The following is a 72089-nucleotide window of genomic DNA, read 5'->3' on the forward strand; positions in this document are numbered from 1 at the left end:
TGAAAGCTTGATTATTAAATTATAAAAAACAAACTGCTCACATGGCTTTTTCAATAAAAATGGTGTTTTTAGCTAAATGAAATGAAAAGAGTCAATGATCTATCAAGTTCTCAGCATTTTGGAGGAAGTAAAGATTCTACGATCATCTTAAACTCTGTCTTGGCAGAACAGCAGAATCTTCTACTTCATTGATAAAATAATGTAGAAAAAAAATATTTGCTTTAGTCTTTGACAGAAAAATGTACATTTTTTTTCCAGAGGGGAAAAAAATCTATTTCTAGCTAGGTTTAGCCAGCTTGCCTCTACTGAAAAAAGCCAAAATAACTGTTTAAATTAAACTGGGAAAATAGATGGGGAAGGATGGAGTTTCACAAAGCATTCTGCAGCCATCTTGGAACACAATCTCTTAGAAAAATGCTGCACCTTTTGCAACATCACAGGAACTCACTTTGCACCAAAACGAAATAGACTTGAAGCAGTTGGCTCCCCCTCTCAAACATTTCTTTTATAGCAATTCTGCTTTTCCATACTTGATTCTTTGGAGGCCAGAAGCAGGCATATGAGATAGTCTGCATTTTGATCAGCTGCAACTGGTTTGGAAGCTTGATCCAAGTGCATATACCACATAACACTGAATAAAAAAGGCATTGAAAAAATACCTTATTTTTTTCTTAATGTCTGTGTTTCTATTAAGGTCAAGAACAACTTCAATTTGTTTCCATTTTTGTAGGTGTAACAGTTGAATCTTTTAAAAGAATTGGAAAAGAAAGGTAAGAGGTCGAGGGGGAGGAGAGAGGCGTAGGAGGGAAAGAATGAAGAAGATATGTAAACGTAATAGAGACATAAATGAACACTCATTTGAGACAAAGAAACAAGCACAAGAAAATAATGGTGGAAGTGACAGAAGAGGAGAACTTCCTAAATGAAAGACAAAAATGTGAAAAAGAAACTCAAAGGAGAGAAGTTAAAGAAAAGAAAGACATGGAAAAGCAATATGGAAATAGAGCTTTCTGTTATAAATTTCAGGTTTAGTAGTTGCATGCAGCAGCCAACATGATTCAATATCAATAATTTTTGCCTCTATTATGGTAGGTCACAGTCATGGATAAAATGGTAATGTGAGAAGGGGTGGGAAGACAGAACAAAAATTTGTCCGTGATAGAGTAATTGCAATCTGAAATTAAAAGGAAAGATAACATATGATACAGATAAAAGAAGAACACAAGGAAATGTTTAGACAGCAGCAACTGAAGATGTTGAAGAGGCCTAACTCAAATTAGGTGTTGCCTAACTACTAAATTTGACAGAACAGGAGGATTTAAGCGTGAATGTGAAGGACAACAATGCAGGAGATTTAGAGACAGCTATTAGAAGGTCTTCTCAAGCATGAAGAGCAATAAGGAAGAAAGAAAGAAAATGTAAAACACAAAAAGCAGTTGTAACTGAGTGGCTAGCAGATCGTGAATGATCTTGAAAATTTAGGTTATTATGTTGTGCATAAGTTTGTAGTGGAGAAATAAACTTTGCTAGTGGAAGAAATAAAGGATTAAAAAGGCATAAAATTAGGTTGAAATTTGATTTTCCCAGTGCTAATCTCAATGGACACAAGCAGTACAAAACTGATCACTGAAGAGACACTGCAGTCAAAAAAACCCCCAAAACAAAAATGAAACAAAACTACAAAAGGAGATTTCTCAAAGACTTTCATGTAGGTAGTTGGAACGAGACCTTTATGAAATGTTTCTATGTAAGAAGAAGCATTTAGATGTATCCTTGAAGCCAAAGTAAAACGAAGTCAAGAAAGGTGCTGTTTATGGTCCTGAATAAGAAATGAATAGCTGGACTATCAGATGCAGTATATGAGAAAAATGGCACATCCCAGCACCAGATGAATTAAACAAAAAGGTCTTCAACAAAGTGATCAAAAGAAAACTTGCTCTCCATTACTTTGTTGATTGCTGTTTGGACACCTGAGATAGCCAATGGTAGGAGCAGAAGTTGTAACATGTGAGAACTATGTTGGGACTTGCTGAAAAGAACTTTGAAATTCAGGTCTTTAGTTCATGGAAACAATTGCAGAAAAAGACACTTAGACCCAGGAATCACTTTCTGCTCTTTCATCATCAGAAGAGTGACGTGACTAAATCTTTATCAAAACAGCCACAGATTTTTTCTAGCAAGTGAGGCTCAGAACCACAAATATTAAATGATTTTAAGAAGTGGATTGAAAGCTGTTCTGGTGAATATTTCTGACAGCTCTAAAAGGCAATAAATATCTCTCTGTGGTGTGCAGTGAAGTTTTCTGGAATATCACCTGCAAATTGATTTCTTGTAATTATTATGGTATGTCAAGAGTTCCAAGGCAAAGAAAATTTTTAATATTCTCAAGCCAGTATTTGAGGACTCTATGTGGGCATTTCTGCAGCATGAAAGAAATTAAAATTTATATGTAGAAGAATGTGCTATACATATAAGTCTGGGAAAGTAAAAAGGAAAATGTAATATCTTATGGAAGTAGAAGAATCAATGGTGGCTATTTATAAACTTGTATATAAAATTATTTAGAGATGCAAAATTATTTTACTGTTTCTTGGCTGGTATTCTAAATACCAAAGTAAATTTTAAATTGTAAAATTCTGTGTAGTTTCAGAAAAAAACTAATTCACTGAACAAAGCAGAAAATTAGTCATAGTTGAAGTTTTTTTAATGAAAATTTTACTGAAGAGTTTTTACTGAAGATGTTCAAGTATTCCTTTCCAGCTTATGAAAAGAAATTTGAAGAAATTTTGTTCTGAAGACTGTAGTGGCTTTTTCATTCTTCAAATAAATATTCCAATTCATCATGCATATGCTGAGTGAATATAATGATAAGAGTAAGCAACTGCTATTTTGATTAAACAGAATGTTCTCTTAAAGTGGATAATTATCAAAATTGTGGTCTAGATGCTACTATAGGTTTTATTTTGCACTGTCACAATAATTTTCTTTGCCTGAGTAGACAAAGAAATTCCACTGCTTGTTTTCTGAAATCATTTATTCAAAAGTGATACTTTTATGCTTCACACAGTTATTGTACATCATCGTGTGGTTGGAAAATAGGAAAGACAGTTATGAACAGATCATCCCGAGCATTTCTGCCATTCAATACAAAATATAGGTATTACAGAAATACAAATTCTGCATATTTGTTAAAAATATGTGCTTTGCATCTTAGACTTTAAAAAAACATCTGATTTGTGTTGGCCAGTTGTCTTTTCCCATTTGTTTTCAATAGATTTTTGTGTGCATGGAATGGTCCAGGATTTGTACATCACCACTCTGAGGGTTCATAAGAGGAGAGGTACATATTTATAGAATAGGACTGCCAAGATAGTGAGAGAAGACATTCCTCAGGACCAATTCTTAAATCCAACCACTGCTGAAATAGCAGGAGAAATTCCTGTAGGCGTTGACCAACAAAAATATATCTTTAAAGAAGTTAAGATAGTATTTTATCACTCACAGATCTTTTTCTTGCCTTGGTTTGGGCAATATACATGTGTACCCCTGCATGTACACACACACACAGAGAACAATCCTATACACATTCTTCTGACTTTTTGCAGGTGCACAGCTGTGGACTGGGAAAATTCTAGAGAAAAATAATTCAGAGTTACAGTTGTTTTTTTTTCGCTCCTCCTTGGAACAAATGCTCTCAGATAGCAAACTAGGCTCCAGTCCCTGTGTAAGAGGTTGATCACTGCTAATCTTTGTTTCCAGTCTCAAGATTCTGGGATCAGTTCTTCCAGACTCAGAACTGAGTCTCCCAACTTACTGCGTATATAAAGAGATCACTGACAAATCAGGTAATATTGCTCTTTTCCTTCTCTGATAAAGCCATATCATTGCATTGCATGGAGAATAAAATAAAGCAACTGCATTATCTGTCATTATTACTTGTTACCTGATTTACTGCTTATAATTTACATAATTGTTTCTAGATAAATTAAATGAGTGATTAAAACAGCAAGGTAAGTGAACCCATTGAAGGGGTGCAATCATGGTTAATTAAAGATAATGAAATTCATTGAAATAATGTCTTTTTCTTTACTAATGAAATGGGGGTTTTTTTCTTTCCTCTTATTTTTTTTTCTGCTGTTGGCAAAACCTGAAGTAAATATTCTTGAAGATTGTTGTCGGTTTTTAAATTGAATAAACTCTTGAATTGTGACAGGTAAACATACTAGTGTTCAATCTGTCAGGAACTCTTGTCACTGAAAATGTATAATTATTTTGATGGTGATTTTTCAGTTCCTAAAACACACAGAAGCTCTTCAGACATTGTATATTAACATCTGTCACAGCAATGACTGCTGAACCATTAACAGTAATTGAATTGCAATTGAATTGCAATTCAAGGTATTTCCTAAGTTTGTGTGGTGTCATGGGTCTCACAATGCAAAGCACAGCTACTGCTCCTGTGTCTGCCTATGAGGTGAAAGGTTGTACCCAACATACCCAAATGTAGCTGCATACCTCTTATTTCCATGGGAATTTCCTATCATTCTGAAAGCACAACATGAATTAACATACCCATGTCTATATAGTTCTAATTCAGATTAGATGGAATCTTAAAAATATTTCCTGACACACCTACCTTCACTCTCAAACCCACTTTCAAACCATAGTACCTAAACTTTAAGAAGTTTTAAGGATTTATTTTTTTATCATGATAAGAGATTCTAACAGTATTTCTGTAAAAAGATGTTTTATAAAAAGAACTGGAAATAATTTCTGTTTATGTTTAAAAATGTATAAATATTCTGTGAAATGCTGTAACAATTGAAATTTAAAAATTTTAGGGATTAGAGTTGTCCATTTCTTCATATTTAATTGCTCCAGTGGACTCATTTTAATTGTTTCTGATGCAACAGTCACCAAGTATCAAATTAAAGAATAGTACAGTAATTCAGTTAATTAAGGAATAGCATATTAATTCAGTTGTTCTCTGAAAAATTAATTTGTTGAATTGTTGAATTTTGACATGAAATCCTGTCCTGTGAAATAATGTAATTTTAATCCTTCAAATCTCAAACTATTTCACTATGAACTTCCTACTGTTGACTTCATAGTCTCATGCATTATGCTGTCTGCTTTAAGACAAGTGTTTTAAAAGTAACCTAGTAGCAAGTGAAATGAAGTTCATTATACAGTTTGAGGCAGAACAAAAAAAAGCTGTTATATCTGTTAGGCAGAAATACAATGATATTTGAATGTTGAAATTCTGAAATTCTTAAATTCCCTGCCATATTGAAGAAGGAGAGAATGTTTGTCTTGGTGGCTGATGTAAAACACTTCAACCTGTCTTTCAGCGGGCCCATTGGTTTCCTATGTTGAGTCATTCCCAAGGGTGATTCACTGGCATGTGCCGAGGAAATGTGGTCAAGGAGCAAAAAGCTGAAATTTATTTCTTGTCTGCCATCAGTTCACACTCACACAGATGAAATGCATTTCTCACTGAGGTCAACAACAAAATCTCTATAAAGGATGCATGTGTTTTTGTGTCTGCATGACTGCAATTACATCTGTATGTATAAAATTATGCACACACACAAGCAGGAAAAGTTCTAATCAAATAATTTTAAAAATTTTTAAAAATAGTAGGTATGAAGTCATGGTTTGTGGCCATGAAATCAGTGCTAAGTGAGTGATTCTGCGGCCCCATTCCAAGCCTTGTAGAGCAGCACTAAGTATGTGTGCAGTTTAGCTAAGGTATATTATGTGTATATGAATAGCATTTACAAGCCCAACATGTTGCATTTATCTCTGTGTGTGTATCTAATGCATTACAAATACATTTCAGAGTGCTGCCAAAAGAAACTGCCAAGTTATGAGGGCTTCTTCTTTAAAAGCAAAGCCATGCACCTTCTTACAGCTGATACTGATCACAGTAATGCTTTGCAATAGTGATCACAAGGGAAGCAATGGGAAACAATCTGATCTTCAAAGAGCCTGTCTTTATTTAGACACTTAATTTCAGTTAACTTTTATAAGTAAGAACTGTGCCCATGGGTATTAGAGCTGCTGTGTGTAGACTTTATACCGCAGTGGGTCTGTAGGAATCTTTTATCAATATGTGGAGATAATAACACAGGGGTTTGATTCTCATTTCAGATATATACCAATGCACAGAGCTGACTCACTGGTTTCACTGGGGTTATTTACAATTGATGTCAGTGTAAACACAGGAGAATCACCCTGGTTGCAATCAGAGTCTGCTGGCTCTTGGGTGACATGTTTTTCTGGAAAGCACACCATAATAATTCCATAGTCAAAGAAGGTCAGTGGTACTTTGAAGCATCCATTATTTTTCTGGGTGGCTTGGCAGGGTAAGAGAAGAAGGTTGTGAAGATCAAGTCATGAATGGCAAACTAAGGAGGTCTATCATAAGAGGGAGACTTAGAGTGACTGTCAAGCAAAACAAATTAAACTCAGACAAGTGTGCTTAAAAATGTTTCTCCATCTTTTCAACTTTGCATCTTTTTAACTCCACAGAGTTTCTCTGACAATAGTGAAGATATTATATTTGAGACAAATATGTCAAACAGAACCAAAGAAACCACCTAACAGGAAAGTAAAGGCAACAGAAAATAGTAAAGAAGAAAGACGAGGAAAAGAAATAAAACAAGGAGAGGTTGAGGAAGGAGAAAGATTTTGTCTTTTCTGCCAAAACCAACATATTTTTTTACTCTGATCTGGGAGTGCTGTCTAGAGAGGAGTTCAGTAATGGTAGCAGGATATCTCTTGTGTTTCAGACACATAGTTGCATTTATATACATTCAAAATACTTTTGCTTTAAACCCCAGAAACTTCAGACAACATTTAGAGGTATATTTATAGTCCAACACATCACCAATTATTTAATTTATGTTTCCATAGTAACTATTAGCAGAAACTAGGCAGAGAAAATGTGTGCAGCTTTTGTTCAACAATTACACTGCCACATACCCAGCGTTGTTCAGCTGTATGCAGCAGCTTGAAAAAATGCACCTGTGGGACTTTTTCCTACTGTTATATAATTCTTTCATGTTATTGCTGGGAGTTCCTGGCTATAAAATAGACAAAGAAAAGGCTATTCTCTTATCCAGAGAGATGGCAATCCATATTTATAGTAAGTTGTGAAAGGCATGCAGATACATGAGGGGTGTGGACCTAAGGAAGGGAGTAAGGTGACAATAACTATGGGGTTTCTTACATATGCATAAAATGGTCACAATGTCCCCCAAGCCAAATGCCAGTGACCTGGCAGCATTGTGACAGGACAAGCTGTGAGAGAGGTATTTGGAGCACAAAGAGTTGAAAACATGATAAATAGTGACAGAGAATTTGTTTCTCTTTGATTTACTTTATTGTGGAAGTTAAGGAATACTACTAAGAAAAAGGATCTCTGTCAGAAAACAAAGCAACTGTGTCTTTTTAGAGTGCTAGGAAAATTCTCTTTGGTCTTGTTTTCACAGAAAATGGACAGGGGTACTGCAGGAGTGCAAAGGGTAATCAAATTGTACTTTCAGTAGGATATTGGTAAGGCTTTAAAAGGAATTTTGGAGCTTGTTTTCTGATACCCATTGAAGTGAACACTGCATTCCAGTCCTGAAGTCAAAGGTGGAAAATTGTTGATTTTTAATGCCATAAATTTTCTCTGCAAACACAAGTTCCTCTTTTCAGCATCAACTATAATTTTCCTCTGGCTGACCATGAAAAGAAGTGGTTGCCTCAGGTAATAATGTGTACAGGAAAAAATTCTCACTGCTTTCTGAATATCACCAATAACATGTTTAAATGATTTACTGTACCTTGTAATTGGTTCTCTGAAAATATGAATATTTTACTGCCACTGTGGAAACTCTCCACAGCATCTATAATAGTGACATTCTACAGGACATGATTAATGAGTTTTATTTTTTGCTCTGTCTAGAAGTAAGATGTTCTAAAAGTATTTTCTTTTAGCAAACATACAAAAGATCATAATGTGCATCTGGTCAATGTATGAGAGTTTTCTGGTGGACCAAGCAACCAAAATAATGCAGCAAATGTTAGAAACAAGCTAGAGGAAACCCATTGTGCATAAAGCAACACCATCTTATTATCATAAACTTCTCTATAGCTAATTTGGGAAGGAGGATTTAGCCTGTCTCTGAGTATATGATGTGAGAGCAGGAAAGCAGAGAAGAATGCCTGTGAAAGCTAAAGCCTACTTTACTGTAGTGGGTGCCTTTGAAATTACTTACAAATTTATGTGGGAAAAGATGCTATAAAGGTGAGTTGAGCCTCTTGGGATTCTGGGCAAATGTAAAAGAAAATCATCTTGTTAAAGTATATGGGAACTGAGTTGATGCTATACACTGAATTAGACACTTGATCTGGGAAGTTTGCAACCTTGAGAAGATATTTTGCTATCCTTTTCTCCTTGCTTAGAACAGAAAAAATAGAGGATGATGAAACAAACCTTCTCTGTTGAGCACTCTTTGTGCTGTTTTAAAAAAAAATCTAATTTCTAGATCACATTAGGAAGGGTTCTTAAATGGAATTAATAATAATGTGAGCAATTTCCAGTTCTTGGCACCCAACATAGTTCATAGTCCTGGATGAGGCACCCATGCTCACTTATATAATGCAGGGAGAGTGCTTTAGAGACAGGGTTTGCTGTAACAGGAACACAAAGGAGAGTAGAATTGTTTACATCCTGCCTGTGACAGGCACTTAACTTCCCTGAGGCAGAGGTGGGAACCACTTTCATAACAAGGAACTGAACTCAATTATTTTCAGCATTCAAAGGGAAATTGTTTATTCCAAGAGATGAGTGGAAGAGCAGCCCTTAATGTCCTTTTAACCACAATACTGGTAGCTAGTGTACTTATGAAGGTATAAGAGACTTAAACATTGACCTTAGGGCTTTGTTTTAATAACAGCAGGAGGTGGCTCTGCATTGGCTTTACCACTATGCCCCATGGAAAAAATCTGAATTTGCATTTGCTAATTATTTACAAGCTAGTTCATAGTCACATATGCCCGTTCCACTATGAACAGACTGTCTGATTACAGTAATCTGCAAAGCATTTAAAGGAAAAGGCAAAGGCAGAGAGCATTTAAAGGAAAAGGCAAAGGCAGAGAGGCTCATGGAAAATAGGGAGAAAAGACAATGGAGGATGATGCATGACAGATCATGCCAGACCAACCTCATCTCTGATGTTGCTGACATAGCAAATATCATGGACAAAGGAAAGAGAGAAAGATCTTAAAGGATAAATTCACTGGCCCCTAAACCCAGTTTTCTGGGGATGATAGTGATGCCCAAAGATTTTTACCTTTTCCACATATTTGGAGCTTTGTAGATTTTCAATATATAGCTGTATAGTTTCTAGCACTTCCTTACATTTTAGAATAGTAGTTGTCCTTTCTCACACATCATGTCACCTTCTTGAAGTTCTGTTTAGTCTTATTTTCAAGAAAAGAATTTCTAACAAGGTCATCCTGTTTTGCAGCAGCTTTTGGGAGACATAACAAGACACAGGACTAAGAGGCCCTTGGAGGGATTCCAATGGGGCAGGTCCAAGGGTGGGTTACCAGGGTTGGATGTAATTTCTAGATATAATAATTAATCATACCTTTAAAAATTGTGAAAATATGATGCCACACATGTGAATAGCTGTATTTTGTGCACCTGAAAGCTTTCATTAAAAGACTGCCCTTTATGTTATCAATTCTAATATTTGGAGGGTTTTTCTTCCAATTCTATGCAACAATAAAACACAACAAAAGAGCTGCAAAGCAGGTAAAAAACTGACAAACAGGGAGACTGCTAAAAAGAGAACAGGGTTGTTGGGAAAAGGTAGCTATCCTCAAGGATAGGTCTTGAGGCCAATTATATGTAATGTTTTTATTGGTGACCTCGGCACAAAGAATAACTGTGCCCTGATAAAATCTGCTGATGACACAAAGCTGGGAACAGCAATCAATACAGAGAAGCATCAGAATATCATACAGGAAGAGCTGTATGACCTTGGGAACTGGAGTGGTAAGAAGGATAACATGTAGTATCAAGTACAAGGTCATGCAGCCAAGGACTGAGAAGAATGACTGCCATAAACTGGAAATAAACAGGTGCAAATAGAAAAGGAGGGCAAACTTGCAAGGGTTAACTACAGAATAAGAATGCCTATGAGCCACTTAAAGAACATGCTTGTCAAAAAAGTACATGCAAAGTGTTTCCAGTGATGCTAGAAATTGACAAAATCTAAAATCTTTACTCAAAAGTTTGAAATTCTTTTTTTTTTTTTTAGTATATTCAAGTATGTACATGCAAATTACCCTAAAAAAATTAAAACTAAATAGATGCTGCAATGAAAGAGGAGTCTCAAGATATTGATATGCCCATGAGTTAGTGCCACTTTGGGAAGGATGCAGATTTAGTAGATACCAAAAGGTAGCATCTACTAGATGTTTGCCTGCCTGCACTCACTTCATGGTAAATTCAAGTTAGTTTTTCTTCATTCTCACTGAAAGATAAGCTGTCTTGAATATAGCAAGAAAAAAATATGGAAGCAGTCAGGAGATAGATAATGATATATATGTATGTATATATAAAGACATGAGTTCTTCAAGTAGCCAAACTGTAAAATAAGTTACTTTACTCAATCTGACCAAACAAGATTAAATGGATTCAAGATGATAAGATCATATCTGTAAATATGAAAAGAAAGTAGACATCATAGTTGAAGAGATGCTCTTTGAGTTAAAGAACAAAGTACCCTCAATATCTAATACTATTTGATTAGCTGTATTTTGAATGGAAATTATTAAGTAGTTTCTGATCACAGGAAGGGACAGTGGTCACAAGTTTCCCAGTAGTAAGAATACTAAGTGCAAAAGAAGTAACTGGTTTTTGAGATACAACATGAAAAGGTTTTCTTAATGACTGTCAACACTGTGTTTGTTAGCAAGGAGTTGGCAAGGTGTTCCACGTGTGTGAAAGGTGTCAGATGGATATTTGGGTTGTAAGAGTGTCTCAGGGAAAGAGGCAGTTCTCTGGAAACCATTCCTTTGCTTTTCTGCTTTCCTAGTACTTGATCATGGCAAATAAAGACTTGGTGCAGTGCACTTCTGTGTTGTTTTTCTGCTATTCTAATCCTGTTCCCAAATGTCTTATAGTGCTCTTGAGCATTGTAATGAAAAGAATAGATGACTTGAGCCTGTTTGACAAAAATAGAACCTCTGTCTATTAATAACACAGTGGGTAAATGAGCAGTGAGTGTATGACTGAGCACAGATGAATTTCAGTGTTCCCTCACATACCAGTGTGTTTTTCTCATTTATATTTTCCATCTGATTTTTAAAACATAAGAAGAATGAATCTTCTTTCTCCTGTCTGACTGCAATGACAAAAATTGTTAAGATGGTGACTTGTTATACTGATATTTATTGAAATATCATAATAAAATTGTTCACAACTATAAATAATATAAAAATAAATAAAATATGTTTAATAATTGCACACATCATTCCAAAGAATGATCAAATGCACTTGGGTAGCATGAAGATAATATGAAAATGGGAATTTCTGTAAACACAGATGAAAATCAGATGCTTACATTCTGTATGCAGGGTCTCTGCCCTGGAAGTAGAGCAATAAGAAAACTTGGCAAAGACAACCAAAAAAGATGTGTTTCTAACAAGTGTAAACAGCTGGGTAAACAGTTGTCTGTTGGATCTCTCTCCACCCATCATGTTTCCATGGATACAGCAAGAATGTAAATTATCTTAAGGCATGTATTTTTGATTGTTTTTAATAGAGACCTCAGTCTGGGAAAGCAAACTATTATCTGCTCAACTTTAGTCACAGAGCTAGATTATGAAATAAAGAAAATAAAGGCAAAGAACAGATGACTCACATGACTTCCAAGATGCCTGAAGAGAGTTGACACAAAATGAACACAGGCTACAGACAAACTTTCTGCATGTCTCACTGGAAACAAATGGGACTGTTTAATCACAGAGAAAGCTTCAAACTCCTCAGCAAAATGTGTGGACCAAGAAGCAGGAAGAAATGCCTGATACTTATTGCTGGCAGTCTCAAAAGAGAAAAAGCAAGTTGCTGAAATCTCTGAACACTGTATTATTTCTCCTGACTGCTTCTTCTATGAAGATCAGAAACACGTCACTTCATGCTTCATTTTCCAATTCTTATTGGCTGAATGATAAAATTGTTAAATAGTATCCTGTCCTCTTTTTTTTTTGCATTTATCTGAGTTCATTAAACCACTGAACTGATGGTATATTGATATTTTGAATTTTGTTTTCATGAAACATCAAAAATATATTCAGTATTTCCCATGGTGGGGGTTTTGTAAAACTTAACTTGCAAATTTTAATTACATTGATGGAAATGTCTGAAAATTAATCTGTATTTCTACATTTTTAAATTACATTCTCATAGTTACAACATATGGTATTAAGAAAGATGCTGATTAGCAGAGACTTAAAAGCTCTTTCATTCCTTTCCAGTTAAAGTTGTTTCTCTGCTATTTGTTTACTCACAACATAGCTTTATAGCCCAGTTTCCACCAAATCCATTTTGATAAAAATTTTTGACCAACAAGGTACAATAACAGTTTGGATCAAAGTGATAACAGATAATTTGGTGATAAGCAATTTAACTTACCTTCTTTAGAAAGAAACTTCTGCAACACAGCTGATGGGTTTCTTTTCAGATAAGTCAAGAGCTCTTAGCATCAGAAAAGAGGCAAAATATTTAGATTGCACATTTTATTGTTTTAAAAAATTTTTGTGGCGTATTATTTCTATCTAATCCTTGTAGTCTAAAACTTAATACTTGCAATTAAGAGAACATTACCAAAGTAAGGTCAAATCCACAAAGTTTACAAACAGCATATTTCAAGCTATAAATGTTAATCTGTCAAATCAGTCTGTAAACAACCTGATAATTAAAAAATAATGTGTGAGTGGCAGTTCTTGAAATTACTGAAAACCATGCATTGCAATATGATACTTGCTTTTAAAATTTTCTGTTTCTATAAAGTAAGTTAAACTAGGCAGGATGAAGTTTTAGCTATCAAACTAAAAGTTTTACTCCTATATCTTCAAGTTATAAAACCCTATAGAACTAACACATGAGAAATGTTTTCCTAGAGGAACAGATAGGATGTGCCTGAGCTATATTAGATAATTGAAGTGCTTCTTAAAGAAATATTGCTCCTTTCTCAGTAAGGAGAAAAAAAATTGTGGCTTTCTCAGTAAGGTGGGGTCACAAAATGTATCATAAATCAGTTGGGCCTAAACAAAATTTGACACTGTTTAAATTGAATTGACTCATAAGCCACAGAACAATTAACAAGAAAAATGACAGAAGATATTTTAATTTTATTAGTTTCTGAGCAAAAATGGCTGTGAACTTCTGAAGTTATTCTATTGAGAGAAGCGTTTTTTTTTTTCTCTAACTATGATAAGGCATTTGGTGTCAGACTTTTTAGTAGGGCCTATAGTGATAGGACAAAGGCTACAAAATTTTAAATTAAAATATATAAAAGATTTTTTTAAAAATGAGGGTGCAGAATCACTGGCACAGGTTACCCACAGAGGTGGTAAATGCTCCAAGCCTGGAAACATTCAAGGTGGGGCTGGCTGGGGCTTTGAGCAATCTGGTCTAATGGAAGTTGTCCCTGCCTATGACAATGAGGTTGGACTAGATGACTTTTAAAGGTCCTTTCCAGTACTAACAATCCTATGATTTTCTGATTAATTTCTGTTCATGAGTCCAGGAGTTAATTTATAGATTTAAAATCATCATGAAAAAATAAATATTAGTTTTTTCAATTTTGTAAAATTGCAGTATTGTCATTCACCTATCAGTAGAATTTAAAATATTGAGTTTTGACCTCTACCGTGTGTGCTGTGGTCAGTCTGTTGTGCCAGAATCTCTCTGGGGGAGCACAGGCTGGCACAGAGGCAGGAGTTCCCAGCACTGCTGTGCTGTGAGTGCTGGCACTGCTCAGTTCCACAGCATTGGTGCAACCTCCATTCCCAGTCTGCCAGTGAACTAGAATTGCACAGCTGCAGCTGGTCTTGTGCTGTGGGCAGGAAGAAATGATCTCTTAAAATCCCTTTCTGACTACAAAAGTGCTTGCTAAAAGCCTTGTCGTGATGTAATATAAAACTGTTTACTTCACTAAAATTTCTGTTGAGAAAAAATGGATTGACTCATTCTGGCACTTCCAATTTAAAGCATTTGGTTCCTGGACAAGACTTCATTGAACGTCCACTTGTGATTACATTGCATGCAAGATTCTGGAGCAGGGCTGGTCTGATTCTGTAAGAAATGACCCAGGCATCCTACTTGATCCATTTTTATCCTTATTTTTCCTTTTGAAAATTCTTTATTCCACACCCTGAGAACTAGGACAATCCAAGACAAATTTGCATCAAATGCACAAAGTCCCGCAGGATTCCAAGTTTCCTTTGTAAGTCATTGGGAGATAATTTTGTTTGGGAAACTGAGGACGACCCTAGAGCTCAAAACTGGTAATCAGAGGATTTCAGAAAAATGTGGTGACTCTTACCAAGAGGCCGATGACACAAGCAAGAAGATTGCTGAAGGGGGGAAAGAGCAGGTCCCTTAAGATATTTTAGCATTCTAGTCACAAGCTTATTTCAATGTGCTTTGCATACTCCAAGATCTTCTATGCAGAGTCAGGATTGAGCCAGACAGGGGAAAAGTTGGCTTTTACACCACTGACAGCTGTAGCAGAAATGTCCTTCCTTGCATTTTAAGATCTACTTGGCAAGTTTGTACTCGTGTTTCTGAAGTTGAAAGGTCTTTCAATTTTATGATGAAATGGATAGTAAGATGATATTTTTGACAAGAAAATGAACACAAGCAGTATGTGCTAACCAAGAGCTTTATGAAGCACAGCCATTGTGTGATGTTTGTCCCAAATGGGAAACTTGTTTTCGCATCTGAAGGCAAACATAAAAGACAGAAAGTGTCAGGAAAAGGGCATTTTCCTCTGAGAGGACACAAATCACCACTCACAGTGATTCTAAAAGACTGAAGAATACTTTAAATAAAGTTTTCGAATAGTACTTTTAATTTATATGTGATGTATAAAAATACTTTGAAAGTATGCTTCTTCTTATGCAGTGCTTGAATTCTGACCTCACTTGCTGACTTGAGGCTGGGGCTTCTGGCTGAGACCCTGCCCTGCCTGCCTTGCTCTGGTCCTCAGCCCAGATCTGTGGGGAGCCTGGCCAGGGGGCTGCATGCACCTTGGCCCCATGGCTGGCCACAGTTCCAGTTTGACCTCCAAACCCTTCAGGGAGCTGTGGTTGATACATAGGTGCAGTTCCTAACAAATATAACCTCTTATTACAAAGTTGGTTGAAAATGTACTCATTTCAGAATATCTGTTTCTCAATGCAAAACATAAAATGTTTTCAAATGTGGTCAGATTCAATAGACTGGAACAGTTGAAAAGGAAATTTTCTTATCCCTCATAAATTATGCATAATTTACAGGTCCTGTATAGATTAAATTATAGTGCTTTCATGCAGGAAAATTTTAGAGACAAATATAAAAGGTAAAAATACTTCATTCAAGTTTACTCCAGAAGTGTCTGCTTCTGTCTGTTTCAATTTTGAGAGCTCATGTCAGTTTTCTGATTCAAATTAGGCATAGTAGTGTTTGAATTTAATTTATGTTTATGTGGAACTTGGCCACTGAAAGCTAAAAAAGTACAGCTTCTTCCAGAAATCTGCAATGAGTGAGTGCATCTATTATTTTTAGAATCCATTCCTAAGATGGGTTTGATAGGAGCTCTTCTGTCTGCAGGTGCGTGCAAACATACCTAGCCAGATACAAAACACCAACAGCAAATGTGACATTAACAGCTCCCAGCCTTTTTTCCATATCTCTTCCAAAACAAGAATTTCACTTCCTAGGTACAGCATTCCTGTGGAAATCAATTTATGGATCCAGCAAAAATAACCTCTCTCTGCTGAATACAACGCTGTTTAGTTATATAGCTAAAAATGTGTCAGGTCTAATTCCCCTCTATTTTAAGGCTCCTCTGTGGAAGCTTTAGAAGACCTACCAGGATAGCAATCAGAACTAAATTTTAGAGTCTAAACTATGAGTCAAGACTAGTTCAGGACTTGGGTTCCTTCTCTCATTGAAAGGGGAAGGCAGGACACAATGTGGCAGGTGCTGGAGGAAGCACAGCAGAAAATCAGAGGTGCTGATCAGCGGCTCATGGGAAATCTTTAGGAAGAGGCAGCTCATGGAACATCACCACTGTGCTCCACACGTTGGCTATGCCTTCAGGAGCAGCAATCAAGTACTTGCCAGTGCTTTTCCAGAGACAAAGTAGGGACAGAAAATTCTGCAAAAGCCATTACCCCATGTACTTGTGAGAAATGACACCACTCCTTAATATTTAACGGTGATGATGATGAAGAAAAATGGATGTTACTACCTGGTTTTAGACACCTGCTAGTTCTAATTACTATGCCAAGTACCAGCAAGCCTCTAAAGAGCTATGCTTCCATGAGCTGCATTTTTCTTTTGGCGGATGTAGAACCAGCTGATGTTACAACATATCTCTTTTCACCTTAGCAATATCCAGTTCAGTCTGGCTGCTCCCTGAAGTAACATAAACTGTGGCACCTGTGTGCTTCAGATTATTGGTAATCAAAATACCCACCTTAATCACAGCATTCTTTAAGCATTTGCCTCTAAATTTTCAAAATGGGAAATGTAATACAGCCTGAAGAACATTTCATAGATACTTACTCCACTGGGAGGATTTATGGGGTCTTTATGTGGTGATGGCATTAAACACGAGCTATTCAAGCTAGGTCTGTGAGCCAGGGAACTGAGAGGATTTACTGAGGTTCACCATTTAAAAGGGAGAGAATGAAGATTAACACTGGATTCAATACAAAGGATGCCTCTCTCTTTTATGTTCTGGTAGATCATACAGGAGTTGTGGATTTAGTAGCTTGGTTCTTTTGAAACTTCAGGCATTGCATGCTGTAAAGTGTCTGTGTTGCTTGAAAATATATTCTTGGATATTTTGGACTTTCAGCATATTCCAGATGTAGTATTAGTAGTGGTATATGTGTATGTCTGAGAATAATGGCTGTTTGAGCAACTAGAAAATGTCAAGATAGATAATTATTCATTGAAAAAAGGCATAAAAAAATCTACAATGGATGCTATTCACATGATATTGTTTAGACATTTATAGAGCTGGCTTAATAAAGGACTGTGAATAAGCAATGCAAAAAATGCCAAAATTTACAATGACTTCTTTATGAAAGATATTTTCCCTAGCTGTAAATAGAATTTGGATCTAAATCATTGCCTCAGAATGCAACATGAATACTGAAAATGAAGGGCTCGTTTATATCCATTGCCCTGATTTTATCACTTGAGTACTCTGGATAAGGGACTGAATATACTAAAGAAGCAAGTGATAGGTATCTAAGGAGAAGTTTAAGTTGGACTTTCTAAGTTTATGTTTCTGACTATGATCCTTGCTCCACTATAGTTACCTCTTGGCCTCCACAGGTACTGTATTTTTCATTTTATTGTGCTTCAGGCACTATAGTTAAGTTTCTGAATGGACCCAAAGCTGCCCTTATCTTTTTGAAACAAAAGCTTTCATTGCCTGACAAGAGGAAAATGAAGTCTTCCACTTTCACAAATAGACTCTGTCAGCCATTCTTGGTATAATTAATGAATTAACATACTGGTAGGTCCAAGTAAATACAAAAGAAAAAGAACTATCATGCTGGATATCTTTTATGTAATTTATTCAGAGTGCTAAATCAGAAACTTTCGGGCTTCAGCATCCTTCCAGGTCCCAGGGCGTTTAATGCATTTTTTCAAAGTACTGTGCTTCTAATGCCTGCAGAAACTCTTGTGCTGCCTTACAATGTCACTGCCTGAATCTTGTTTGTGGCCAGGCACATGGACACTAAAAGAGACTCTTTTCCATGTGAACTACCTCTTAGAGTGCTGCAGCCCCTCAGACTTACAGTGAAAGTGCCTAGTTGAAAAGAAAAGGCAAAGGGTGTCACAGAGTCACAGCATGGGGTTTCACATCCTTGCTCATCTTAATTTTCCTCTAAGATTTTTATTATTTCCAAGAGGATGTATAAAAAAAATTAGCCATCAGTTATTTTTAGTTATTCCAGGATGGTACTTTGACATCCTCTCTTACAGTAGCTCTTCCAGTTCAATAATATTAAAAGAAGAATTTTGATCTGAATTTTGTCATCTCTGGGGGACCATAACCTTTTTATTACCCTAAGATTCAGCTATTTGTGACCAAGAATTTAAGGTCCAACTCTGATGCAATGCTCATGCATAACCGTGGCTCAGACTTCTGAGGAAGTCCTGGAGGCCATCTCTAGCCATGTGGATGACAAGGTGATCAGGCATAGTCTGCAGGGATTTGCTGAAGGTAAATCATGCTTGACCAAGATGATCACCTACTATGATGAAAAAACTACCTGGATGGATGAGGGAAAAGAGGATATTGTCTACCTCAACTTCAGTCAGGCTTTCAACACTCATCTCTCACAATATCCTCATAGGCAAAGTCAGGAAGTGTGGATTGATTGAGCTGACAGTCAAGTGGATTGAGAACTGGCTGAGCAGCAAACCCCAGAAGGTCATAATCAGTGTCACAAAGACTAATTGGATGCCTGTCACTAACAGAGTCCCCCAAGGTTCAATACTGGGTCCAGTGTTTTTAACTTATTCATCAATTACTTGCATTCAAAGGCGCAGATGCCTCCTCAGCAAGCTCACTGACAACACATAGCTAGGAGGAGTCCTGGTGGCATGTCCTGGGGTGCATTAGGAAGAGCACTGGGAGCAGGAGAAGGGTGGCCATCCTGCCCTTCTACTCAGCTCCAAGAGGCCACATCTAGAACTCTGTGTCCACTTCTGGGCTCCTGGAGAAGGTCCTGGAGGGCAACAAAGAGGAGCAGGGGGCTGGAGCATCTCTCATAAGGAACAGCTGAGGGGACTGGGCATGTTCAGCCTTCAGCAGTGACAGCTGAGGGGGAATCTCATCAATCAATGTCAGTATCTGAAGGGAGGTGTCAAAAGGATGGAGCCAGGCTTTTCTTGGTGGTGCCAGGCAGTGGGACAAGTGGCAATGGGCAGAAACTGATCCACAGAAAGTTCCACCTGAATATGAGGAAGAACAGGTGACTGAGCACTGGAACAGATTGTCCAGAGAGGTTGTGGAGTTTCCCTCACTGTAGATATTCAAGAACCATCTAAGCACAATTGTGTGCCACATGCTCTGGGATGACCCTCTTGAAAAAGAAGGATGGACTGGATGACCCTCTGTGGTCCCTTCCAGCTTTATCCATCCTGTGATTCTGTGATTCTGTGACTGCAATTCTGTGATTGTGATTGCAAAGTGAGGAATTGGTGTAAGAAAGTCCATGGAGTCATGCCATGCATAACAAAAAAAATGCAGGCAGGTGTGAGATTGTTGAGACTGGGCTTATTAGCAGGCCAAGGGTTCAGTAGGAGAAACCCCAGCTTGGAAGGATAGATGTTTTCTGAAGGAAAAAACCCCATGGATTTGGAAGATGGCAAGTCAGTTGCATGGAGGATCTGCTCTTGGGACCAGTGGAAGTCAGGTCTTCCCCAGCTGGTTCAGCAATCATATTTCTCTGGGGTGTTGAACTTGCTCATTAGTTTTAGACATTTTTGGTGTTTATTAACAAATAAATAGCTGTTTTATATTTGACCTGTTGTCTAACCTGTTTGCAAAATCTTTTGTTCCTGAAAAAAGTCAATTGATGTAAAGTGATCTGATGATCACACCTAAATCCTACCTGGGAAAGTCAATGAGACTCTGACTTCCTTTCAAGATTTAGCTCTGACAATAACTGAATGAACATGTTAACATTGTATGAAGTGGAGCAGTATTAAGTGGAAAGACTTGAGACTGGAGCTCTAGTTTGATTCAGAAATTTGAAACCCACTCGCAGGGAAGTGCACAAGCTGGCTCAACTCTCAAAGAAATCTGTCTTGCTGTCTCTTGTGGACATATTTGCAAGAAAAGAGTCAGCTTCACAGGATTCCAGCTGGAGGAAGATGTGGAGAGTGCCAGTCAGACACTGCAGCCAAACATCTTATTCCTTAAGCATAAATAGTTCCTTATTCAGATGGCTTTGAGGATCTTTTTTACATTCTTGGTACATGCACTCTAAAGTTCGTTTGAGGTTTTTTTCTCTGATCTGATAATTGTTTATATGTATGACTTGCTTTAAGCATACAAGGAATATTTGTACAATTTAAGTTACCTACATGATTAGAATCTTTACTAAATGAGAACTGCTCTATAATGAAGTTGTTATTAAATTAAAAGCATAATTTAACCCAATCAGTACAGGGTCCTGCAAACTTAGGTGAGTTTAAATGTCTACCTGACAGCTCACCTTTCCTTTAAAAAAATTTAGTTTGTTTTCCTTCACCAAAATACTGTTAAACACAAGGTTTCTTTTCTTTCCTTGCAGTAAGGCAAATTCACTGCTCTGAGTCACTACTTATTTCAACAATGAACTGGATTTGACAGCCAACATGCATTAAATCTCTGAAAATAAGATTGCATTATGAAAATCCTGTCAGACTGCTATCTGTAGTAACATTTGTGGGCACCAGTTTAACCAGGAAAATTACTTTAACCAGAAAAATTACAACTTATTTACTGACTATGGGATAAGGTGACCATTTCTAATTCCAGTTAAAATATCAGTTAAAATATGGTGTCATGCGTGGGTATGAGACTCAAATGGCCTTGTAATAAGTTTATAATTTGGCTATCTCTCTGAGCAGGCTTAAGAATTGATCTGAAACACAAATTTTTTATTAATTTTTTTAATGTTGGATAAGCTACTTGGAACAACATTTTTATTAGAGTTATAACTGTTGGGTTTATCTGGAACACTTCTCAAGCTTTCATTATTGGATTTTAACTCATATAGCTAGACTTCATCTAAATTGTAACCTTTCATTATCACAGTTACGTTGACTTCTACAAGCCTTCAAGGCATAATTGACCTTTATACATGAAGGAGGCATTTCTTTTCTCTGTATTATGAAGGTGATCCATAAGTGTTATTAAATCATAATGACATTGATTGACTTTATATTCACAAAATAAGAAAACACATCATCAAGATGGAGCTATAGAACTATCTCTACCTTGTTCTTACTGTTTGTTCCATAGAGCTGTTATGTGTATGTTATCATTGTATGCTTTTGTATGCAACATGGGTCAAATTGTAATCTGGCATTTGGAGGAAAACATCAGAGATATTGTTTTAAATGCTTGTATATTTTGAGAGGACCCTAACAAAAATTTAGAGAAAGAAAGTCTGATTTTTCATTCTTTATTTGCTTAAAGATAAATTGTTTGATTGCTTTTCTTTTTTTCATTTCAAAGCTGCAGATATATTAACAAACAGGAATACAATTCATTTTGCATCAAAAATTCTTCTAATTTTTTAAAATTTTACAGTCATTATAAATTACCAAAGTGAAATATATTATTTTAATTTTCTTTATTTTTTTGTACCACTTAATGTTTTTTGTATTAACTTTTGGTCAGTAACCAAGTTTGCTTATTAAGAAACATTATTTTGGTTACATGATATTTGGAAAAGAGCTGCTAATAGTTTGTATGTAGAAATTTTATTTTTTCCTCATAAAAGCTTATAATGTTAATCATTAACTATAAGTCATCCTATGAGAAAGTTATATTTTATATTTTTCCTCTACTTCCCCCCTCCCTCTTTTTCTTACATGTCTGGATTGCACTTTAGCTCCTTTCAACCCTTCCAATTTTGTAAAAAAAAGAAAGTATTCCTTTCTTCAAATTTTTCATTTGATTGATTTTTGTGAGAACTTGTGCCCGCAAAGCACATGCAATTGCTATTCAGAAATCAAGAGTGCATCAGGATCACTTTCTAACCTCAGTGTCTGGGCCAAGGCTTGGATGAATGCCAAGAAGGAGTACCACATACTCACCCTTTTCTAATACTTTTCCTCAAGATACTGGTCACCATTAGAGACAGGAAATTGAGCAAAAAAGTCCTTGGATTGGAAGTTTTCCAGTGATTTATCACTTGGCTGAATTTGCGCAAGTTTTCACAGGTCTGATAAAATTTCATGTCACCCTTTTGAATTAACTCTTCTGACTGATGTCAGCTGCCACCTTGGAAGCATGAGGTCAGCAGAGGCTTCCAGTGACACTGCCAGGCTTCACATAGGTAAAGCTGTGTATTGCATCTGCTCTCACCATCAGAAATGACTGCATCTTTTCCCAGAAAAACTAATTGGACACAGGCATCACCCAGCATGAAAAATTTCCAAAGATGAGATCTCTGTGCCCTTTCCTTTTTTGTGATGCAAAGTGAGCACAACAGTGCTAGTAGGAGTGAGGGATGCCATGGACTCAAGGCGTTCACTGATTAGTCACACTTGTCAATACTGGATCTGGTCTCCTTTGATGTTACCTTCATCACAGATGACAGCATAGGCAATAAAAAACCTTTCTTATATGAAATCTGAATTTATGTGGCCATGTCAGTTCAATTTTCTGAAACCATAGTGTCAGGTTGCATTCTTTGGCATCTTCTGCCCCATATAGGCTGCATCAATTCATCATCCACCTGGATGAATTCAGAGGAGGTGCTGTGTATCTGTGCCTTTCCCTAAATGGACAGAGTAGCCTAGAACCAAGTGCTGGACCATTTGGACACAATACCATATCAGCTATTCCTTATCTCCTAGAAAGGAAAAAAGGCAGCTTTTTGGAGGCCTGCCATTGCCAGAGGCTCAAGTGACTCCAGGTTAGCCCATCTGGACTTGAGGATACACATGATATATATTTTTATGTCAAGAGGCTTGTAAACTGAAAAACACATAGTCATTCAAATGCACAAGACCTTTATTTAATGAGAACATGTATGACTCATCAAGAATGTTCACCATCAATTTTCTTTTGTATTCAAAACTAAAATGAGTTTCTATTAAATGTATTTCATTAGCAACATCTGACTCTTATGTCAGCTACTCAATTAAGAAAGGCCTTTTCCCTCCTCTTAGGTTAATTGTGTTTTCCATTGCATGTAAAATATCATGGTTTTTATAATAATAAGGTTTTGTTAATGTTCTGAAATTCAGATCAGTTAGTCCAGGTCAAAAAGATAAATAAAGCATACAATCTTGCTTCTTTTGCAAGCAAAGTAGATATAAAAATGAATTATCACTAGTCACCACTAGCCTGGTGTCCAGAAATAATTTCAGCGTCACAATTTAAAATTTCCTTGATGGGTTAATAGACAATGCACAGGATTCCCATGGCACATGCATGAACAAGAGAGAAAGAAAGGGAGCACAGAAACTCATTTCCCAGTCATATATTAAATCTGGTTCTATTGGCTTAATTTTTCAGATGATAAGTGGGAACCTTTGAACTTCACATGGTATGCACAAGATTATTAATAAATGAACCATCTAAAGGTTTTATTTCAGAGAATAAAAGTAAAATAAACAGTCAGTGCTAGAGTTTCCTGTAGAATTTGGTTTTGTTTGGGGTTAAATTTTGGTGGTTTTGTTCAAATCTAGAACACATAATTTCTGCAAGCATTTTAAATGTTGCTTGTTTCTCACTGAATAGTAATAGTATTGAATTAAGGCTACAATGACTACCTCATCAGCTGTAAGCTAATTTACACATGCAACCACATTTTGCATACTACACATATCAATAAATATTTGCATATCATTGATGTCAATTCAATTTTCTTTCAAAATCAAGCTTCGAACAGATGGTTCTGGCTCACCATCATTAGAGAAAATTATTAGAAGATGCTAGCTTAAAGCATTAAAAAATCAAAGGGCAAGTTGCTAGTAAATGAGGTTATTTTTGAAGTCATGACAGTTAAAATTTCTAATCTTTTCTCTGAACTCTTGAGAACCAAACGTTTATGTTTTTCTAATGAAACTAAAGATTCTCAGGTAATGTGGTAGGTCTGGAAGCAAAATGTTTGGGAAAGTGCTGAACATCTCAATATCAACAAAATCCATGTAGAGCTGAACACTGCCATCTATCATCTATCTATCTGTCTATCTATCTATCTATCATCTATCTATCTGTCTATCTATCTATCATCTATCTATCTATCTATCTATCTATCTATCTATCTATCTATCATCTATCTATCATCTATCTATCCGTGTTTCTTTTTCTGGCTCTGTAGTATCTGTGTACTGGAGGTACTTTAAGCAGGCAACACAACTGTTCATTGACTGTACTCAAAGATGATATTCTGCAGTCCAAACTATTGAGTGATAAAGTGGCTTCAGCTTCAGAAATGAACTATTGTGCCAACTGAATATATTAATATAGTTTCATCCTATGTTGTAGTGACTATTTTCTCTAATCTTGTATACCTACTAGCATAATGTACAAAACCACATGACTAGCAGAATGGTGTTGCTACATGAATATATATTCTATAAATTCTGCTAATTAACAAAGCCACATATGAAACTACTCTGGAAACTGTATTTCTAAAAACTCTGGTCTTTGAACATCATAGAAAATTGTTTAAATATATAAATAGTTTTATTTTATTTAAATATTAAGACTGGGCATGAATTAATGATGTCCAGTGACCTAGGATTCAAAACCAACTAGTCATTTATAGGTGAGGAGATAGTAGATTGTAAGCATTTCCTGATGATCAAGGCTCTGAAGGGATCTCAGTCTCCTTTGACCTCTCTCTCTCTCACTAAATTTAATCCCTTTTTACCAGGCTTGTCTCTCACTGTGCTACGTGCCAGTTCCAGTCCCCTCCTCCTGTCTCTCCAGACTCAGTAAAACAAAGACTGAGATACCACTCATCTGGTTGTTGCCAAAACAGACCTTATCTCATAGAATTTTCTTGCAGACAGTAATTTCTTTGCCAATATCCTCATATTTCTCCACTCACAGAGTTACCTTACCTGTGTCCAGGTATTATGCTGACAGGCTTATTGGCTATGCCCAGGACAATACAGTGGTAAAGCAGATGAAAGCAGAGCAAAAGTATTTCTAGACAGATGTAATTAGAAAGTAGGAAAACAAATACAGTTGAAAGGGGAAGCTGATCTTTAAATTACAAAACAGTATGAAACCCCCTCTATAGTGTAGTTTTTGCTGAAGAAGCACAGCCTGTGCCTTGCAGTATTGTGATGTAAAAAGAACAGCCCTGCTTCCACATCCAACTGCTCCTTCTGGGGAAGAGGGCAGAACATGAGGTCTTCAGAAGACCATTAGGGAGCATAAATATTGCAACCTGACTGAATCCTCAAGCGATATGTGGGTATTTGAAGAGCCTAAAAGCGCAGCTGCTGTCGACTGTAGGAAGCATGCACAGGTCCTGAGAATGAGACCAGCAGTTCGAGTTGTTGGTGTTTATCTCAGATTTCAACTCAGAATAAGTGGGTAGATACAAATTTTTGTGTTCTCAGAGGGAGAGGAAAACCTGATGTGGTTCTTTTAGCAAAGAGGGAGAAAAGAAAAAGGAGGTGTGAATGGGTAAACTACAGCAGCAGAGAGGGCAATGTTGGCTCCCTGGGAAAGCCAAAGTGCCTCACTGCTCAGACAGAAGGGGAACAGGATGTTATTTCTTGCTGCTCATCACTGTGTGACTTTGCCTCATTCTTGTATTGAACTGCAAATTGACTCATCAGAGCTGTAACTCAGCACAAGAAACACAGTGGAATTCACTCTCCTGTCTGTTAGCAGACAAGATCATCCTGGGATATTTCTAGCTGGTCCAGTATTACACTGTGGCACGATTACAGCATGTCAGCAGTATCCCAATGGTGTTATTTTCATGCAGCCACCCTAGAAGGGGTTACAGACAGGAATGGCTTCCCAAAGCTGAGATGCTGAGAAAGGAGCTGCCATTTCTCCATCCATCTGCCCCAACCATTGTCATGGATTGCCAAGCAAATTGTATTCTATTTGCCATCTGTATGGCAGCTGTCTTCTGTTAAGTGGGCTGTTTTCCTTATCTCTTCCACAACCACTCCTCCCTCGTGGAAGACATCTGCTGATAACAGGCTATTGGATGTCACTGCATGACTGATAAGAACTATAGCAACCCATTGTGAGATGCTCCACCCAGAGGGAGGAGCCAAGCATTCCTACGTGGATATAATCTTGAGGCTCTGGAACACCAGCTTGGCTTTCTCCACTGGATTTCCCAGAGGAGCAGCTGCCTCTTCCACTGGATCTTCAGAGGAAGACTGCACCCTTTTCTACAGGATCCCTGATCCAACAGAACCACACCTGACACTCCAGGAGGACTGCAGCCACAATTCCATTTGGACTGCTACCAGCGCACTGACCAACAGGGTGTCAGGTTGTGTTCTGACTCTGTCAGTGTTGTTTTAGTTTAATGCATTGTTTATTTTATCTTTTTATTTTCTTCCCTAATAAAGAACTGTTATTCCTGCTCCCATATTTTTGCCTGAGAGCCCCCTTAATTTCAAATTTATAACAATTCAGAGGAAGGGGGTTTCCATTTTTCCATTTAACAGGAGGCTTCTGCCTTCCTTAGCAGACACCTGTCTTTCCAAATTAAGACAACCTTGTTACTTCAATTCCATCCCAGAATCTCAGGCTGCTGTGAAGTAGCACCATGCCATGGTTACACTGCTGTAAATGTCATTGCACTGGTTCCTGGCAAGAGTCATTAAAGACAAACATGTATAGAGCTAAGTATTTAACTTTTCTTTGTGCCTCAGAAAAAATTTCCTTGGGTATTTAATCTTTTGAGCCTATTTGTGCTTGCTTACCTTCAAAAGGATCTTAAACCTTTTTATATAAAGTGATAAGGATGAGGAAGTAAGTTTGCAGGAAATAATGAGCTATCTGCAGACTGAAATTCCTGTTGAGTGGAGGCTAGTCACCAAGTTATTCAAAACCTGATTGCCTGAGGAGAGATATTTGCCTTTGCAAAGCTCTTTGGGATGTGAACCTAGGCTGAATTAGCTTTGTGAAAGCTACCCACTCTCAGTTCTTAATCATATATGTAAATTGGCCAAACTTGTTTTCCTCATAGCTAAGCCAGATTCAAACAGTGGTTGAGAAAGACTTCTGAAACAAAGTTAACCTGTTAATGTTGGTCATTAAAACCTTGTCAAGTATATGGATTGTTTAGATTGTAGGTTCATGAATAAGGAAACAAGTTTTGTTGTGAATTTGGGCACTACTGAGCGTAGCAGGATATTATTCAGTAATGGAGAAACAGTCAACAGTGCAACACATACAACATGATTTTAAGATGATGGTACTGAGGCCAGTAAAACTATAGTAAATTAAGTTATAGGAGATTAAAACATTTTCCCTAGTATATCAATACTCTGCATGAACATACAATTGAAAAAAACCGTTCAGATATGGAGCTCTTAACCTCTTCTCTAATATACAGAAGTGGTCTGAAAAACACTAGTTGAACATATATGAAAGGAACCTCACATCTTGTTTTGTACACACTCAAATCTTAGCAAAAAGAGGGGCAGCTGCACTACAAGTTTGCCCAATTTAATTTAAATTTAAGTTGAAGACCCGATCCTCTAACTCCAGGTGCGGTGCTAGCAATCATAGAATCATAAAATCCTTGACTGATTTGTGTTGGAAGGAACCTTAAAGATTATCCCTCCCATAGAGGAATGCCATCCACTAGATCAAGTTGCCCAAGGCCCCATCAAGTAGCCTCGAACTCTTCCAGGGATGAGGCATTCCCAACTTTTCTGCTCCATCCCTTTTCCTCTCAGTGAAGAATGTCTTCCTGACTTCTAACGTAAATCTATTCTCTTTCAGTTTAAAGCCATTTATGCTTGTCCTATCTCTAGCTATCTGCCTGTGTGAAACAAAGAATAGTGGTAGGGTTGGTGCAAATGAGGTTTACCCTAGAAAATTTCTGGCTTACACGTAGAGGTTTATGGCTTACATGTAGAAGTTGTACCACTGACTTCATTCCCTTTGTTACAGACAGGGAGAGAGCTTTCATTAGGTCACAGCTGGATAAAATACTAGCATATTCTGCATGTGTATCTGTCCAGGTATATGATGCTGTTGTAGTGTAACCTCAGCAGCCCCATGCAGCTGCTTGCTCAGTCTCTTTGCAGAGGGATGGGGGAGAAAATCAGAAAAGTGAGAAAATCCACGAGTCAAGATAGACACACTTTAACAGGCAAAGCAAAAGCTGGACATGCAAGCAAAGAAAAACATGGGATTCATTCACCACTCACCACAGGCAGGCAGGTGTTCAGCCATCCCCAGGAAAGCAGAGCTCCATCATGGGTAACAGTGACTGGGAAAGACAAACATCATCACTCTGAACATCCTCCCTCCCTTCTCCTTCCCCCAGCTCTACATGCTGAGCACAGCACCACATGGTCTGGGACATCCCTGTGGGCAGCTGGGGTCAGCTGTCCTGGCTGTGTCCCCTCCATGTGCACCCCCAGCCTCCTCAGTGGTGGGGTAGGGTGAGAGGCAGAAGAGGCCTTGACTCTGGGTAAACTCTGCTCAGCAACTGCTGAAGCATCCCTGTGTTATCACCATGCTCCCAGCACTAACCCAAAACTTAGCCCCATACTAGATACTATGAAGAAAATTAAATCTATCACAGCCAAAATTAGCACAGATGTCACTTATGACATTAATCTTCTAGGAAAAGTTAAGAATTCTCTTGTGGAAGCAAATGAGGTCATCTATCAGATATTGGTTATATCTTAAATATTACCATCGCTCCTTTGTAAGATTTATAAGTAGGATTTGCACAGTAGACTGAAAAGAAACAATTCCTTTATTGAAAATTGCTTATGGATGCTATATAGGCTGAATATGCATGTATCTAGGAAGGGGTTTCAATTTTCCCCAAGAATCATACTAATGGGTATAACACTTTATAATCAGATACTGTACGTGCTGGTAAGGTTTGGTCTAAAACTTCAATGTTTGTCAAATATACCAAAAGGAAAGACTTTAGGATGTTCTGAATAAGAAACTGAGCTAGTGCTACTGTGATAATTTCCCAGTCAGTTATTCAGTAAGAGTACCTCAGAGTAAGTTCATTAAACACTGTTTTGGGAATAAATATTTTGAAACCTGCTAGAAATGGCAGCAGAAGATTTTACATAGTCAATCCTTCTTCCATTTTTTGGTTATGACAATATGTGTGAATCCACTTCTTCCCTGAGTGAGAAGTAAAGCTACCAGTTGTGTGGGATTTAGAAGGGACCTGTGGTCTTTTACTGAGAACCATCCACTTCCAGCATTCTTGGTGCAGAGTCCATGTGGTAGGTTGTATTTCAGCATGAATACCTGAGTAGTATGGTTTGCTGCAGAAGTCTAGCTTAGCATCTTTACACCTGCACCTGCTAAACATCAGTTTCTCATTTTTCCTCTGATTAGTATCATATACTCAGTGAGCACAGCATGAAAATAAAAACAAAAAAAAACAACAAAACAAACAAAAAAACCCCAACATTACTAAAAATACATTTGAAGTTACATGTTTCAGTGTAAAACTAATACTGAAACAGTAAATATGACACATCAGCCTTGACAGGTCTTTTGCAACTGTATTTCTTGTGCACTGTATGGGGGAAAGAATTTTGCAATTCCAGTATTTTGGCACAGATAATGAAATCATGACTTGATTGAAACATATGGCAGTAAGGAGAAGAATAATAAATAAGTAAGGAAAAGAATAATAAATAAATAACAACTAGTCTTGAACAGCTTGAATAAATCTTACACACATATTTGCTACTTGCAGCTGTTGTAGTTTGCCTTGCACAGATACCTGTAGAATGTCTGCCTAGAAAAAATTAATTGCTATTTGGACTGAACGTCTTTGTGAAAGTTATTCATGTAGGTAGGTTAGTGGTAGGTAGGTTAATAATAGGAAAATATGCTCAGTTCAGGCAAGATTTTTTGTGAAATGACACTAGATATGAGTAAGGAAAATAAGGCAAGCATCCTCTCTTGCTGTGCTGTGGCTGCCATAGGCACAAGGACTGCTCTCTCTACCATGGGCTGGGTCCAAGGTAGGAAGGGAAGGGACAGGGGATCTGCAGCATGGGTAAAAACTTCTTTCTAGAGAAACTGGAATTATTTTTAATTAGGAGATTTACTATTGAAAATTGCCTTTTTTTTCCTCTCCAGACTTATTTTTGTTTGTCTGAAAATCTTTCCCATCAATTCTTGCTTACTTGAACCCTTATTTGACCAAGAAAAAAATCCATTTATCTTCCAAGCATTAAACCGCCTAGACAAAATATCCAAGCCATTTCAGGCTGGGGTTTTTTCTCTCCATGTAAATGGAAAGTCCCAGATAAAAGAGCTTCTAAATTCTTCAAGGGAATGTAGTTGTCGTTATGCCTCTAAGCCACTGAAATGACACTGTGTGAGAGTGACCATGCTAAAAGTTTGTGGGTTGCAAGAGAAGGGAAGAGTTAAATTGTTAATGGCAGCCAGGGTAGCTGTTCCCATTCAGCATGGCTACATATACCAGAAGTATGTCTGCAGTATTTCCATTGATAACTTACTGTACCTGGGGGGAAGAAAAATGCCCCCAGGTACTTTGGTCAAAGTGAGGTTCTTCTATACATTGTGTTTCTGAAGGCCTGTACATTAAAGCTGTAGTTTCCCCTTAAAAGTAGTTTAACATCAAAGAGTTTAATTCGTAGTCAAAGAGAAAACCAAGGTTTTGATCCAATGCTCATTAAAGCCAGCAGGAGTATCAATAATGTTTTGAGTAGGAAAGGGTTCAGGTTGTGAGTCTACCTTCCCAATGACTTCTTCATTTCAAAACCCTGTTCCTTTTTTTATTCAGCTAGGAGGTTTCTGTGAAGACTGTATTTGAATGCTGTCTTTCTTGTAAAGCCTAAAAGAGCTCGCTCAGTTAGGTCAAACTACAGTGAAGAGCTTTTCAAATCATGAAACTTGTGGAAAACAAAGAGTAAAAACTGACCAATGGAAACACTAACTTGTAGAAGACAAAGAAGAAAAATGAACTAATTTTAAAATGCCTTAATGCCCTGAAACATGTTGGAGGAAAGTAGTGTGTGAATAATTTCTTGACATAAAGGTATATTCTGAAAATCCCTTTAATGCCATGCTATGTTTCCTTCTTCTGTAACATACTGATCACAATTCAGTTCCTCTAAAATAATTTATTGTTCCAAATGGCTGCTGTATTAGGTAGCTTTGCACTTTTATTATTCCAACCACAGCACCCAACTTGGTGTGAGATGCAGTAGTTTTGAGCCAGGACTGTATTTTCTTATTTAGACATCAGCAGTACAGTGTGCTGTGCTGCTCCCATTGCTCTAAGGTTAAAGCCTGTTTTGTGAAGGTGGCTTTTCCATGCTCCTTTGTAATTGTTCTTTTCTTGGTTGTTATGGAGATAAAGCTTATCCAGTCCCTTTTCTGCTTACTTTATCATGCTCCAAGCCCAATAGCACAGTAAACAACCTACTAGGCAACCTATTTATCTATGTCAGTGCTGCAAGTTCAGACCTCTATTATCTAAGGTATGAATCTTTTTTCAGGTACGTTTCTCTGGCTTCAATTCAATTAATTTTTTTTTCAAATTACATTAGCCTGTGTGGGATTTTAGAAAATATGAGGAAAACTGCTTTGCTAAATAAGAAATTTCCTTAAAATAACAGTGTTGGTTGTCAGCTGATCTTGTGTTTCAGCTATTAAGTGCAACATGCCCCAGTGTGATATTTTGCATATAAAGTAGTTTATAATTCATCAGATGCTGGAGATTGTTTTCTCATTATTGTCAGTGAATTAAAATGTTTCAAATATTTTCTTTTTTCTACTAGTTGGTTATTTACTTGAAATCCTGTTTGGGAATTAAAAAAAAAAAAAAAGAAATTAAAGGATGTTAACTTCCTTCACTGTATTATATATAATTGAATATATAACTCTCTGTATATATAACTGAAAATTTAGATGTGTTTTTCTGACCAACTAATTACTCAAATTTGCTATATTCAGCTGAAGAATGAACTCTGAGTAGGTAATTATTTTTAAAGGGGGGTTGTTCTGAGTACATCAGCCTTGAAAAGTACCTATGGAAGTGCCATGAGCATCTACAGGGATTCTTAATGCACCCGTGCTTCCCAGCTTGTAGAGAAATCCTTGTGTTAGAAATGACTTGTTTCTGGGGTGCTGCCTCAAAGCTGAGTGGTGGTCTCTCCTGTGAACTGGGCTTTCTTACTGAACTTCCCATCTGAATACAAGACTGCAGCATCCCTCTTCCAGTCTGGGAGAGGCAGTTGGACGCTATCCTGGAGAGTATTGGTATGAAATGAGTTTGGGGGCAGTTTGTGATGAAACCCTAGCTGTCTGCAGGGGAGAAATCAGTTCACAAGCACTGCTTTGGAGACAGGTTTCTGCTGAGAACATGGGATTTATAAATTCCCTATATTCTCAGTTGCACAGGTAAAACCTCTTCTGCACTGAAATGTCTGATCATATAACTGCATTCATAAATTGCTGGAGAGTCTTTGTTCAAGAAAAAAATAGCATATCTGGCAACTGTAGAATTAGATACATAGAATATCTTCATGGCTTTATTCTGCTCTTCAGGGACTACATTAAACATAAAACATCAATGTTCCTCACTTCTTGAAATTCATTAAATATAAAAGAAATTATCCTAGGAAATGCTTTGGGAAAGATCTCTGCTTATAAAAACATAGCATTAGATCATCTCCTTATAACTCTTGGGGAAAAAGAACAACCATTTTAGCTCTCTCTTTTGCTCCATTCCTGTAACTTCCATTATGGATTATTCTATTGTGAGACTTAATCCTGTTGATAAAATGACTCCTCTTACTATTGTACTGACTTGGGTATATTGCATTATGCAGTAATTTCCTTTTAATCCTTTTCAAATAAAAGGCATGCTAGGACAGTTTTGTTAAACCAGCTATGTATTATAGCTTTATTTTTCTTCCAGTCAATATCAGCAGTGAAGATTTTAGAAAACCTTTCCATGACACCTCAATAATGAACATGCAATATATTGTCTACTGCTTATAGCATACTTTCATTTTTTTTTTTCTCTAGAGAAATTTAATATAATTTGTAGATACTAGTCAGACTGTAAGGACAACTATCTTTATTTTTAGCATCAGTTTTTCAATCTCCCTAATGTCAAGGGAGAGACTTGAGACCAATGTCTTGGTGTGAGCTTCAGTTGAGTAAATCAAGGCTGAATCTAGTGTATTATGTTTAGGGTTTTATTATAGCCTTGTAGATTAGGGTTGGGGATGAGTTTAATATTATATTAAAATTGTATGAGTGATCATAGATGACGTAGTGAATCCAGTCCTGCTTTGTTACTGCCACTTCATAAGATTGTGGTATGGAGGAAGAGGAAGGTGTAAATATACAAACCCATCTACCCTCTTATACACATATGTCTAGGCAATAGAGTGGCATAAGTTATGTGTATCTGTATGTGTACTTGTACATGTACTTTTTTCTATTCCTGAGACAGAATACTAATAATTCTGTCTATTATTAGACAGAATTATAATACAATTCTGTCTTATATTGACTAATATAAGTCAATATAAGACTTATATTAGTCAATATAAGACTAATACAATTGTCAGTCCTGGATTTCTAGGTATCAGTGCCTACTGATGCTCCTCTTATGTTATCCCAAAAAGCACACTTTGGCCTTAGCTGGTGGAAATGCCTTTGAGAGAAGTGGCAGCTGGTCTTTCCACTTCTATGCAACCCTTGATCCCTCTACAGAGAGTGGCACTGGCAGAGCTGATGCTGGAGCTGTAAGCACCAGTGTTAGTGATAATGAGCAAACTTGGTCTGTAATGTCTGTCCTTTCCTGTGAGCAGGGTCTGTGCCTCCACTTCATCCTCTAGGGAGTCAGCAATTCTTAATAAATATTAGCCTGTAATAAGGCATTATCAGTCAGGGTTCATCACTGACTGGCTCTGAACCAGAGAAATAAATGCAAGTTGAAGCTGATTGATAATGACTAATCTCAGCACCATCTGTCAGTGGTACATCTGTCCAAACCCTGTGGTTCTGCATCTTGTCTAGCACCAGTTTGGATGGGGCTGAGCTGCCAACTTTGCTGCATCTTGGCTTAAGAAAAGAACCCTTTAGGAATGAGCTGCTGTACTGCTAAAAGTTTCCTGCTGTTGTGAGGCAAGTGCATACCATACACAACCATTTCAGCAAATTCCAGCTTTGTTCTCTATCAACAGCCATGTAGAAATATTTCACTGAAATGAATTGCTGTATAATACATCAGTCTCCCTGGCTGCACCGATTAATCTTGGTGGAAGAAACATATTTCCCATGCATTTAATGTTTTTGGAACCTCATGGAGAGAGAATGTATGATAGCAATATATTCTGTTTAGTCATCTCACTTGGAGGGGTCCATATTTCTCAGGGGTGATTAAGCAATGAATAAATTAGGTTATATCAAGTGAATACTAATAAACATTACCTCATAGTCACGTTTGCAGCATAAAGCTGTGTCTTACAGACAATATTTAAAAACTACTTCAGAATTATACAAAATGTTCTACTTTAATTCCTCAATATACAAACCCAGGTTACCTTTACACAGCCTTGAAAAGAGAAAAATAACTATGCTTAAAATGCTTCTGACAGCTTTCTCATATGCTAAAGTGTCACAAGCTTAAATCTGAATTGCAAAATCTACCAGAAGAAACAAATGTTGTATTGCCATCTCTTGTCAGAGCTGATTTTTAAAATTCTACTGATAGACTCATCTACTCAAGCTTTTATTCTGTGGAGGAAAAGCATCTTTTAGCCCTCCTGCTTATAGAACTCAACCATGTTCTTTCCCTACCCTTTTCCAGCAGTGTGGCTGTAGATCAGCTTATGGGGCTTTGGTGACCTGCAGACATGCAGGGTGCCAGGCTGTGGAGCTCCTCTGAGGACCCCACCAGGCTGCAGGGTCCTGCCCCATTTCTGCTCATGCTTGGTGAAAACTGCGGTGTGGTCACAGTGACCCACCCAACAGCTGTGTGCAGTGCAAAGTCAAAAACAAGAAGAAAGGTACACAGTTATACTCCACAAGCATCCAAAGACATCTTTGTCACTGAGGAAGAAGCATGGAGCCAGCTGCTTGATTCTCATGTTTGATGTCAATTTGGTAGTCTTGGTACTTGTTACAGAAAAAAACCTGCATGTACACCATGAAAGCACCATGTGAAAGCAAAAGGAACCTTCCCTGCATTGCTAGATGTTTACTACCTCCAGTTGCAACAAATGTCATTAACATGCATCTACATTTAGCTTTAGTGTGAGATTTGATTTATCCAGTTTAGGTTACCCAAAACAGAAAGTTTAATGGGACCCAGCTCTCTGAGAGATAATTTTGAATAGATTTCAGTAATTCAAGGTAGTCACTTAAAAACCAAGCCACATGAGAACACTTGTCTTCCTCTGAATGTAAGTCTAGATTAATGAGGGAGAACGAGCCCTTTTTTTCATAGCTTGATTCTGATAAGTGCAAATATTCCAAGACAGCATAAGCACAAGAGACCTATATGGAAGTTTATGGGTATTGTGAGATCTTCCATAATTTAACAAAGCTATCAGTGAGACTGCTGCAGAAAAGGTTATTTTTTTGGAAAAAATACTTTTGCTGTTTCAGCACTCTGTCAATTATCTATGAACTTCTTTTTAAACAGGAAAATGTAGTGTTGTAATTGATCTTCATGCTGATAATTTAGGGCTGAAACATGAAAATAATAAGACATAATGAGGCTGACCTAGGTAAAAATATTCAAGTAAACAATATGATGTTAAATGTTAAAATGTTCCATTAACTCTAGGTTTCCACAGAACTAGCATGCAAATCCTTAAATGCTTCTGGAACCATAAAAATCTTCATAGTGATCAAAAGTCAAAAGACCTTTTCTTCATTTCTTGTAACTTCTTTTATCCTCAAGGCCTTTTGCAACAGCTCACTTTCTTTCCAAGAAAAGAAATAAATGACCCTGGTTTTAGTTCATTTGAAATATAAACCAGTTCATTCCCATCCTTTCTCATGAACTTTAACTGCCTCCATGTGAACTAGATTTTTAGACTCTAGTTTAAGGGAATGAAGGTCAAAGTGTAATTTGTGGATCTGAGACATCCATATGAGGCTGAAAAATACAGCATAGAAACAACAGGTCTGTGGGGGCAGTTTGTGTGGCCAGGTTCTGATAATAGGGTGGCTGCAAGGGTGGCTGCAAGGGTGGCTGCAAGGGTGGTCCCACGATGTTGTCAGAGTCAGTGCCAGCCATCTCCATGTCAAACTGGCCAAGGCTGACCCCATTTGTACTGTGGTAGTGCCTCTGGCATAACACAGTTAAGAAGGGGAAACATTTTCTGCACAATAGCAGTGCCAGCCAGAGAGAGGAGTGAGAATGTGTGAGAGGAACAGCTGTGCAGGCACCTAGGTCAGTGAAGAAGGACGAAGTGCCCCATGTGTTGGAGAAGAGTTTCACTTCCGTCCCTGCTGCGGACCCTGGTGAGTCAGGCAGTCCCTCTGCAGCCCATGGAGAGCCCCACACTGCAGCAGGTGGATGCCTGAAGAGGGCTGTGAGCCTGTGGGAAGCCCGTGCTGGAGGCTCCTGGCAGGACCTCGAGAGAGAGGAAGCCACACTGGAGCAAGTTTGCAGGCAGGACTTGTGACCCAATGCTGGACCTGTTCCTGAAGAACCACAGCTCATAGGAAAGACCCATGTTGTAGAAGTTGTAGAAGTTTGTGGAGGGCTGCCTGCTGTGGGAGGGACTCCACCCCACCACCCCAGAGAGGGGGAAGAACATGAGGAACCCTCCCTGTTGTGAGGAAAAAGCAGCAGAGACTATGTGTTATGAGCTGACCTGGGAATCCACTGCTGAGCCCATCAGCACTGGTGGTAGCACCGGTGCTAGGCTGCAGTAATGTTGGGCAGGCTGTTTTGCTTTTCATTATTATTTAGCAGTGTGGGGAAAAGGAAATAGTTGAACAAAAATTAAAATAAACTGCCTCTTCCAGTTAATTTTTTCTCACTCTGTAGCTTGTCCTGCATGGGTCATCCTGGCAAGTAGTTTTAGTGATGGCTTAGAGGAAGTCCTTAAATTACTCCAGCACCAATGAATTTATTTCACTTGAAGACAGATGTGTTCAGCCATCCTGAAGCTTCACCTGGTAGACAAAGAACGGAGGAAGATTTGTTACAAGCTGTAGTTAAAGCAAAATTTTGTGATTCAGCTTGTTTCAGCTGAAAAATTCATAATGAACAGAAACAGATCTTCCTGCTTTGGGTGTGGCTGCAAAGGTGCCCACTACTTTTGTGGGCTTCAGTGTATGTACATTACAGTTACAATGGGATTTCCGAGCTACAGGAGCATACATCCATACTGCATTTATACACAATTTTGGAAGTCCTAATGAGTCCCCAGGGAGTACATGCTACTGACTATGACCCTGCTGTGTTAAATACTCAGATTCAAATAGATGTCTCAGCTCCAAAAATAGTCATTTCTTTCAATGTCAGAGCAGAGGTGATGAGTAGATAAAGACAAAGGGATCTAATCCTGTAGTTTACATACTTTGGTATTCCAAGCACTTGAATTTGTGCCAAAGCACAGGAAAAAAACCCAAAACAGCTAAAGAGAAAGGCAGATCTAAATTGAAATATTCCGGATCCCTACCCACACATAGAGGGCTGGGGCATTCAACTGTGAAACTCAGAAAAATCAGGAGTGGAGGATGGTCATCTTAAGGAATGCTTGGTAGCTTCTTCTGGCACTATCTGAGAAAAATTCTGGTTGATTATTCCCTCAAGACATACATGCTCACCCTTCAGGAGTGTTTCCAGTCAAAGTGCTTGAAAAAAAGATTGCAAGAAAAAGAATTGAGCAGTGCAGAAACCAAATGAATTTTCTGTAAATTCTATCTTCTGTCCCTACTTTCACCACTTCAAATACATATAATGGCTTTCTTTCTCTGCCATGAGTGAGTTTTAACCTACCATAAGTTGTTTTATGGACCAGGCAGGGTGCAGAATGAATTAGCTGTGACCTCCATAGATTACAGACTGCATTTCACCATTCACTGTTTTTAAGCTGGAATTCTGCCTCTCCAGATGGGAATGCAGGCAGGTGCACCTGGGGTGATTGTATGCTTGTGTGAATATTAGTATTTTATTTAACCTGGGTTTACTGGAAGAAGAGAATATTTTTTACCCCTACTAACCCATGCATAGGCAAGTGATACAGGTTCTCAAGTGAAACCCTATAGGTGGAAGAAATCTTTTATTGATGAATCCAATATCAGTCCTACTTCTGTGTTAACTATTAAATACAGGGTCATTAGTGCTTAACATGCCAGTCAGAATGTGGTGAATTTAAAAAGTCTGATAATGTGAGTCAGGAGAACATTGAAAGAACACTGACTGAGATGCTGCCTTTCTTTCTAAGCTCTGGAGCCCAGGCAATAGGTTATCATCTATATTCTGGAAAGATCAAGAAACCACCTCTTAAAGAAACTTGTGGAGGATTGAATTTGCATGGGCAGTAAATTATTTTAGTCTTAATGTAAAATAAATGCTATGTAAATTAATATTGCAGCTGCAATCCTATTAATAGGGGTAGAAGAAGAAAAGAGCCATATCTGTGTAGGAAGAACCACAGTATCTCTAGTAGGTAACTCCATCTTATTTTTAGTTGAGCAAAGCATTACAGATAATGTTTAATATTTAATATTATTTCTAATATTTTCCATATGTATTTAATGCTTCCTTTTCTAAGAGCCCTTCCTCTGAATACTGGCTGGCAATTATTAACATCTGCTTAATTAGTGTTTTAGCTTAAAGTCTCTGAATCCCAACGCTTCATGAACAGACAGGGAGCTCTAGCTCACATTCCAGCAGAGTGTTAAACTGAGGGGCAGGGAAGGGACAGCTTCAGAGGAGTTTGCTCAACAGCCCCCTTCTACAACACGTGGGTATAAGGAGGCACTGAGAGCAGACTGGGCAGCCCAGTCAGTGGCTGACAAAGGATGCTGCTGTCTGAGTGCTGTCAGGCTCCTGTGATGGCAGAGGACAGCTGTTATCCTTCTCTGTGCTTGCACTGTCAGGAAGCATCTGTCATACCAAGGTGAGGGTCACTCAAAATGCATTGCACACTCCCCACGTTGAATATTCTGCAGGTGCAGTCTACAATTAGGCATGAGATTGATTTGCCAGACAACAGTAGGAAGGAGCAGACAGCACCCCAGATTTTTCTGGCTTCAGACCAGATTGTTTTTATTCCTGTAAGGAATGAACATTAAAACTAATCCCAAATGCTCTTGAATTTAGGGATGTGGGTGTTGAATTTTGAATTGAAATTCTAGCTTTCTTCACTTTAGGGCATTTAGATTCAGCATATTAGAGCAAAAGAGGATGAACTGTCAGTTCTCATCCTTTAAATATTGCACCAAGTTGGTAGGGCATATTTGCAACACTCACTGAAAATATATGTACTTTCTCTTCTTTCAACTGACAAGGTACAAAAAATGCAACACATTTAAGAAGAAGACCTCATATTTGACCAAACCAAATGTGTTAAGAAATATTAGGTCTGATTCTGTTTTGTTTTATTTTTTTTTTCTCCCCTTCATTTCCAGATCATATAGGAACACTGGAAAATGAGACTCCCAAGAGAAGCTCTGGTGTGCTTAGCCGGAACCCTCCCTTCACCTGATTGATGGTACATGCTGCTGTGTCAGACCCTGGCACTCCTAAATGAGCATAACATGCTCCCATCTCCCAGAAAGCTAATTCCCTTGGGGCAGAACTGGGGAACTGCCCTGCCTTGCACCTATCATGGAGCAAGAGTTGCTGCAGGCACCAACTCGTGGCACAGCCAGGATGGCTGGGTCTTACCTAGATTGGTGTTGGCTACTGCAGTAAATTGCCTTACTGTAGATGCAAGATGTACCTGAATGAGCTCAAAATTGCATGCTTCCTATGGTTTCTGAAACCTGTGCTAGTCAGAATAGAAGAAATCAAATTCTAGTGAAAAGGATGTGGCATCCAAGGTGAGTGAACATATGTTCCCTGGAACAAATGGCAATGATGAGAATACAGTGAACCTCAAACTATGAAAGGTTTCCTCTCATGGCTATCCAGTATGACTGCTGAATCAGGAGATAATTTCAAAAGCAGCTCAGCACAATTGTACCACATTAAAATAAAAGGGGCTTGTTCTGAAAATATGTAAAAAATACACAGGTGACAGTAGAGCTTCCACAAAACTATGAGGATACCCTTCACCTCTGGTCAACCTTATGTTCTAAAAAAAGATACCCTGTAAAGTTACATTAAGGTTGTAAAGCTAACAGTGAAAAGCTACAAAATGCCAGAATTAAGCTTTCTATGTGTCTCTCTGCATTTCAATCTGTGCAGCCGTGGGCTGTCCCCGTGTGTATGAATTTTGGCAGTTTGACTGAGGATCATCCACAGTTTTTTCTGCAAGACTGTCTCATTCAGTGCCCCAGCTCAACAGCACTCAGTGATTGAGTGGCTCCTCAATATTTTTGTTTCACCCTCATATTTCAGTGCATGCCCCACAGACACATTTATTTTATGCTACTCAAACCTTTTCATGTGACAGAATTATAGATGTCCTCAGGGAATTGTTCTGTGATGTTACTTATTGCAAATTTCATTTGTATATTTATTTTTGTATTGAAGAAAGGTAGACAGATCAGGCTTGAAATTAGCCTTTAATTTGAGCAGCTAATTTGAGGCACCAAAGACTGTATTTAGTGCAGGATTTTTGGCAGACTGTCTTAATCACAAGACCACTCTTTTTCTTACAGAAATGCTATCTTCCTCAGCACAAGCCTTTTAACCTCTGTTACAGATGCACTGAGGAACCTTACATCAGAAACTTGAGCCATCCCAGAAAATGGTCCACCTTGTGCAGCTTTTATTCTGAGAGTCTGAGTCCACTTTTGGAGCTAATGGCGAAACCGGAGGATGACAGTAGGTTGACTCTTTCACATGATCAGACAATACTAGAAGTAAAATATAAACATCACACAAAAGTCCAACCTTTGAATGGTTTTGGAAGCTGACCTTAAATCTAGCTGATTTTCAGTATCATTCACTGAAGACAGAGCAGTGAGGGCTGCAGCTTCATGATCAAAGTGATGCAGAGGCCATCATTGCAGAGACCATTGAGTGATGCAACAGAGCCTCCCCAGTCTCCCTGTTGGGAGCAGCTGGAGGGAAGCAGGTGCCATCAGGTGTTCAGCATAAAGCCTTGATATGATCAGGAAGAAAACTAATTTTAATTTAAATTTAATTTAAAGTTGTTGTCACTTGCTCATACTCCTACATCTTTCTACATCCTCATGTTATTTTTTAGAATAATTGTAGATGCCTCATGGCAGCTGTCACATTAGCCCTTCACCAGATAAGGAGATGGGAAACTGTTATGGCTTTAACTGGTTGAAGGGTTATATTTCTCCTAGCCACTTTTAACCTCAAAGCAGAGAGCTTCTTTAGATCCTGTCAGTATATGTTCCTTAAAAATAAAGACAATGCAAATTTCTACCAAGTCAACACTTTTACTTAATCTGGGGTTTTTTTGCCTTTACCCTCCCACAAGCACTGGGTTCCTCATCATAATACTTAAAGCCTTGGACTCTTCCCACAGATTTTTCAATGCAGGTGCTCACTTCCAAAACCTGTTGTCCCCTATGGATTCAGTGTCTCTTCTTCCTTCCCAAGCACTACCCCACAGCACTGCTCTTGCACACCCAGAGCCTGGTTTCTTGATCAGTATTTCTGTTTGATTTTTGTCTCCTTACATGAGCAATGCAAAGCAGCAGACGAGTGTAACTCAGCATCTCTACTTGCTCTGTCATTGCTGGTGTTTCCTGTAGCAGAGAGCAGAAGACAGTTGATGTGCATAATTTCATTACCTGTTCTTAAATAATGAAATAATCTGCTAAAAAATTATGTTTATCTACCAATGTGCTGGCTAAGTCCCTTCTACTTATTTCTATATCTCTAGTGTCCAGCTCATCTAAAGGTAGATCTCTGTTAAAGACAGGAACAAGCTCTTGAAAAATACCCAATTGACAAGCTCTTGAAAAATACCCTTGTTCCCACCAAGAAATTCACAATCCTCTGCCAACACAGTTAATAAAATTAAGGCTGTGAATAAACAGATGTATCAAAATTCAAGGAGCCAACTGTGTACCTGGACCTCTCTAAATAAAGGCCAGTGTATTTACGACAACCTCATGAAATTTCTAATATTCAGAGCATTCACACTGAAAGAGGACTGTTCTGTTTCTCATGAATCAATCAAAAGGCAGACCAAATTGGCAAACAGAAGTATTGAGGTGAGCTAAAACACTGCCAAATGTTCATCTAAATGAGAGCATCATTTATAAATCAAAAATGTGGAACTTGCCTGCAAGCATTACGCTATTTGAATCTGTCCTTACGTCTTTTAGGGAATGGTCTTTGCCTTTCAAACAAACAAAAAGGAAAATATTTGGGAGAGTGAAAATATAAAGAAAAATAGGTAGTTGGGTAAAAGACTTTACAATCTAATAACTGTTATGATTTTAAAATGTTTAATTCACAATTTTTTTCTATTAAAAAAGGTTGAAAATATATTAACTAAAAAGACTGCATCATAAAAATATAACAGTTTTGGAGCATCAAGACATTTTGTACCATGTCCACATCCCAGCCCTGGTGTGATTCTGCAGAGGAATGTGTTCAAATCACTGGAAGTAACAATTGCAGAGTCATGAGGGATCTTTTTTCCCCAAATCTCCTCACAGTTATTAGATTATTTGTGTAGGTTCTCTTTTTGTGACTGCTTATCTTTCTTAATATCCTGATAAACTCCCAGATACAATGACGACTAGTGGAAACGTAAATATCATACATTAAAAATAAACAAGAATCAAGAACTTAAATTTTCCTTTTCCTTTCCTTATTTTCTTTCAACCTTGGCTTTTGATTTTAACTGGATAGTTAAGCTATGTTAGCTCCCTGTGGTTCATTCTATTAATAAAGCCAAAGAAAATAACTTCCAAGTAAAACCATGGTGCAAATGTTAAGCTAGAAATGTTCTTTATCACATGTTCTGATTATTTACATGGTGCAAATCAGATCATCTGAACCAATAGTTCCTATGAAGGAATTTTTTTGAGTAGAATTGTCAATACTAAGAGATAGGAGTTTGTTTTAGACACTAAAGTTTATTATGCTCTCCCCATAATCAGGTTTTATTTTAGTTTAAATTTTCAGCCAATCAATATTGGCTTGGTCCTTTTTTTTCCAGTTTTAATATTTCAAGAACATTTTGAGCAAGTGAATTTTCTTTTGATTATTTAATGAAAAACAGTTTTGGATACCTTCTATAACTCTTTTTTATTCTGACAGCTGCTCTAAAGCCGAATAATAAAAAAGATCATTCTACTGCTGGCACAGCAGACATTAGGCAAAATCCTTTAAGGAAGAAATCCAGGATTTTAAGACAGCAAATGATGTACTGGGATACAGACATATAGCCTGTAACAGTGCTCCAGGATGTGTACACAAGGATCTGTTCCTCACTGGACACCAGGATGAAAAATCTGAGAATAAAAAGAAATGCAAATGCAGTTGCCAACATCCAGGAGTTAAAAAACAGCCTGGAGAGGCTAAGCATGAGATCTGCCATGAATCTTCAGTAATACTGCAGAGCATTCCCCAAAGGGACAGATGGTAGGAAATTCTGCAGTCATATCTGATTAACCTGAACCCATTTATAAAATCAGTATTACATATCCTTTTAAACTGGTTGTCACCTTTCAGTGTTTATCATCTTTGAAAGAGTATGCTCAGATAAATTGAGAAATCAGACTTTATCTCTTTCTTTCCCAGGAAAAGAATATATTTCAAATGTCCATTTTGTCCCACTCCACAGGCATCATGATTTCTTTTTTTTCATTACCAGAAGATGTAAATGAGAAAAGGGAAATTTTGGAATATGTATTTAAAATTATTCTAAATTTAATTTATTTTAAAAGGTGTTTTCTTCACTTAGTTTCAATTTTGTATAATTTAAGAGGATAAACCCCAAATATGTTCAAAGGCAGAGTATTTAATTTCATAACTGAAATGGCTAGATGAATGACAGATGCTTCCAGCTTATGAATTTTTAGGAAGAATCCTTCTGGCCAGGTGCCTAGGCCTCCTCTGATCTCCTTATTTTCATTTGTGGGCGTTGTGTCTTACTGTCCTAGAAACTCTGTATCAGGAATGGTGAAGTCACATATCATGTCATTTGACCCTTTTTAGTAGATGGTGACATTGTTTCTTGATGCAGCAGGAGAATGGCTTTCCAGACAATTTTTCAAGTTAGCTGAGTGTCACAGATCTGCAAAATGGGAGTACCTGAAGGTGAGGATCTACCCTCCTCACAATTATTCTTAAATCAGCCTGAGGTTTTTGGGGATGAAAACTCACTTGTGTGGTTCAGAAAAGGCAGCTTTTACCTGGTTTTGATACCTGAATTACAATGGTTGGAGACTTTTCCTGTGCCTGGTGAATCATAGCTGTATATGCAGAAAACTGAATCAGCACTGTGACCTTACTCACTAGTCATAAGTACTGCATGGATATAATGATTTATCTCATGTTTGCAGTGCAGACTATTAAAAAAGCAAAATCCAATTGAGGTATGATTCACATAACAGAATTTGATTAAGAGAGCTCTGATCCCAAGACCTGTGTTTCCCTCAGAGGAGGGTGATCCAGCTGATTACATCAGTTATTTTAGTCCTAGACCTGCAAAAGGCCTCCAATATCAGTCATAGCACTGTGAGTGGCAATACCTCAGGATTTCCAAAATGTGTCGTGTGGTGCTTTGAGCAGTCCTGGATGGGGTAAGCAGGGGTTTGTGCTTGCTCAAACAGTATTTCTTTGTGTTGAGAAGTCTTAATACGATAATATTCTGAGAGAGCCCTGGAAGCAGAAAGCAACCTGATCTCTCTCTGACCTCACCTGAAAGTCTTGACCTTTATAGCAGCAACACCTATGTGATGTGAAGGAACCAGCTTGAACAGGAAGGGCAAAACAGTTGTGCCTGCAGTGACAGCCTGGACAGCAGAGAAGTTTTGTGGGAAAGTGGAAATGGGCTCCCTCATCCCCATGGTTGATGGATGAGTGCTGTGACTGAGTCCACTGCTTTGCCCTCCCCACCCAAACATCCAAGTGTTGTCAGCTTCCCCATGTGCCTGGAGCCATATCTGTCAGGATGAAGGGAAGGCCACAAGCTCTGCCAGCTCTGAGGGAGTTTGTGTCACCATCTTGGTAAGAATTGAGGAACTTAATTTAAAAATCAGGTGTCTACATATATCAGGCATTGACAGAGTCAGACAGCAGCTGAGCAGAGGTTTCAGGGATCTATATTTGGACTGCAGTCCAGAAAGGCAGTTTGGTAGAATATCAGCATGACAAATGTGACAGGCTTGTAAAAATCTTCACCTTCTCTTCAGAAAGATAGTTAACAGGGTTTGTAATTAAGGGGACTGCAGATGTGAGATCCATTCCATGCCTTTGGCCATCTCACTCTCATACTGGTCCCAGAGGAGAATCCAGGTGCTCTGTGCTTCACCATTTTTTTTCTTCAGATGCCATCCTTTCCTTGACAATGCCAGAAAAGCTCTTCCCCCTTCCTATTTCCCTCCCTGAGCCAACAGGCACTTTAAATATACAAGTACAGCTGAAACTTTCATTTAGATTCCTGAAGACTGGCACCACAGTTATTATATTCCCAGACTGACAGTTCCTGCTGATTGGTGCCACTCAATTCAGAAAGCAATATCACTTTGATGTATCAACCTGGCAACTGCCTGCAGGAAGCTATTCTAGTCCTTCTCTCAGAATTTCACTCTAAGAAATATACTCCTTTCAACAGGATTTTTAAGGGAAAAAAAGGCAGAATGTTTAACAGAGGGGATGGGAAGCTCAGTATGCTCCCCATAGCCTTAAACAAGAGCACTTTTTTTCTTATTGAGGAGGTAGTAACTCTACAGGAGACAAAGACTGCAGGAAGACCCTTTACTCCAGCATTTTACACATTTGAAAGATCCATGTCTTATTCATAGAAAAAGGAAAGGGTCTTTAAAAATTTAGCAGTGACCTATATGTCCTTTATGAAGAATATGACATGTTGGTGTTTTAAGAATATGTTGTTTGATGTTTCAGTTCAGGCTTTGTTGTGGAGCTCAAAGGTCAAATAGTCGAGATGTTAACAGAGCAAACACAGTTGGTAGAGATGTGCTCAGTAGCACTGCAGCTGGGAGGATTAGGAGAGAATTCCCTGGGATACTGACAGTTCTCAGCTGCAGCCAAGTTAGGGGACAGTCCACTTGCCCAGTGTAGGAATTGGTGAAAAGTAAAGACAAAAGGATAATGTGCAACAGTTTCTTTCAAAGGGGGAAACTAACACAATAGGAATACATAATAGCAGTCAAATTTATTTTATATAAACTGTGAAGAAGGAAGGAAATCTTAAGTTGCAGAACTAGAATAGATTTAGATCAAAGTCTCTCTATATTCCTATATATATTACTACTGATGACCTGGTAAAAAACTAATTGTGTTCTCTTGCTCCTGCTTCCAAAGTGGAAAATCTATTTTGTTTTGAAAAATGGCATTGAACAACCTTAGTCATGACCAGATCTTCCTGTACTTATTTTTAACATGGTGGTCTCAGGACAGAAATTTTCCCTCTGTCCCATAGTATAAGAAATAGATGAACCTGAGTTCTCTATGCCTCCTAGGCAGAAGGACCTGGCCTGACTGAGTACTCTGACATGCACACAAAGACAGTCTTGAGGATCCATCCCTTAGGTCTTCTGCAGTTCCTTCTCTTATTTTTTTTTAATGCTTAAAAGTTTCCCTTCAGTTCCTGGGGAAAAATTGCCTGGCTAGTACTTATTTCTAACAGTATTTTTTCTGTTTCTAAGTAACTTCTTTTCATAGAGATAGTTTATTCTCACAATTGTGATGTGAGCCAGAACCCATGGTTCAACCTGAAAGCTTTGGGAGCAGACTTAGGTCTATGCTGTGAAACGTTTTGCTAAAATTGCCGATAGCAAGAGCCCAAGGAATTTCCAGAAATGCAGGTGTCTGTTTATGATTTCTTTATCTTCTCTGAATGTGATTGCAGTCCCTTTAGCTATTGTGTGTATCATCCTTCCATTTGGAGTTATTTTCTTAAGTGTATCTGGAGGGCAGGGGAAGGCTCTTAGTGAAGCAATATTGCATGCTTCACTAATGCTGTATGAGAATATTCATTCAATGGTTTATGTAAGAAGAGAGCAGATGTTCTTGACATGTTAGAAATGTAAGAACACTTTATCTTGGTGAACTGCTTCTATCAATTCCTGCAGAACTGTGCACATCTCCAAAGAAAGAAAGTAGAAGTAGTAGAGAACTCCTGAACTCTCAAAGGTGCTGCTGCTGCTGCAGATGGAGGTCACAGCACCTCTATGCACTTTGTTTTTAATACAATTTTAGATGGAGCAGGTGGCATAACCTATTATATTGAATCCTATTAATTAAATGCCTAGTTAGAAATACCCATTTTTAAAAGATAGCTGAATAGGTACTAGTTACAGTGATTTAAAGGTCAGTTATTCAGCAGCTTTCTCCAGAGATTTGAACTGATTTCCTTGTAATAACAATGCCACAATTTATTTATCTTCTGCTATCACCTTTTGCTAGGATGTAACATTTCACATTTTTTCTGTCTGTGTGCATAGAGCTAGAAGAGCAATTAGGTCTCCTGCTTCAGCACACCTATGAAAGGAGATGCCTTGATGTAAAACAGGTTTTTTAATCTTTCTTTCAAAACTTTTACTTCTACCTGCATGAAACGGTATTTCTGAATTACTTAATTGCCAAGAAGTTAGAGTATGAGGAAACTGACAGCTCTCTGCATCTGCATACTCTCATATTTACAGGCACAAAGGTGAGAAAAATAAGAAAAAATGCTCTATTGCCATGGAAAATTAAGGCAGCTGCATATAATATTAAATAATATTAATATAATATTGAATTTTTGATATATTGAATTTTTTATATTTGTGCTGGAGCTGGAAGAGCATGCAAAACATTTCTCCCCAATTAGCAGGTGAGTTAATTACTGAGCTACCGTCCAAGCGGAGCACTGGTGCGTCAGTGGCTGGTCAGGCTGCTGGTGACATCGTGCAGCCACCTGCTTTGCTCAGCTGTGCACAGACACTGAGGAGCAGTGCTGCTTCCTTGCCTTCTACTCCCCCTGTGCTGGTTTTGCATTAATTGATCTTTGATGAAGAGACACCCCCCTTTGATGAAGTCACACCCCCAACCACACAACCAGACATCTGGACCCGTACGGGGAAATGCATCTCAACCCCCTCCTTATGAACCAGTGAAAGGAATATTGCAATGAAGCTACTGCCTCCTTCCTAAGCATTCAGTCAATTAAAATTTGCATTTAAAATAATGCTCATTTAGAAGAGCAAAAAAATATCCCTCCTACCATAGGACAATATTTTGGATGGCATCAAGAATAATTTAAAGAGTCTTTTGTGCGAGGAAGAGAAATTTTGGGACTATTCTTATAACTGGATTATCTTTCTTACTTAAAAAACAAAAAGTGTTCCCAATGAAAACAAAAGGATGACAAGGGAAAAGGTTTCTGGAAAATGTATCTATTTCTGGAGCTGACTCCCTCTTATGGCCTCTTTGTTGCAGAAATACAGCACCTGGTCAGATGGGCTGCTCATACAGCTCCCATGTCCTTCTTGTCTGGCTGTTGAAGGCATTTATCTCAACGTGTCAGTCATGGGTCACAGCAAAGTGGTGAGACTTGCAAACTACAGGCTTGTTTTGGCATAAAATGAAGAGGAAAATTCTATTTTTAATGGGAAAAAAACTGAAGATGGAAATGATCCATTGGGTGTGATAGGAGCCATGTATTTCTCTCTTAAGTATTCATGGACGTTTCACAGAAGTAGACTGAGGTGATGAGACTGCCAATCTCTTTCCTTCCAGCTAGTTATTACTGAGATGTCTCCCAAATATGAGTAAGCTTCATGGAGTTCACAGTGGTACTAGAGATGATGAGAAATACATGAAATTTTAACTGGAGCTCAGTATCCCATGCATACCTGTATTTTCCATTAATGGCCTTTCCACTCAAAAGGGTTGACATTTTGTTTGATGTTTTTACCTAATAAAAATATATATCAATAAAGATTATCCTTTCCTTCAGTTCTCCCCTTAGCACATTCAGTGGAAAAAGTATCAACCTAACAGGGAGTTTTCTTTGAGAGGAAAAGGCTATGGCATCCCAAGGAATTCTTCAAAAATGTGAAATACTTCACAATATGAATCAACAATCTGATTTATAGGGTGTGCAATATGAGCCATATCTGGATGTAAGATGTCACTGCAGATGTCAGTGAAAGAGGAGAACAATGAACAGAAGAGAATGTGGAGAGGGAAAGCTGCAGAACTAAATCCAAGCCTTTTGTAAATGGACGTTAAAGCACTGATTTCACAAAAATGATAGCATTCTGCTGAGAAGGACAAAATGGATATGAGATTTTGACAGACTGGTTTTGTGCAACCCAGGATGCAGTCACTTGTGAAATGTCTTCAACAGTGACTCAGAGGACCTGGTACCACAAGACCTGCTGAATAAATACTCCTCCCGTGTTTCTCCCACAGCAACAAAGAGAGGTGACAGGGTTACTGAGAATGCGTCAGACCACTGAATTCTCTGTAAGTACTCTCAGGACAGCATAGCCAATTTATAAATTCTCAACACTTTTCTGGCCAACAATTTTATACCTAGGGTACCTTCATAGATTCCACTCACAGCTATTTGAATACTTCATTGTTAATGAGAAATATTTTTTTTATTTTTGTATTTTTTTGCATTTGTAGAAAGGCTGCACTGTTGGCAAGGTTTTCTCAGTATGCTGTTGTTTTCCTAGAGCTACTTTGCACATTTTCAAATGAAGTATTTCTTCATAATAAGATATGTCAAACTTCATTTTGCAGTGAATCAAAGAGATTGTGCCTGGGGAGAACTTTAGAAACTGAGGCGTGCCTAGAATTAAAACCTGAGGTTAGGCAGTTTGTCCTAAATCTCAGATTAAATGGCAAAGATTCCCAGCAGATGATAAAGGATATACTCTGTAGAAAATAATCTTGGTTAATTAATAACATTTGATTACTTATTTGCTTTGCTACATTTCAGTGGTCTGACTTGACAAAGTTCTGTTGACATGCTGCATGCATGCTTATGTTTACTTGAGAATATGAGCACAACCTGAGCCCAAGATCTGATCTTATTTCTTACACTTAAGAGCCTCAGGACCTGATTTATATACCCTTGAAAGCTTCTCAGAAATCCCCCCAGATGCTAGGGGCAGTGGTGTTAGTGCTTCAGAAGTGGCAGTCTACCTCTGAGCAGTAAGAAGAAGCATCCTTCAAAGTTGAGGGACCCAGGGAGGCTGTGAACAGTACATAAATCTAAATATTGCAAAGTGCTAAACACTCAATAACTGCTCCACTAAAGTACTTAAAATCAGTGAAATACTTACAACCAGTTCCTTCCCGAAAATGGACCCATGAAAACAAACTTGTCTGGATTGAGTCAAAGGCTGTGTGCTCTGGAAACCTGAGTTTATGCCTCCTTCTGTGTCACAGGATACATAGTTGGATTGTTTTCATTGATTCTAGCAAAATTCTGCATAAATGAATTTTTCTGAAGTGGAGTCGGTTTATCTGTTTATCTCTTTTCATCAGCATATTGGAAACAAAAGGAAAGAAAACAAGTAACACATCCAGGATGTTATGAACCATTGACCTATATTTGAAAAAAAAAACAAACACTAACAACCAAACAAAAAAACAAGTTTACTCAATGGCTTATTTTTTGAGTACTCAGATTAAAAATTAAAATCTAGGGAAAAGGACCTACATCTGCCTTATGAAGATTGTCCCTATCAGATGTTCCAAGATTGATACTGATAAATAAAGGCATTCAAAATCTACACTCACTTTGAAAAATTTGACTGCCCTAGATATAGAACAATCTCAAATTTTGTCTCTGTGTCTATAGCTGTGTGTACATAAATATGTAGACATATACTTATGTTCTGGTTTCATGTTAGTGAAAGAACTTTTATCAGGAACTGTATGGATTATTCTGAATGCATATTCAACACCAATTTCTCTATAGCAATTATGAAAATATAATCACATTAAGAGAAAAAAAATCTGCAAGCATATTTTAACATTTTACCATAGATGTAAAAATTGTGATGTCACAGGGAAAGGAAGCCTCATGACTGAAATTTCAGTCTGTTAGAGATGAAAGCCAGATGTCTGTAATAATTTGCTGTTTTAAAGGCATGAATAAGAAGGAAGCTTCCATCCACTGTATTTATCCACTCAAAACATGTTTAGAACATATTTTGTATTATCATGATTACCCAGTCACACTTTCAAAGTGATTTCCTTCCCATCTCTTCCTATCTAATACTGCTAAAAATGCTCTGTATTGAAACTTTGCTTTTACATCTGTCTTCTGCACTAGAATCCATCAATCTTAGGGTACTTCAAAAATAGCAGACAGAAAAATCTAGTAAGTTGCACCCAAAAAGGGTGAGCTCCCTACCTCCATTCTTTTTGCAGTAAGATAATTCCTTTTTTCATATTGACAGAAAACATTTCTTTGTAGCAAAGATGTCCCTCCCCTCAGCTTTTCTTCTGTGTTTCATCCCAGGTCAGTCAGCATTCATTATATTTCTGCACACAGCACCAGATCCTTTAAAATAAAAGAAATTTTGCAATTATTCTGACTATTTTGATGCTGTTACATGGTTTTATAAAATATTTTTTTAATATTTAAATATTAGGATAATGCAATGTGGTGGGGGGAGACAGTTTATGCGGAGAAAAAAAATCCATAAAGAAATGTTTTCTTAGAAAAGCACTACTGCATTAAAGTGCTATTGCAAAAACAGAACAGTTTCATGTAAACACTGACCTTGTTGTGCGATAAAAATTATCAAATGCCATAGCAAAATGTACCTGACCAAATACGTTGAAATATTTCAAATACAAAGGAAGTCTGTAATCTGTTTGTTTTGTTAAACTTAGAGCACAGAATAAAAAATATTCACTTCTGCATTCTCCTGCTTGCTTTTTTCATTTCTTTAAAAAGGGAGCATCAGTGCATATGAACAAAACAGTTCCACTCAGTAGGGCACATAGCTCAGAGCATTCTGTCCCATTTTCAGTGACCTGGAAAGCACCAAGGCTGTTGTGCTGGAAAAATGGGGAAAAAATGTAAAAAGAAATAAAAAAAGATAATAAGGGAAAAAAAGAGAGAGAGAAAAAAACCCAACTCACCAATCTAGCCATATACAAATAGTACTTTCATCATCAACATAAATTTGAAACCTATCAGTTTCCTTGGAGAAAGTGATTATCAAGGAAATGGAAGCATGGTGCTCTGTCTCACCATGGTGTCATTTGGGAAATGTTGAGAAACAACAATGATAATGAATTTGAAAAGCAACATCTGTGTTACTGTCATAACAAAATAGTAATAAATAAAAGACAAAAAAGCCAGACACTGGAGAAAACAATGGGACAAAGCCTCTCATAGGAGAACCCTTATCACGTAGGACACCACTGACTGAAGCACTATTTTAATTCATGTTATTTTTCTTGAGGTGTCTTACACAACATAATGAGACATTGTTCTGGTTATATAAAATCAATTGGAATAAATTCTAGAATTATCACACAGTGATGATAATTCCACACATTCACATTGAAATAAAGAAGACAACAGGGCTTGTTTCCACTGCTGTATACTTAACCTTTTCCATAGTCACCCTGTCACTAAAGGATACATGTTCCTTCTTCCCCTTTTATCCTGTAGAATGATCATGTCACTCACATGGCAAGAATTCGGTCCTCAGGCCAAGATGCAGGAATAAAAGGGCATCAGTTTGGGGGTATTCATGGGATAAACGAAGAGAATTTGAGCAGCAGCAAAGTTGGGTAAGGTAGAGATAACAATCCAGAGAAAGATCACTGACCAGGCATTGCATGGATATGATAAAAGCTTTGCTGACACCAGTAGTGTTTCACATAGAGCTTCTGAAACGCAGAAGGTCACAGGCAAAATTTAATGGAGCTCTCACAGTGGCTAGGGGACCAGTGAATGGCTCCTGAGGAACTAGAAGCTGTGCAAAAGTGATTAACTGAATAGAAGAGGAAGAGATTTTTCTATACTAAAAGGTCCTTCTGACTAAGGGTCATGATGATTATTTGTTACTGTCTGGTTTTAATGAGTTGGTGGCCAATGGAAAATTCTCAAGTGCTGACAGCACTTGACTCATGTTGTTCTGTAGTGGAACATGTGCAAATGAAGAGGGAAATTTCCAGTAAGGTGAGACTTGCATTTTTGGTCAAACTTTTCAAAATTTACATCTGCAATTCAATTACGTATAGAAATTCAAATACTGCTACTTCTAACTTTCAGATGGCTAAGAGGTTAAATCGCTTACATGGATAAAGAAGTGCAAACTGAGCACAAATTCCAAAACATATATCACATTTTTCCTTGTAAACTGGGAAAGGAGGTCTTGGTCTATCTGAAAATATCCAGTGAGGACTGACACCTTCATTGTAAGCTATTATTGATATTATAAATCCAGATATTTGTGGAAATCCTTTTCCATTTTGTTTCATATTACAGTCAATGCTTAGGTATTATGGTGCAGCACGGTTGACACTGGGTTTCTGTACCTTCCATCTTGGGTCTAGTAATACATAGCTGGGATCTGGCCACTCTTGCTAAAATTATTGAGGTCAGAAGTAGGTGAAAAAAGAACAGTATGATAGAAGCATCAGAAGAAATCAATACAATAAAATAGAGCTTAGAAGGACTACGGTATTTTGTTAAGTGCAAACTTACAATTGATCATGTTTTTATTTAAAACTGGTGAGATATATATATATATACATATATCTTTCTTAAAAAAAAAAAAAAAAGGCAGTTTGATTGACTTGGTAGAGACAAGAAATACTATGTTCACTGAAGTGTGTTGTACCTGGCCATCACTGTCTCACATTTGCTGTTAGGCTGGTTTTTGGGCTGAACAGTGACAGCAGAAACCCTTTGACCTGCTGCTGCTCTTATGGAGAATGATGTTTCTTGTTTTAGTTACCTGCAGTTACTTTTTAGCCACCTATCCTGAGAATCACACAGGGTATTCTCAGCTATCCTGAGAATCACACAGGGTATTCTCTAGCACAAGTGAGCACCTTGATGATGCCTCAAGGCTGTTACAGAAAGTTATGTGAAGCATTTTCTGAGCCTGAAAATGAATTTTGAGGACAGACTTTCTGCACATGTTTATAAGGACTAGGGATGCTGTCAGAGGGATCCTTCATGCAAGCTGTCCAGACTGAGTTGGCAGAGGGAGAGACAAATGAGGGTGGTTATAAAGATGAATGTCTTTGGAGAATGTTTTCCTGTCACACCAACTGTGCAACTCCTAACATAGCCCAGAGTTGCCTCATGAGCAAGGCAGAATAAGTTGTGGAGCAGTTTATCCTCTAGGATCCTGCCAATGATGATCTAGAAAACCACAGAATACTGTGAAATTTGCTGTGAAGGAGTAAATAGGTCCTTAAAATGTAAGTGTTGTTAACACTGTGAACAGTCAGAAAAGACAGTGCTGTGAATAAATACCTGAATTCATCTAAACATCTCATGGCACTTCAGTAAGTTCATTACTGTTCAAATTGTTCTGAACCATATCTTATAGTCACCTCAATAGGTGTGTAAATTTTAACTTGAGAAGAATTTATCTTGAAAAGCGCACCACAAATATAGACTATCTCTGTGTCTTTTTCTTCTTCTAGGCTTTCCTTTCCTTATTTTTCTTCTTTTATTCTCTTTTTCAATTTTTATTCTTTCTTCAGTTGTTCTCACCTTTCTCTCCGTCTGTTTTCTACAAGATGTTGAAACAAAATATGTGCTAATGAGTAGTCCCCAGTGTCACCCTGAGTTTTTAAGATTTTCTAAGCCTTCTGATGTTGACATTCTTGTAGTGAATTTTCTCACACACTTTCTGTAAATAACTTATTGTTTTGCATTCCTTTATGGAGGAGGAGAGAGTTGATGGACTGTTGGTTTAACCAGTGGCATTGGAGAGGTGCCACTGTCACCCTCCAATCCACTGTCACTTTTGGAAAACTATAAATGTTGGAGTCAGAAAATAAACTGCCCTTTTTTCCTCTTTCACCTTGAGAACGGTGTGAGCGTGTGTTCCTTTGTGTCCTATAGCGACATTTGGTGACCCTGACGTGTGTATTGCAGCAGATTGCGGTGAGGTTTTCCCCCCCCTCTCTTTGGTGCTTTGCCTGCGGTTCTCGGGGTAATGGCGAGCGCTGTGGGTTTTGAGGAGGATCTCCTCCTTTTGGATCTTTGGAGGGGGGTCCTGGAGTGGAAACAGATTTCTGTTTCCTGGGATGACTTTGAGAGGTTGTTTCTGTGGGCCCGGGAGCGAGGGTTTCTTTCGGGTCCTGAGAGGGTGTTCTCCAGGGAGGAGTGGTCTCGTGTGGGGACCCGCCTCATGGAGGCCCTTTTTGACGATTGCACGCTAGATGCGGGACCGCTGCTGGTGCAGTGGAAGAGATGTGTGGAGCTTTGGGAGGGGTCTGGCTCTTGTACCCCTCGGAGTTCCCAGGGAAGCTCTTCTGCCTCGGACGTGGAGGAGGGGGAGTTTGAATTTTTGTCCGATGTGGAGTCCCCCTCCCCGCCTCCGGACGGTGTGCTGGGGGGCGGAGCCCCGTGGGTTTCTGCGGGCTCTGTGAATTCGGCGGGCCGTCCTTGTCCTGCTTCGCCCGGCGTGGGCGGTGGGGTGGGGGACGGGTTGCCTTTTCTTTGTGCCTTTCCAGTTCTTGAGGGCCAGCCTCCGCCTCGGCTTGAGTCTGGTTCGGTGACGACCTGGTGTCCGAATTGCGGGGTTTCCACGAAGTTCCCCCTGGACACGGCGGGGGCGGGGTCGCCCACCTCCGGGCCGGGCTCATCGGCGGGGGGGGTGACTTCGCCCGTCCCTGGTCCTGCGCAGCCTGCTGGGCATGCGCAGTCCGTGGAAGCACCCGGGGGCGGGATGTCACCTGCCCCTGGGCCAGCGCAGCCCGCTGAGCGTGTGCAGTCGGTGGACGCACCCGGGGGCGGGGCGTCGGTCGGCGTTCTGTCCGGTCCCGCTCTGGTGGGCGGGCAGCCCACCCCTCTCTGCTCGGTGGGGGCGGTACCGGCTGGGCGGTCTTGTGATTTGGGACGGACCCTCATAGGGGGCTTGCCGGGCTCCCTAGTGCCATCCCGCAGCGACTTAGCTGCGCGGGCTGCGTCTGTCTCGGCGTCCCGTCCCTCCCCTGTGTCGGGGGCCGGGGGCCCCGCGCCGGTCTCGTCCCGGCCCGCGCCGGATTTGCGGGCCGGGACGGTACCTGTGTCCGCCGGGGCGCCCCCTGCTGGAGCTGTAACACGACAGGGCGCTGGGGTGTTTACCTTTAGCGCACCTGTTGACACGACCAGCGGGAGGCCGGCGGGTGCCTGGGGCCACGGCACTTCCTCGTCGAATTTGTGGACGCTTCCTGCCTGTCAGGTGACTGTGCGTCCCAGGCATCCCGAACGTTTTTGGCGAGAGGCGAAAACCAAGACTGACGAGATGAATGAGCCTGTTTCCTCGCGGCACCTGCAGGGTCGCGGGGCGGGCTCCTTTGGCTCTGCCGGTGCTGCGGGGGGCCCAGGGCCGAGTGGTGTTGGCCTGGCTCCCAGGCGACTTTCGTCTTTTGCCCCTGTTGGGCCTGAGGACCAGGGAGCGTCAGGTGCGGTGGCTTTGCCAGGGGATCCTCAGGTTTTCCCTGTGCTCAGGGGTGTTGCTCATAACACCTATGAACCCCTTTCATATAAGCTAGAGAAGGAGCTCCGTGAGGCAGTTGCTCAGCATGGTTTGGGGTCCGCTGAGGTTATGCGGACTCTCCGGAGGGTTGATTCAGACAGGCTGACGCCTTACGATATCCGTCGTGTGGCACGTTCTCTTTTTGACCCTGTGCAGTATGGTGTCTTTGAAACCAAGTGGGCTCGGTTGGCAGCCCACGCGGTGTCGCGGAATGCTGCACTGGGTCCGCAGGACCCCAGGCGTGGGGTTGTTGCTGACATGCTGCTGGGAACAGGGCTTTATGAGAATGTTCAAGGGCAGGTTGGATTTGATCCCCTTGTGCTTGAACAGTGCCACTCGCTGGGCATGGCTGCGATTGTGCAGACCCTGGAAATGGCTGCTCCGAGGCCGCCGTTCCCGACCATTGTCCAGGGGGATGACGAGCCTTTCATGACGTTTGCGGAAAGGCTGATTGCATCCGTGGAGAGGCAGGTGCCTGATCCTGTGGCAAGGAGCGTTACGATTACGAACCTTGTCAAATGCAATTGCAATGCTGCTTGTAGGAAAGTCATAGTGGCTCTGCCTGGTGATCCTACTGTCTCTGAGATGGCGGAGGCCTGTGCAGACATCGTCCCCCAGGATCGGAAGTTGGCTGCCGTGGCTGCCGCTGTGCAGCCGGTTTGGACGGCGCCGCAGGGCAAGCGGCCGCAGCGGGGGATTGCACAGGCTGGCAAGAAGCAGGGGAAGAAAGCGCAGAAGGTGAAGTTCCCCATGTTCTTGTGTGGTCGGTGTGGTAGGCCGAATCATATGTCTGATGTGTGCAAGGCGACTGTTCATGCTAATGGCCAAGCTTTGCCAGGCTCGGGAAACGGCAAGCGGAGCGCGCAGGGGAGACGCGTGCGGACACAAGCTTCTCTCCAGACCCCGGTGCCGATGGAGGTCTCCTTTGCCGGCTTGCAGCCAGCACCCGTGGATCAGCAGGAGTGGATGTCTGCACCGCAGCAACAGTTGTGTTAGAGTCTTCTCAGATATGCAAGGTTCCCCTGGATGCCTTTGGTCCCTTGGGTGGGGGCATGAGTGCTCTCCTTATGGGGAGGTCTAGTGCCACCCTTCAGGGCATCATTGTGCACCTGGGGCTCATCGATGCGGATTTCACGGGGCAGATTTGTGCCATGGTCTCCACACCCACCCCCCCTGTCACGATCCCGAAAGGGACACGGCTTGCTCAACTTGTGCCTTTCAAGTCCTCTGTTTGCAGGTCGGCTGATCAGTCGCGTGGAGCTGGCGGTTTTGGCTCCACTGGGCCACCTCAAGTTCACTGGACTGCTGTCCTGACCAAGGACCGTCCCGAGATGCTGTGCACCCTGTCTGTTCCTGGTGCGATGCCGCCAGAAGTCCGCGTTCGTGGGCTTCTCGACAGCGGTGCTGACGTCACGGTTCTCTCCCTTGTGACCTGGCCCTCAGAGTGGCCCTTGGATCCGGTGGGGACATCTGTCGCTGGCCTGGGAGGGACGGCGCAATGTTATGTGAGCCAACGGCCTGTGTTGGTCACGAACCCAGAGGGACAGACGGCCTGGGTCAGGCCTCATGTTACTTCTACTCCTGCCAACCTTTGGGGGAGGGATGTTCTATCTGCTTGGGGGGTGCGCATTGGGACGGATTTTTGATGGGGGCCACTGCAGTGAAGGGCGCAGAATGTCCGACGCCTCCTATACGGTGGCTGGTTGACAAACCTGTATGGGAAAAGCAGTGGCCCCTCCCTGAAGAGAAGTTGAATGCCCTTCGGAATCTGGTGCAGGAGCAGTTGGACCAGGGTCATCTGGAGCCTTCCACCAGCCCCTGGAACACCCCTGTCTTCTGCATCAAAAAGAAGTCTGGGAAATGGAGGTTGTTGCAAGACCTCCGAAAGGTTAATGCCGTGATGGAAAGCATGGGAACATTGCAGGCGGGCATGCCATCGCCTACCATGCTTCCTGCAGACTGGCCAGTCCTCATTGTGGATCTGAAGGATTGTTTCTTTACAATTCCTTTGCATCCCGATGACAGACCGAAGTTTGCCTTCTCAGTGCCAGCAATTAACGAGGCTGAGCCTGCACAGAGGTATCAATGGAGGACATTGCCTCAGGGCATGCGCAATTCTCCGGCCATATGCCAGTGGTATGTGGCCCGTGCCTTGTCTGGAGTTCGCAGGCAGTTTCCTGATGCACGTCTGTATCATTATATGGACGACATTTTGGTGGCTGCGTCCACCCAGGACGAGCTGCTGAGGATTCAGCCTCGGTTGCTTGACGCTTTGCATGCTCAGGGACTGCAGGTGGCTCCGGAGAAGGTCCAACAGCAACCACCTTGGAAGTATTTGGGGGTCAAAATTCTGGAACGGACGATCCGTCACCAGGAGGTGCAATTTGTGCATCCTGTGAGGACACTGAATGATGTTCAGAAATTGGTGGGTGTCATCACTTGGTTGCGTCCGTATTTGGGAGTAACCGATGCGCAGCTGTCTCCTCTGTATGATTTGTTGAAAGGAGACGGTGATCTAAAATCACCTCGCACACTGACCCCTGAGGCGCATAAGGCGTTGGAGGTGGTTCAGCGAGCTGTTTCGGCTTGCCAAGTTTATCGCATTGATCCCTCCGTTGATGTCACTGTGTTCGTCACCACTCCAGATTCGTATCCCACAGGTATCATTGGTCAGTGGAGTGACAATTGGTCTGATTCCTTGCACATTTTGGAATGGGTTTTCCTGCCCCATCAGCCGCAGAAGACGGCAACTGCGTTGTTTGAATTGATCGCTCGCTTGATAATCAAATGCCGGCAACGGTGTTTGCAATTGATGGGTGCGGATCCCGCAAAGATCATACTCCCAGTGCAACGGGAGGATTTTGATTGGAGCTTTGCAAACAGTGTGTCCCTGCAGAGTGCTCTGGAAAATTTCTCCGGGCAGATCACTTATCATCTGCCCAGCCATAGGCTACTGCATATGGCAAAATCCACAAAAATCTCTTTGCGGCCCAAAAATAGCCAGGAACCCGTGCAAGGACCCACTGTCTTCACTGATGGTTCAGGGAGGACTGGGAAGGCCATTGTTACCTGGAGGGACGGATCTGAGTGGCAGGTTCTGGAAGGCCACGAGGATGGGTCAGCCCAGTTGGTTGAACTGAGGGCTGCTGTCATGGCATTTGAAAGATTCTCCCAGGAGCCTTTCAACTTGGTCACGGATTCCGCCTATGTGGCTGATATCGCACAGCGGTTGGGTCATTCGGTCTTGAAGGAGGTCAGTAATCCTGCCTTGTTTCAGTTACTGAAGACCTTGTGGTGTGCCATTCAGGCCCGGGTTCATCCATTCTATGTTCTGCATGTGAGGAGTCACACCACTTTGCCGGGCTTTATAGTGGAAGGTAACGCGAGGGCTGACAAGCTGGCTAACCCAGCATGGGTAGCGCCTCAGCCTGATACACTCGCGCAGGCCAAGGCATCGCATGGGTTTTTCCACCAAAACGCACATACCCTGCAGAAGCAGTTTCAGCTGACGCCAACTGAGGCTCGTGACATTGTTGAGTCATGTGATGACTGCCATGCACTTGCCCCGCCTTTGCCGGCAGGGGTGAACCCCAGAGGCCTTAGGGCCTTGGAGCTTTGGCAGACCGATGTCACCCTGGTTGCCGAGTTTGGCCGGCTCAAGTATGTGCATGTCACTGTGGACACGTTCTCCTCTGCGATGTGGGCTTCGGCTCACACTGGGGAGAAGGCCCGCGATGTCCTTGCCCACTGGAGGCAGGCCTTTGCCGTTTTGGGCATACCTTCTGCGGTGAAAACCGACAATGGTCCTGCTTACGCATCGCAAAAGGTGCGGCAGTTCCTGCGGTTGTGGGGTGTTTCGCACAAGTTTGGGATCCCTCATTCCCCGACTGGTCAAGCTATTGTAGAACGCGCTCATGGTACTCTGAAGCGGGTTCTTCAAAAACAAAAACGGGGAATGCAGGGTGAAACCCCGCACAGTCGGTTGGCAAAAGCTTTGTACACAATCAATCATCTCACTGTGCCACAGAACTCAAATAACCCTGTCATTTTGAATCACCATCTCTCGTTGCAGGCTGCGGACGAGGCACATCAGCCTCGAGCGAAGGTTCGGGTGCGGAATTTAGTCACCAAACAGTGGGAAGGTCCCTACGACCTTATCGCTTCGGGGCGCGGGTATGCTTGTGTATCCACAGATACTGGGGTACGCTGGGTACCTTCGAAATGTGTTCGCCCTGACCTGCGACCGCAGAGGCAGAATCCAGCCGATGAGCAAGATGGAGACCGTGACCAACCTGAAAGGGATCAAGCGGGTGGATCATTGAGTGATGACTCAGATGCAGATGACGGGAGTGATCGCTCTGATGATTCGTCCGCAAGTGGACACTGAGCATTGTTCATGTTTTCCTTTTTACATTGTTCATTTTCTTTTCTTTTTCTTTTTAAATGGAAAAAGGGTGAGATGTCACCCTGAGTTTTTAAGATTTTCTAAGCCTTCTGATGTTGACATTCTTGTAGTGAATTTTCTCACACACTTTCTGTAAATAACTTATTGTTTTGCATTCCTTTATGGAGGAGGAGAGAGTTGATGGACTGTTGGTTTAACCAGTGGCATTGGAGAGGTGCCACTGTCACCCTCCAATCCACTGTCACTTTTGGAAAACTATAAATGTTGGAGTCAGAAAATAAACTGCCCTTTTTTCCTCTTTCACCTTGAGAACGGTGTGAGCGTGTGTTCCTTTGTGTCCTATAGCGACACCCCAGTACATTTAAAATTTACTGAAGGAGGAGCAGAAAAAGAGTGGGCTGAGGAGAAGAAAGAGCATATCTCAGTTTTGCTTCCAGGATGAGCTCATTTTAATAATCAGCTGCAGTAGTCATGTGTCATTTGTTGTGGAGAGAAGGAAAAAAGTGAGAAATGCAGACAGATTTTTGGGTTTTTTTCATAAAGTAATGTTGAAATTCTACAGAACTTCTCAGACTTCCAGCAGAGCTTCCTGGTCACTGTGATATTTACCAAAACACAGTCATTACCTGTACCTGAAGATTCATTTCTAAATTAAGATAGAAAGCAGAGGCATGTTTCTTTCCATGAATGAAGCTGGGAACAGAGCAATAGCAGCATATTCATTAAATGTAGCTCTGCTGTTTTGACTCCCCCAAAATTCACAAAACAATGTAAATAAGTCAGTCCCTTGTATCGGGGGACAAAGCTCCATAAGGATGAGGCTCTGCTGCAGCCAGTGCTGGAAGAGGAAGGAGCTGAGGAGAGAAGCCTGGTGTACAGCAGCTTCCTGTAGTGCTGTCATGGGGCTCACTGATGTTGTGCCAGCTGAGCAGGACTTTTTGGATGAGGCAGACCTTGGGGGCCATGGCAGAGGAGGCAGAGGCCACTGCAGGCCTTCTGCAGAAAGGCTCCTGCTCTGGTGGCAGGGGCGAGGGAGGACAGGAAGGGGCTCTGTTACCATGGAAGGGAGACAGAAACAGGGATGCCATGAAAACTGTGGCTACTCTTGTATATTCTTCAGTCCTCATCTCCTAAATGAGATAATGCCTCTCTGGAGCTTCTGAGGAGGAAGTTGTTCCTCATTAATATCTGCTCAGACACTATAATAGTGTAGGCCATATAGCTAAATATAGCTCCAGCTCCTAATGTGAGGATGTTGTCATGTGAATGAGGAGGATGTCAAACTTCACCCCTTCCTCTCCATTGTAGTTTCCCTTCTGCATGAAATTTTCCCTTTAGAGTCCTTTCATCCTTCTTTTTTCGCTTGTGGTGTAAAATTATCTTCTGTTTCTCTGAGCACCAAGATGCCAGCTGCTTCTCAGGGAAGGGACAGAAAGTGGCAGCCCTTTTCTAAAAGCTCAGATTAAGCTATAATTGACGAGGAGTGTTCCTTCTTCTGTGGATTACTGGTTGAAACGTTTTGATGACTTCTCTACTGAAAGGAAAACTCTGAATATAAGTGTCAAAATAAAACTCATCAGATCCCAGTCCTTATTTTCTCAGCCTCCTGGGAACCTCCCTGGCAGGCTACTGAGGCTCCAGGGAGCAGAGCCCAGGCATGTGCCCTGTTGCACAGACAGCAGTCACTGGCTGCCAGATGGGGATCCAGGAGCTAGATTTGGCAGGAGGTGGAAATCCCAGATACATTTAACTGACATTCATCCTGAGTGAGCCCTGTCCCTGATCATAGGTGGATATCTTTGCTCTGTAGCACCTGTTGAGCAGGATTCCCAGCACTCTGGCATGAATTTGACAAATTTTGGATAGAAACCTTCCTGATGGTCCAAGATCCTTCAAATTACTGCCTGTATTTTGTCTGTAGCTTGCTGAAGTAGAATCTTCCCCACAAAATATTTTGGTCTTAACAAGAGCCTTAGCTTAAGAAGTGTCTGTCACTGAAACTGAGCTACAGAATTCTGCTGTCTGAGCAGGATGGGATTCTTGGTAGCTCCCATTCCCACAGACTGTCCTCCTGTGAAGAACCAGAGAGAGGGTGTGCCACAGGTGTGGGAAGGGGTTTAACTTCCTCTCACTCTTCCACAATAGGATAATTTCCTGTCTTGCACATATAAGAATCTCAATCTGCATTTAAAATTACATATTTAGATTAATAATCACTATATAATATGTGACCTCTGAGTAATTTTTTTGGTTTTTTTGTCACAGTTTTCCTGAACCTGCTACCTGGTTCACAAAGACTGAATCATAAAGCACAGATCCTTAGACAGGTGCTGTACAGGACACAAATCTCGACACAGTGATTGTTATTTAACCATAATTTTAATATTTTTGTTTTCACAGCTTCTACCAGTGTATTTTCTAATTGGAGCCTGTTTCCTACCCTGAGAGATAAAATGAATAATTGCCAAAATGTGGTCTTGTGAAGAGTTTCTTCTTCAAAGCTGTTTCCACTTGTTTTGCAGAGGAACAGAAGGAAAGACAGGGTCAATCCAACATTGTCTTGAATTTTGTACTGAGGAACAGCAATATGCATTGAAGTACTTTTCTTCAGAAAGCTGTGTTCTATTGCTTTTTTGGGTGGAGTTATATGGTTTTTGCATTTATTTGTTAATTGTTGACTCTGTCTGTGAATAATTCTAGAGGTTGTTAAAAGCATTTCCATCAGGGTACAGCAGGTTATTCAGAATGTAGCAAATACTTGACTCACTGAAATGAGTACAGTAACATCATTGATACATTCCATATAGACCTGAAAATATCTTTCATAATAACATCTCTCTCTTTCACTTTCTGTAAGAAAAACCGACCAAGGTTTTTTGCTTCTGTGCTGTCTGGGAGAATGGTCCCATACATCATTTTTGCTAATGTAGTAATTTTTTTAGAATAATCTTTGACAAGTAGGTGGTATATGGAAAATATGAAAAATATTGTTTCAGCCACAGCTTTGATATTTTTTCATGCAATACTTTGGGATGCTTTCAGAGAGTTTCAGTTATCTACCCATTTCATGCACACCTAAAGGATCTCAAAAGTAGCCTCTTCTTATTTAAGAAGTTGGTCAAGATTTCTATATTGTTACCTAAAAGAAATTTGCAAATCAGTAATTTTCTCCTATCTTCTCTGCTACACTGCAAAATAGATAAATTAGGACATCTTGGGCACTTACCATGTTTTAACACAAATCCATGTGCATATCACTGCAGTTAAGTCTTTTCAAGGAAGAATGAATGAAACTTCTGAGCAAACTGAAATTGAAAACACTTGAACTATTGATGCTCTCTGATTATCCTAACATTAAAAAAAGACCCACTTTGATTCTTCTTGGCACCTGTTTAATGAAGAGGAGCTCTATACCTGTCATGGAAACAAATCTTCCATCCAGTCAGACATGCCCTAACTCCTAACATCCATAAAGTTGATCACTAATTCCATCAAAATATCCAGCTTCTTGACTAACTCCTAATGTTTCTTTCTTCTTTTTTTTTTTTTTTTCTTTTTCACTAGGTCTTTTATAATCTTGAGTAGATTCTTCTCCCAACTTATTTCCTGAAGACTTTTTTACATTCAGGAAAAAGAGTGGTTTCAGTAGTTGAGAATAGGAAGTATATTTGACTGTCAGAAGCACATGGCTGGCAGCTGAGTGAAGCATATGTCACCTTCTCTTTTGACTGATTCACAGTAGATTTTGAAGAGCACTACAAGTGCTGGGCCTCTGAGACCATGGAAAGAAGGAACAGTTACACATCACCTTCTTTTCTATTTCTCCGTTGGCTTCCCTATCTTTATTGAGTTGAACCCCAGCATCCTGTCTTCACTATTAGTATTCATTGACCTCATGTCCTCTGTTAAGCTCTACCTGAAAATTCATTCTCAAACTGATAACTATGACTAAATGAATCTTAAATATTTAAACCAAGAAATACTGCTGATCATGCTGCTTCCTGAGATACTCACAACAAATATCATAATGCGCTCTATTAACTAACTTAGAAGAACCTTTCCCAAAATTTGTTTGCCAATATACCTGCAGTAAACTTAGAAGTTTGTTCAGCAGAAATATTCTCATTCCTTCTTAGCCTGTTTGGAACTTCTTTTATAGAGAGCCCAACACACTGGGGTCATGGTCACTGAGCTGTCTAAAGGCAGACACGTGAGAGTCAGTTCAGTTGCCTAAATAATCTAGAGACATCTGTAATGCTAACTACTAAGATGCAAGCATAAGACATCAAAAATGGAGATACCACAGCTCTCTGTGGGATCTGTTCCTGTGTTTAAATATTTTCATGGTAAAAAATTGTGCACTCCATGAAAAATTCAAAAAATTTCCTATACTGCAGCCTTGTGGATGGTGTCTGTCATCCTTTCACTGTGTGTACCTTGAATAGATTTTAGCTTGTCCTCTCTGCACTGTTACATTAACCATTTTTTTTAAGATATCCTCAAATCTTTTCCTGTCTGAATGGGTCTCTCAGCCTCTCCTTATACATTGTAAGTTTTGGTCCTCTATGATCGTGGAAGTTTCCTCTGGCCTTGCTCCAATGTGTCCATGTCATTGTAGCTGTGACAGAAATTATATGCACTCCAGATGTGGTCTTACAAGTGCCAGAGAGAGAGAGAGGGGAAAGAGCACTTAGCCTAACCTGATGGCTACACTCAATTGAGATGCCCCACTGGCTCATGTTCAATTTGCTGTTGACTGAGCCCCCGAGGTTGATATGTTTGTGTATTTGGTGGTTGGGGGGGGAGGGGGGAAGAGTTTGTTTGTTTGGGTTTTTTGGGTTTTTCTTCTTTTGTTTTTCCTTCAGCAAAGCTGCTTTGAAGACAGTCGTCCCCCAGTCTGTGCTGCTGGGGTAATGTCCTTGGTGCTGTACTTTGTACTTGCTGCAAAATACCACATTTTACTAATGTTAATTGCTTTTTACTACACTGAAACTGAATTTCCTAATGTGGGGAGAGGACATTTCTTAATGTGGGCAGAGTGTGGAAATGCAATGTCTGTAGCATCAGAAAGATACATAGATACATAGACACCAAAATGAAACTGTGCAAGCTTTGTAAAATACTAGGTGATAATCTCAGAAAACCAATCATTGCATTTCCTGTTCTGGTAAACTAATGAATGGATTTACCCTAAAATAAATGTTTTCATTAGCTAACCAACAGGAAGAAATTCTTTCAGTGTGGCTTATGGAATATGCTTGGTTCATTCTTTCAACCTCCTTCACCCTACTTTCTTGTAAGTTTTTAGTTACAAAGTAAAGTGGCCAGGAAAGAAAATGTAATAATAAAAAACATTTAATAAAAAAAGCACAGAAGACAGAAAAAAGAAAGTGCAGAAGCTGCAACATTTCAGTGCAGGCATTCATAATTCATATACAAAATTTGTGTACAAAGGTGGTAAGACATGCTGCCAAATGTCATTATGCTCAACTTCACATAATCCTACTCTGGTCTCTGCAGTTTTGAGGCATTTGATCACAACCAAGAGTTCTCTTATTTTCAATTGGAGAATGCCATAGTGCCTTTGGGTGCAAACTGGTGGATCTGTCTTAGAAAGAAGTTGGTGAACACAAAGCTTGTATGCCATGTCTCCACTTGATATACTACCCAAAATAAGGAATAAAAATCTCTCCTAGGTGCTATTACGAAGGCATGATCCACAGTTTCATAGCATCATGGAGTGGTTTGGGTTGGAACAGACCTTAAAATCTTGAGTTCCAAGCAGCCTGCCATGGACTGGGGCACTTACCACTAGACCAGATTGCTCAAGTCAAGGTGTTTCGCTCCCGATAATCCTAAGAGACCAACATGTGTGAATGAAAAGTGCCAACATAACATTAGAAAATCCTAGGCAGAGATATCTCTGCACTGAAAAACCTTAATAAATATAGAAATAAAACCTCCAATTTTTTCATCATCTGTTTCCCTAATATTATTTATTAGTAACTTATTTTCAAGAAGTTATGGTTGTTCTTTCTTTCTTGCTTGTCCTGGATTTTAGCCAAAGTCAAAACTTATAAGCAGGATAGGCTCTGAAATGAAGACTTGTGAGTCATTCCTTGTACAATAGCAATTCAGACTGAAAAGGCTTATACAAAACATTTACATAATGCTTTTCTTAGGAAAAAATATCAGAATACACAAGAGAGTCCTGTTTAAAGATTCTAGACACAAAAGCAGATGTTGATGTCAGTGTAGGTTGCATTCAGTAAAACCCATTTTCTTTGTTGAAGCATCATACAATGCCACTCAAAATTCTCTGGTATTTTTATTCCTCAAGTAATTAATGCTGTAGATCAGGCTCCTCTCACCAGTGTAACCCCATTTATGCCTTATTCCCAAACACTGAACTAAGTACAAGCTCCATAAATGTGTATTTCTTAAAGTCCATGATTTAGCTTTAACTTCACAGGCATGAGTAAAAGTTCTGATTGAAAGTAGAGGAATAGGACCAACTTTAAAAAATATGTTGACAATTTTTTGTTTTAATTGAGGCAAAGTATTCTGAAGTTCAGATGGCACGAATCAAAAGACTCATTCTGAGGAAAAATTATATGATTTAGAAACTAGCAAAGAAATTGACAGAACCATTTCAACAGAGGGTTTAAACTTTTATCTAGTTTGGGAGTGATGACAACTAAGAGGTTAAGGGAAGGAAGAAGAAGGAAAGAGAGTCCAGGAGACCTAGTAGTTTGTCTTTAAGTGGTCTGAATTTTAAGGCACTTAGAACTCAGTTAGTGCTGCTTTAAAAATAAAAGCCTTATTTTCAGTGCTTTTGCTTGAGTTAGAGCAGATTTACTCAGCCACAGTATTCCCCTAATGAGGAAAATTCAAAACTATTTCAACTGCCCAAGCACCAGAATAAGGTAAGAGTAGGATAAGAAACACAGAACTATGATGCTTCAGATCTGGTACTTTCAGAAAACTTTCTCTTAATTTGATTTGAAACTGCACTTAGAATCTGAGACACCTGGAATGGAAGCCATCTGAGAGCTACTTATAATTTCCTGATCCTGTGGACTACATTAAGCTGATCCAGCAAGTCACAAAAAAAATACTGTATCTTTTGTCCCAACTACTAGCAACAGCAGGGGAAATCAATAAATCCTTGTTCAGGTTGAAAAATTATGTAGAGACTGTTTAAAATTATGTTCTTTCAGCAGCAAGAACTTCATCTGGCACAGAAAAAAAGACCACAACCGCAGTGAAAGGACTTTACCACTTCAGCATCCTAAATTCACAATAAAGAAATGCCAACTGTGTTATGTGTCTTTTTTTTGAGCATCCTCTACAAAATCATACAGCCTTTCCAAACACATGCACATACTTGACATGCCATCCAGCAGAAAATGTGCTGTACTCACAGACAACTTACAGATATTTACTCAGAGACCTAAACATGCCAAGGGATTGAGCACAAAGACTTTCTAAACCAGGCTGAAGAGGTGTGTGTCTAAAGTCATCATTTTCTTAGTCATGCATGATGTCTGTGCAGCTCTGAAACCCATATCTCTGCAGATCTTGGAACCACTGCAAGCACACAGGCTACTGTCACTACTTTTCTTAAAAATAAATTTAGAATAAATGAGCAGAAACAAAGAATTTGGGAAAATGGACAGAAGAAGAGATAATGTTATCTTCCATCACTTAAAACTCAATCTAGAGAAATGTGAGACATATTTTTTATTATGATTTTAGGCTACATAATAATAGACATAAGTAGCTACTTAGAAGACATAGAATGAAATCAGTAAATTTAATGGTTGATTTGATAATTATCTGGTCATTATTTGGTCATATCTGTATTACAATTATTTCCCCCAGTGTGAACAAGACCATGCTCCTGATTCACAGAATTTTTTAGGTTGCATGACACCTTTTGAAACCCTATTCATGGTCTAGAACAGAATCTGTTTATCTAGGCCCTGGGACCTGAGTGCACAGAACTCTGCTGTTGGCCATCATTTACCTGGTAGAGATACTCAGCAAAGTTACAAAGTCTATCCAAAACAGACCTGGGGAAAAAAAGCAATAAACTTAATGAAGCAGGTATTTCCATAAGAATCTTGAAACATGGATGGCCTCCTAATTATAAGTGTTTCAGTTAATCTCCATACCTGCATTTCACTGAAGCTTTGTTCTGATGATTGGGCTTTCATAATGGACTCTAATTGGGTTCATGGTGATTACAGATTTTCCATGACCACCTTTCAATCTATATACTCAAAAATAAAAATGTATTTTTCTCATTTAACTTAAGATGGACTTAAATTTCAACAAGGGAAACTGCAGACATTTTATCCATTGTCAACAACAGAGGTTTTCATTTTAAAATTCATGTTGACTCCAAGAGTTTCTTTGGTTAGTAAAATTAAAAACTGGGACTTATTTAATAACTCCTATCTAATTATATCCATATCACTTATTAAGAGCAGTTCGCTAATAACTACTCTAGCCCCTAAGCACTTTTGTCTGGTTTACAAATAAGAAAAATTGATCTTAGCTAAAGGACTGAAACAAAATGGCACCTGTGTTTTGCAGTAACAGAAGGACCAGTCACTTCAGTGAGAGCCAGCTTACCTGACACGATGTAAAAGACGAGTTAAGTACAGTCCTGTCTATACAGTTGGACAAGTCATCATACCATTAGCACCTGAAAAACAATCAGGAAATCCACATCAGCCAATGTGGATTTGCCAACAACAGATCACATCTAGCTAATCTAATTTCCTTCCACAGCAGGACGGCAGGTTATATGGACAGAAAAACATTCTATCTCATGAAATTCTCATAAACTAGTAATGTAATGTCAGTCTAACAGATAATAGAACATAAAAACGCCCAAAGACTGCAATTATCAATAGTTCATTGTTAAGATAGAAGAATGTATGAGAAAGATTTTTCATTAGTCAATTCTATAGTTCTATTACATATTTTCATTAAATTATTGAATGATAGAGCAGTGAATTTACTCATTAAATTTGCTGCTGATACCATACTGGGAAGGACAGCCAATATGTTGGAGAATTTAAACAACATTCAAAATAGGCCTGTTAAGTTTGAGGAATGGGATAAATAAAAAGATGAAATTCTGAGCAGACCCATAGGAAGTACTACAGTTGAGCAGGAATATTCAAATACATATATAACATTTAAAAAAGAAATGTCTGGGGACCACAAGGCTGCAATGTCATGCTACTGTGAAATGGTGACCAATATCAATAGATGTAGAAAGGAATATGAGCTTCAAGATAAGGCCATCAGATATGCATAATCATCTCACTGCTTATCAGTGCAATGAATATTGAAAATATATCTCACTGAAGTATTGCCTTGGTTTTGGCCAGGACAGAGCTAATTTTTTCACAGTACCCATAAGGGGGTGAAGCCTGGAGGAAGCTCTGTGGGCATGTCTAGGTTGTTAATTAGTACCATCTATATCATCATGGAGACTCTTGCTTCTGGGAAGGAGTGGTGTGGCTTAGGGTTGTGGGCCAAGTGTGGTAGCAGGAGGGTCTGTCTGTCATTGTTTGTCATTGTCCTACCCTTGGTAAACATTTTTGCATGTACATCACCCTCTCTTTGTACATTTTTGTTATTTGTGTTGTTGTTGCTATTACTGGTTTCTAATCTCATTGCTGTTTCCAGTAAAGGGTTCTTATCTCAATCCATGGTCTTTATTTTTTGTATCTCCCACCATATGGGTCAGGGGTGCATCTTGTATTTTGGGTTTTCTTAGGGGGAACGCTATCCTAGGGGATACCATTATCCCCTAGTATAATGTGGACCAACAGCTTAGCCTAGAGGAAAAGAATGAAAGTTTTCAGAGGACAAATAAATATTCTCCAAGGAAAGAGTTGGAGAGAAGTGCAGTTGGTTAGTCTGGAGAAGAAAAGGTGGAGGAATGTGTGTCATCATTCCTGGCGTCTGCTCTGTGCTTTCTGCAGCAGGGAGAACACAAACAACCAACTTTGCAAGTTCATGGCAAGCAGGACAAACTGTTGTCTTCAACTGAAGCATGGGGAGTTTAGTGTGCTTTAGTGCCACTTCAGGAAACCTAGTAAGAGCATGGAAAATAAGCAAATTCCAGTTGCTTCGGGAAAGAATAACATAGAAAATGATTGTTTCGTATCCTTTATACATGTAAATGTAAGAAATACAATAATTAAGATGCATAAAGGAAAACATACTATGCCTAGCAATATTATTTTATTTATCAGAAAGAAGAACAGGGAAAATAATGGGTCACAGATGTTATTAGGCTAAGACCTTTCATTAATTAATACCCAACATGTATTTGTGTTTAAGTTTTTCACATCCTTAATAACCTACAGTGTTTAACAAATGTAAACACTTCTATTCAGAGTACATTTTAGTACTAATTAAATTATTATGGTGGAAGAAATTGA

The 72089-nt window shown here is 39.5% G+C and overlaps 1 long non-coding RNA gene across 1 annotated transcript; it reads left to right on the plus strand.

Moving 5' to 3' along the window:
• Positions 1 to 31559: 31559 nt before the first annotated feature.
• LOC139588382 (uncharacterized) lies at positions 31560 to 52416 on the plus strand. Its single transcript, XR_011678658.1, has 4 exons — positions 31560 to 31687; positions 39825 to 40238; positions 41066 to 41187; positions 48964 to 52416. It is a non-coding gene; the product is annotated as an uncharacterized lncRNA (long non-coding RNA).
• The last annotated feature ends 19673 nt before the right edge of the window (positions 52417 to 72089 follow it).

Source organism: Agelaius tricolor, unplaced genomic scaffold (genome assembly GCF_023055355.1).
Source record: "Agelaius tricolor isolate 1412-34295 unplaced genomic scaffold, bAgeTri1.0.p SCAF_3, whole genome shotgun sequence".
NCBI lineage: Eukaryota > Metazoa > Chordata > Aves > Passeriformes > Icteridae > Agelaius > Agelaius tricolor.